Source organism: Rissa tridactyla, chromosome 2 (assembly GCF_028500815.1).
Source record: "Rissa tridactyla isolate bRisTri1 chromosome 2, bRisTri1.patW.cur.20221130, whole genome shotgun sequence".
Taxonomy (NCBI): Eukaryota; Metazoa; Chordata; class Aves; order Charadriiformes; family Laridae; genus Rissa; species Rissa tridactyla.
In genome coordinates this window covers 85,390,562-85,462,650 of record NC_071467.1, presented here as the reverse complement: position 1 = coordinate 85,462,650, position 72,089 = coordinate 85,390,562, and positions in this window count along the sequence as shown.

The following is a 72,089-nucleotide window of genomic DNA, read 5'->3' as shown; positions in this document are numbered from 1 at the left end:
TGAGGACTATATTACTGGATTCAATAGGTAGCTATTTTGTCTATATAATCTCTTTGCGTATGTGATTGAAATGTTCTTTTATCCTGTTACATTCTGACATCATTGACATCTCACTGCAAAAGGACCAAATGCCACCCTGACATTTCATTTTAAACTGGTGGACAGGTGACAGACAGGTCACTCAATTTATTTTAATAGACTAGACTATAATTCAGAATTATTTTACCATTCACAAAAAAAACCCCGTTTTTATTTTTTATTTTGAAATTCTTTACACCACTACAGCTCATTGTTTGTTCAAGGAAGGGTGTTATGCCTTTACTTCTTTTATAAGTGTGGGAGGTTCACAATACTGATGAAAGCACTCACTAGAGCATATGATCCTTAATAAAGTGTGCAAGATAGAACAATTTTGCTTATTACATTGTGTAAGAGATTTCTTTGTAACTCCAAAAGCTCACACATTTCATTTTCCAGCTCTTCAAGTACAAATACACTTTCCTTTGTTTCTCTCCTACTGTGCAATCTGACAGACTCATGCTGTGTCCCAACACCACTAATACCTTCTTCCCTCCAGACTTTCCTCCTAGTGTCATCCACTTCCATGCGTATGTTTCCATTGCTTCTTTCTTCTCTGACACGCTTCTGCTCATTCGCTTCTATTAAATTTCAATTTCTTCTCTCTAAATTATTTTTACTCTCCTCTTCCTCTCCCTAAAACCTGGCATTTTCCTTCCCCACCTAGCCTTATTTCCACTCTTTTCTTTCCACTCAAAAATTCCCAGTCTCACTTTTTTCCTCAAATATCTCCCTTTTATCTCCTCCCTGTGGTTTTCTACAATGACCCAAGCCTCTGCTTCTTTACATATGCACCCCTCATGCTTAAAAACAAAAAATAAAAAAATTGAAGAATAGAGGAATTTTTTTCTCTTGCTCCACAGACCTTAAATAATTCTAAGGAAAGACCTAAACTAGAAAGTTTTGAACTGACTGGTCACTGGATCCTGTCAAAAGAGAGAACACACCTCTTCACGAATGAGAGGCAAGAATGCAACCAAACTAACACCACAAATATTTTAGGTACTGAGGTATTGAAGAACTTTATATCTTTCTGTTCCTTTGTCCAGTTCCCTTCACGACCAGCACAATTTACCTCTGAAAAGTGGAAAAATCTCCAACTTTATTCCCTATAATTGTATCTGTGGCCTAATATAGGATGGTTGTCATCAATTCAGTGGTTTTCCCTATTTACTTTTTAAAAGGAAGAGAAACATTTACAATTTAACTAAGAAAATAGAGACTGACAAATGCTAAGTAGTGAATATTTCTTCAAGAATTCCACCATTAAGAATCCAACAGACAAATAAAACCCCAGAACTGTTTTGCCTCATGCTGTAAATTAGACAAAACTGAGAAATTATAATTTTCTCCTTCAGGTGCTCTGAAAATGAATCAGCTGTTATAAGCAAGTTTTCAGGATCTGCAGATGTTCATGCAGAGATTTAAGGATCTAATCCTTCCTACTGTATTGTGTTTTCTATTTTCCATCGTTGAATTTGCATCACCTATTTTCTCTTTTCAGATCAATGGATTTATAAAAACAAATAACTTTAATTACAAAGACTGGATCACAAGTGAGAAATTTTCACCTAACAGCTAAAGCTAGGTCAAATGAAACAAGACATTAATATAATTTTTTTTTTCATATACAAGTCTCTGAAAGAGAAGCAACAAGAGGAATTAGGACTTTTGTGTGTACACCCAAATTGTGTATTTTACATCCTAAAATTTCTTTGAAAGATGTTGACCAAAAAAGATACAGGTGCCTGAATAACAACAAGTATCCTGCCTTATTAAGCTCCACTCATTGAAAATTTATTTTATTGTGTCTTAAATTTACTACTAGAGCATTACTGCTTATCAGTATTCAGGACCACGTTTCACAGTGTGTTGAAGAATAGAAAAATCTATCCAGAGATGGAGCAGTAAGCAGATGAAAAATGTTTTTCAGTCTATTCTAGATACAGCTTTTTTTTTTCCCTCCTGTAATTATCATATTTCAATAACATTTTCACAATAGTTGAAAATAAATTCCTGAACAACAACAACTGTTACTGCTTTATAGCAGCATACATCTGCATAGGATTTACACAACATTAAAATCTGAAGAATCTCAAAATCAGCTAATCAAATGTTATAATATTATTCATAGGTGGAGGTCTGCTGACATTCAGCAGGGTAGTCATGTGAAAAAGGTATGTGGGATTTGGTGCCAAGTTAAGACATAGTTGCAAATGCCGAGGTTCAATGGGCAGGTGCATCAGCTGAGGCAGAGAGACTACTAACAATTAAAAGTTTTATGCTTTAATTTACACTTCCAGGTTCTTAAATGTTTTATTTTAATTTCATAAAGTTGGGTGTGATTCTGACAAACCCAACATTTGGCAGAGACACAGATATCGCCTTACATCTCTCTGCCTAGCAAACCTGATGTTCCACTGCAGTTCTTGCCTCTCTACTTGGTGCATTAAAAAAGATCCACAGAATCCTTCTTACCTGAGACAAATAGGAAGTTTTCACAGGCAAGAATGACCTGAAATCATTGATTTCTAAGAAAATTCTCTCCCTGTTTTCAGAAAAGCTGAGTTTCTATTCATAGTGGTTGTAAAGAAACCCTATAAAGGCATGAAATTAGGAGCTGTTATTGCTGCAGCTGCTGTCAAAACTTAAAAGCACTGGAAACGCTACATATTTTTAGTGTTTATAGGAATTGTGATTTGGCTTGCATCTAAGAAACGAAGGTCTGTAATGAGCACCACAGAACTTAATGATTCCTTGGTTACTCTGGACTCAAACCCTCTGAGAGTGTGAATTCATGGCGTAGGCACGCTTCTTCCTCATGCTTAGGCTGGGGGAGCCAGGCCCAGGCAATCTTTCCACCTGGGGGTACCACTCCTGTCTCCAGACAAGAGAGAGCTAAAATATCAAGTTGAATTGGCTGTGCATCTAAACAGGTTTCTATGGGAACTGAAGAACCACAGTAGACAAAAACAAAGAAAACAGCATCTGTCAGAATGAGATGAGGTAATGAGGCAACTGCTGTGACCATGCAGAGATTCAGCCCAGGGACAGAGAGTCCAAGAAGGATCAGGGAAGGGAGAAATGCTTAGGAGACATCCATGGTCATTGCCAAGAAGTCATAAAATATGCTAGGGCATGAAAAGAAATTACTGAAATTACTGAAATCGTGGAAAGCAGAGGCTGAACAGAAAAGCTATTTACTTAGAGATTAATTACAAGTTAGGATGCACAGTCTGTAAACAGCTCAGGTTAGGGTAGATGATAACTGGGAGGGTAAGAGGGTAAACAGAATTAAAATAGGGTAAATATGACCAATTCAGAAGGACTGTGTAGTGAACTAATGGCAAGATATGTACAATATGAAACATGAAGTACTTAAAAGACATGAATTGCAAGGAAGGACAAAATTATGTCACTGGCTATCTCATTTATTCTTTTTATTAAGACCATCTCGTTGGCAGTTGTACACTGGATTGTTGAAGAAAGAATATCTAAGAACTAATAAAAGCTACCTATCAATATTTCAAAGGAATGAAAAAGCATTCACATCTCTTTTTTTTTCTTTTTCCTATCATATAAAAGATCAACAAAATCTTTTTTATTTTTAATTTCATTGATCTGGAGAAATTATTAACACTTTCTAAATCTCAGCATTTTGAAATACAATTGTGCATTTTCTTCTAATTGCTAAATGATCTCCTAGAATAATTTCCTTTGCTGTTCTCAGCCTAAGCTTTTGTTAGCAGATTGAAATAAGCAGAATAAATTCTCTGCAATGAAACATATTGGCCCAATGAAATTGGACTTTACATCAAAACCAGAAACTGAATTTGTCTCGTCACCAGTGATATCTGTTAACAGTAAGAGAAACCATCATTACAAGTCACCGCAAGATTTTAAAAGAAAGAATTACCTTACATCGCGCTTGCAAAGGGAATATTCCAAATTCAAAATGTGATTATGCAATAAAACAGGTCATGTTAAGCACCTACTTTAGAAAAACTATAAAATTTATTTGCATTGTATAAATATTTAGCATTGTAGACTAACCTGTAGCAACTGTGTGAAGAAGTATGTTATGATTTCTTCTTGAATACATTTATGGTTTCATAAGACTCCCCTCATAGAGATGCATGTATGTTTGTCCTTTTAAGGTCTGTAAATCTTTGCAGACATAAAAGATGTAGATAGGATAACATCTTTTTTAATTTATAAGGATGATACACCACACCACCAAATATTTAAACCAGAAGAGATTTTTCCTTTCTTCTCCTCTCCTAAGTTTTTAAGTATTTTAGAAAAATAAATACTTCCCACTATTCCTTTACTACATAAAGCTCACGGGTATCTGATACTGGTATAGAGAGGGAGGGGGCAGAATGCTACCTGAGGTGGTGGTGAAAAGTTCTGATACAGCTTTTACATGAAGAAAAGTGTTATTGGAAGAACACTCTATAACCAGTAGGCATTAGAAGACAAAGTTATTCTGTCAATTGATGATGGTGGATTTTATCCATTGCTCTAAGGTTAATTACACTGTCTTTGATGAAACGTAAAAAAAGAATTCTAAAGAACACATTGCTAGCCAGCAACTCGAAATCTATTTCTTTTGCTGAAATGTCAATAACCTTTCAGGTCTTGTATTATTTTTACAGAAACAGATATGACATCACTTTTAAAGGAACCGCTGCTTAATATATCAATCAAATTATCCTCTGTTATTGTGCATTCTAGAAAACAAAGTCCAAAAAATGCAGTCAAACTTGGGATTAAATTGAAGAAATCAGAGAAATGTTGAAGGTTTCTGCAAGCTTTTTGCTTTATATTCCAAGATGCTTCTTATAATAATAGTTTCTAAGTCCGAAAAATGTGATATTTCTAGCATGGGAAAAAAAAAAATGAAAAATCTGGCAGAGACTAGCTTTTGAAAAAGGAAGCAATTACAACTGTGTTAGTAGAATAAAAATGGGATATGAATATTAAAACTTGGATCTGAACATTTTTTTGCATTGAAATATAGGCCAGTTTAGCAAAAGAACTTCTACAGTGGGAAAAAACCCCATACATTGAAGAGAAACACATGGATCACAAGTTTAGTAATGGGATTACGAGCCTTTCACTTTGAGGTCATGGGTTCAAATTGAGCCCAATTTAGAACTGTCCAAAAGTTAATAGCAAATAAAGGCCTTTTTTAACTTGCGTGCGAAATGATATAACAATATCATATTACTTTCTATTGGATAAACATCCAGTAGATGCTTAAAAACAAATTAAAAACAAAAACAAAAAAAACCAAACAAAAACACCCAAACAAAAACAAACACAAAAACCCCCACAAATCTGAAAGACTGTAGACTTTTCACCTTCCTTTAGCAAAGAGAGATCACAAACTTAGTCAATATACAGAAAATAAATTCTTCTTGAGCACTGCATGGTCTGTATATACTACAATTTTTTTTTTATTTTGAGAGATCAGATTTTGAAAAAAATGTTGTAAAGATCTTATCTTTTTAGAGACAATGTTGCATTGATATTTAGCCCCAATTTTTCACCATCTGATCACCAGCTTCTCTACTGACATTAAATTCAATACATTACATATGTATTCAATACATTACATATTCAATACAATACATAGTCATTACTGGACGTGAGATCATAGTTGTCGTTGAAAGAAGGCAGTGAAGACAATTAAACCAGAAATACTCCAGATGACTGCAAAGGCGTAAAAAAAGCCTCCAAACTGTGTAGATGTAGGTTTTCATGAAGGATGACAGTCAACATCACTGATCAGAACAGAATTTGATGAATACATGCAAACTATGATTCCTATTTTTGAAAAGTAAAATCAGATTTTTCATAGGCAAAGAGGGAAGTAAAAGTCATGTCTTACATTGCATTAAAAATTCACTGGAACCTAGCTATGAAGTAATTCATTCTTTGGTGTTGCCTGACTTTATTCATTGATTATGGTAGGACCCAAGGACAACCCCATTTCTGTTTTAAGCGCTTAAAACAAATACCTGAAGTTTTCAAGGACAAAGTGCGTAGGCCTTATGTATAATTTTAGTGTCCGAATTTCAAGAACAAACAGTCAGCAGCATTGTTCTCAAAAATAACTATATTTTTATTATTCAAATTAGGTACTGAATAGATTGGTTTTTCAAAGCCCTTTTAACAATTAATCTTAAATCTGCTAGAGAGATAGGAAATATGCTTACTGAAGATTACAGAGGTTTGCATCTTTTCTGAAATTCTCGTTTTCTTTATGTGTGAAGTCCTTACAAACTCAGAAGGAAAATACACCTTAAATTATCAATACAATTTTCACTCAATCTGTCAGTTGTGGATCTTTTTTCTTTAATAAGTTGTCTAAAGTATCTTGCAGGCCGTGTTATTCCTCTTTGATGTTACATCAAGTGAGAAAGATTAAAGTCTAGCTTGAATTTATCACCGATGACATTTCTGTGACTTTGCTCCATCAATCCTTTGTGATGGGAAGATGTCAGAACAAAGTCATCACAAATTATGTAATGTCACTCCACCTAAGTCACAGCGCCAAATAAGCTGATGAAGCATACTGTTCTGGAGTCTATATCCTTCCATAGGGTACGTTTATAGCTACATGCCTTTGATTTATAATTCTCCTGAGATAATGAAATTCAGAAGGACCAAACCATTTTGGACTGATTGTTCTATATCTTGTGTGATATCTTGATCCTTTAATATACTGAATAACCTCAGTTTCTAAAGTATGATTCCCCTCTTTGATCTTTCAAGATTCATTAAGTAAATTGTAGAAACAAGGAGGAATTCAGCAGGAATTAAGAAATAGGTGTTCTATTTTTGCACTTTTTATGGGCAAGCAGTTAAAATTTTAGTTGTCACTTATGATAATTAATAGGGGGCAGTTTCAAAAACAAATGATTAACAAAGCAAACAAACAAATTTCTAAATTTAGTCTTAAAATCATCAATAGGGATACAGCTGTAGATAGATGGCTGTTATCATGAAGGTGAAATAATAATTTTCCACATGCAGCACTCTACATTTACACTGTTATCACCACCTAGCTCTCCACTCAACTCCATATCAAAAAAGCACAATTTTGTTTGAGGGATATAGGAGTTGCGCCTCAATGAACTACAGAGAATGCATACTTGTCTACTGTATTTCAAAACATTAGCCAAATTAGTTTTCTAGTAGTAGCAGAAGTAACTGCTACAGAGATGCAGCATGGCAGAATGCCACAGTACACTTTTGGAAGAAGGCTCTAGGACACAAAACAACTTGGGATAGACCAGAGAAAATAAACCCAAGAGTAAAGGTAAAGATGCTCATGTACATGGACATAAAGAAGAGAGAGACTATTAAAGCTGGAGACTACAAAAAGTGAGAACAGAGAAGTTCCATTAGCATTTTAGTAGCCTAGGGATGACTTATGACAGATTTCTATGAACTGGTCATAAATAGAGCCTGATTCCTCAGGCCATTGTCCAGGAAGAGTATTGGGTCCTTTTCCAATAAAAATCTGGAAGCAACAACAGGAGGAGGTTGGGAAAAGAGACAGTCTGACAGAGAAAATTTTATGAGCCATTATTCATTACCTTTTTTTCATGAAACAAACTACCTATCAGAGCTGCCAAGAAAAAGAAAAACCTTCCGGGGACAAGGAGAACTTCTATTTCAAAATGAGCAATCAAATTATCAGAGTCTCTCCACTGGAAAGCTTCAGTGGATGACTAACTGCTGCCTTCTGCTCATTACTTCTCTCAAAAGATGAATTGAGGTCCTTCGTATTCTCCGGTAACTGAAGTTTCCGTTTTGCCTTTTCTATTTTTAAGAAGTAGTTACAGATGAAGAGAAAATGTGCTGCGGTAATAGAGCCACATCAGGAAATATCCTCCTCAGCTGCTGTTCAGAAACATTTGAAATGCCTTCTAATAGAATGCTGCTTGTCCCATAACATTTGTAAGTGACTGTGTTTCAAATGCAAATTTCTTCATTACATTGACTTGCATTAAATTTTATAAGTACTCTGCTGCACATATCCCCTAAAAAACAATTTGCTGAGAAAATAAAACGATGTGGTACGATGATATGCATCTATTAGATAATACCTGAAAATAGCTTTATAAACATATTTCATTTTAGTTGCTACTTAATGATTTAGTTTTAGTAGGTAGCTTATGGATTCAGACATTCCTGTGCAATGAACTAGAATCATCTTCAGAGATGGAAACTTTATTAGTTTGATTATTATGCCAAATATGATGAGCACATGTAGATTTATAAAACACGAAAAAAGTTACAGTCCATTGACTATGCCCTTTTTCAGCCTTTAAAGGCACTAACTAGAAGGACATCTCAGCACTATTAACAGCAGTTCTCTTCCCAGGCAGTACCTTATTAATATTTTTGGTAGCAGATAACAATATGCAGATATGTTCTGACAATGTCAAAGTACTAACGTTGGGATGAGACAACAAAATTTAGGCTGAAATCACTCATGGTCATTAAAGATCCCTTTACAACCTACTCAAAAATCAGAGGTGTTAGAATGGGATGGCAAAATCCTAATACCCCTAATTACATTCTAGTTGTCTAAACTCTCTAGAACTACAAATAGATGAAGTGGTCTTCGTGGATTATTTGGAACTACTGTGCATTTCTGCTGAACCTATCATGATAGAAACTAAACTCCACCTTGCATACAACTCTGCATAAGACCACTGATGAGAAATATATTAATTAAATTTAATTCTAGGCAACATTTTGCTCTTAGACAATCCTCTACAACTTTATCGCCTTCAAGCTCAAACCTACTGCCCAATTCAACTAGATAACCTTTGCATATATGCAAGAAAAGATGGATAACCATCGCATGCCTTGGCTGCTTGGCAGAGATCATGCTAATCCAATAATAGGTAAAACAATATGGGCTCTAAAACACAGCAGTTTGAACAGAAATAATGCAATGACAGATTCTTTTCCAATGTCTGCCGAAATCTTGTCTTTAATTTATTTACAAGCATCTATATAAGAACTGACTGATCAGACTAATTTCTGTGCTGCAAAAGGGCTCTTAAGAGACCTAGGTAATGGGACCAGTAGTTGTCCTCAAAAGCATAATTTTGATCTGTTAAAAAAGAAATTAAAAAACTAATAAATCAAACCACCTGCATATTAATATTGCTAACAGAACAAGAAAAAAACCCCATTCATTTATCTTTTACTTGTGCAGGCATTTGGGAGCTGGAGTATTTTTGCAGTGACAACAATGTTATTTCTACAAAGCTTTGAGTACCCATCTGTATGACATCAGGCAAAGATATAATTTCTTTCAGAGCTGCAACACAATGGGGCCTTCTCAATTCCACACCCACTGTCTCCCAGAATGTCCTTTCCTCACCCCCCTCCTGTGCCACTAACTCCTAACTCTCCTTGTTCACCGGCCAAGTCTCTAAAAGTACTTGAAAAAGCCTGTGAAACAGGCATGGAACTGAAGTGGAGCCAGAAACTGCAAAGGAAGAATAATATTACAGATTAACTGTGTAGCGTTAATTTCCATATTGATTTCCTTATTATTAAGCACCTGACTTGTTTCAGTGCAGTGCAGCAACTTCTATGAAGCTGCTCATTCAATTTTTTCCCATGAAGTTTTCTGAAACTGAGTCCTTTTCCCATATATAGACAATACAAAAACGTTTAGAGCACTCTTTTTTGGAAAACAAACAAGTATGATTTTAATAAATATAATGTTTCATATAGTAACTCAGTATTTACATGGCTTCTTTCACACGTAATTTTTTTTTTCATTTAGTTACCACGAGATGTAACTCATTAAAATAATCGAATAAGACCCTGATTGCTGGGGAACAATCGCTCTTCCTCAAAGTGAGTGGCAAATACCACTAGAAAAGCTGCAATAGGTAGCTTATGTCGGTGATGTCTCTAACAGCTCTTTTTTTTGATGAACAGGTGGAGCTAAGAAGCTGTTAATAGGAGGGATCTCCTGGATTGGGGCTTATACGTTTGTAATAGGCACATGACAGGTAACACAACATTAACAGCAGGTAATACCTTTTCTGAGGCCCTGAAGTATTGTCATCATGAGTGCAGGCAAAAGGATTGTTCCTTGGTGGCCCAGAAGCAAAGAATTACAAAGTGGAAGCTGTTAAAACCTGCACAATACCCCATGCCCTGAGGTATTCAGAAATACTACGCTATGCACAGGACAGTGATTAAATTATAATTATTAAAATACTTTTTTAGAATCATTGTTTGAATATATCCCTGTACAAAGCAGAGTTTAATAAATCAAAATATCCCGTAAGAAGCTATACAATATTTTAAACTAAAAATAAACCCTGCATACAAACCCAGTACACGAATGTGACAGGGCTATTTTGTTGAATATTTAAGTGTTTCTTGGCATACACCTGGGTATTCTCGCTTTACCCTCAGGGTCAGGAAATAATTCTGCCAGGAAAGAGAGATCAAAGATGTGCTTGCAGTGACAGGAAGGCTGCACATGTTTCACACCAGTAAACAAGAGGCATAACTCCTCTTTTCCTCTGTTTTCGTAGGTTAGTGCTTGTTTGTATAAGCCAAAGTACTTAAAGTTATCTTGTGCTATAGGACAGCATATAAAAGTGGTCTTTAAGAGAGAACTCTCACTCAGAAAAATGACAGATATTGTGTTGTTTTCAGCTGTGTTATTTTTTTCCCCGTTTGGGCATTACCATCACACCTAGAAATCTTATCTAAGAAGAAAATTTTACTGGAGAAACTGAGAAACCATGAGCATTTAATTTTATTTTTACAACTTATTAATTTTTGTAACATTTTACAGGGAGCGAACAAGGTACTACTAGCCACGAATCTGTCGATTTCCACACCATTGTTGACACCATGCTTTTTGGTAATCGTATTTATAGAAACTTGGTTCAGAGCAAAAACTGTAAAACACAGAGAACACTTTACTAGAAACTAACATTGAGAAATGGCAGGTTCACATGTGGAGGCAACACACAAACCAAGTACTAAATGATATAATGATATTGCGGAAAGGTTTTGTTCCCTGGAAACCATTAAGTATTTTCACTGAATGTTTTGCGGTTTCTTCATTTCTCTGCCCTCTAAAGGGTGGCCTGCAATTCTTCTTGAATGCAATCTTACTGCACAAAATCCTGTCGGTACTTCAAACTACAATCTTTAAAATCCTAGCAGTGACTCTTTGAGAGCCTGTTCATGACATCATTAGCTTCCTGTACCATCACACGGATCCAGAGTTTAGCGACTACAGGAACTGTGGGTTTGCTTATTGGTAGTGAATGGCAAATTATACAGGACACATGAGTACAAAAGAGTTTGCATGGGATATTACTGCATGAAATGGTGGCAAGTACAGCAATCAATATCCATTCTGGCAACATTTCAGTCACGATGCATTTCTGCAGCTGAAGAGAATCTAGAAAATATGTTCCCTGGCTGCCCTATTTGAAAAGCTGATATGAATATTACGTCTAATTCAAAGAGCATTGCAAATTATATGACTGAATTTTCATTACTGTGTGTGGAATGAATATTGCCAAATACCAATTTTGAAATGCTGGCAATATATTACTTAAATTATCAGTGTCATTTCACATTCACAAATAATGTATAAAGAGTGGGTTAAAAAGCAATGTTACAGAAGTTTCACAAAAAAGATGAATCTGAATTTCAGGTTTCATTTTATTCTCCTTTGGAGAAAAACAATGCAGTTGTTCTGTATCCTGAGCTTTGCCTTACGTATTGTTTTTTACACATGCACACACACTCTCTCTCTCTCTCTCTGTTATTCAGACAAACCCAGTTATGTACAAGGGATGTGGCAAGTGAAGGAGTAAATATATAGAAAATTTCCATTTTATTAAAAAGAACACTAACATTGCTTAAGAAATTAAGTAGCTCTTTTGTCCTCATTATTTGTAAATATATGTTTAGACTAGATGAAAACCTAAAAGTTAGGATTTTGTATTTGAAAGATATGACAAGTCGTAAGTAATAGCTGAAGTCTCCAGTTGTTTCACCTTGTTTTACCCTGTCATCTTTGGGATGAAATTGCTATAAATGGCTTCATTTGAAGATTGTGATGGCTTAACTATCTTTCATAGGTTAATAAGCAGCTAAATAGTTTCAGAAAGTGATAGAAAACTAGGATTTCCTCTGACTCATTATTTTGAAATGAGTTTTATAGTAATTTTAAAACAAAACTAGGTGTTCCTGATCTATTTCATTCAATGATGTTTCAGAAAAGGCTTTTAAGATCTTTGCCTACAAGAGGTTTAATTCCTACCTTATCTACAGACTAAATATGGAGATTGGGGTCCAGAATTAAGGGGAACTGGTGGGGTCCGAGGACCAGTTTCTTGTCACAGAGGATTTTTATACACACACACACACATATCTAGGGTAGTGAAGAAAGGTAGCAGGATGAACCTAGTGCCTAAACTAGGTAATTTATCCTGAAACACTATCTATTTACTTATACATCGACAACAAAGCTTGACAAAACCTGCCATCTAGAGGAAAATAATCACAATCTTCTCCCATACAATGCAGTTCTTTAAGGCTACAAAAATGCTGCACAACTACTGCAGCTTCTCTGTACTCCATGAAGTCAAATGCACACCTAAATAGTTTAAGCACTGTATTTCCTCTTTGATTCACAACTCGTACATAAGTCTGATTCTACTTTTTCTGTTTCCGTTCAATAAATCTTCCTATCCTGTGCAACACCTTAACAATGAGTGACTGACTAAACAGGCAGCGTACCATCCCAAGAGAATAGTCAGGTGGGCACTGTAGTTAAAACCAGTACTGAAATGCAGAAGACAACTGCACTGTTCCAAGCTGGGCAAAGTATTTCAAGTTAACAAAACATATTAAAAAATAAATAGAAAAAAACCCCAACCAATACATTAGAAGTAAAAAGTTACTTAATCCACCAGCCCAAAAGAAAGTTGGGAATCTGCAAATTGCTGTTCTAGTTTGCTGTATCATTTGGTCCAAAGCCATTACTACACATACATCTGAGATTTGAAGAGATATGTATAAAACAAGACTGGGTAAACAAGGCATTTCATAAATAGGTGTGCTGCCCTCTGAATACTTCAGTAATTCCTTTAAAGAAGACACCATCTCTGAAGGAAGAACTCCAAGTTCCTAGTAGAAGGGAGAGCATTTTAGGGAAGTAACTCCGCATGCTTACCTTGTTCCTTCATCTTCCTTAAGCTCCTGATGTTAAATCATAGTCTAAGAAAGGATACTGAGTTTAGGCCACCAAATATGATTTTCGTTTAATACGGCTGTACTGTTCACTGAATTGAACAATTTTTCTAAACAAAACAACATTTTGACAGCAGTATTGAAATGTTTTGCAAGGTGCTGTCTTTGCTGTTGTCACTGAAGTAATTTGCAAACCTTTGCATGAAAATTGGTGGACTTCATAGGTTTCTAAATGTTGAAGTAACTTTCAATGTTGTAGTGTGCATCTTCATCATTTACTTTTGTACATGAGTTTCACAACAAGAATTCCATGTTCTTTGGTGATCCTGAAAAACATTCGGAATAAAAACCATCCAGGTCTCCTATGTCCTTTATTTTTTTTCTTTTTGCTGACATCTCACTTCAAAAACTGTTTCTGTGTTTCTCAGAATGTTATAAGGTAATAACAACTCTTGCATTCCGGGGCCTAATACATCTGATAGGTTTGTTCAACAATATTGTTGATGTTTTTGCAGTTTGGGCAGCAACTTCTCCAGCCTGTCCAGAGTAGCTGCCCTGGTGGAAGTAGCTCATAAACTGTCTCCATGAAAAGCAAGGCCTGAATCCATTCACATGCTGTTTAGCATGCCTCTCAAAGCATCAATTAACTGTCAATTAGCTAAAGAACAAATGTTCTAAATAATTCAGAATGCAGCTGTTTGCCTAGAAATTAGCAGTTTATGCAGCACAAAAAAATGCTGAAAAATCTTAAATGGTGGCAGTATGGCATATTGTTACATAATGCCCCTCATTAACTACCAGGAATATGAAAATAATGTCTTTGGCATACCTATCACCTTTCAATAACTATCAAAGATGAAAGTCTTCTGGATACAGAAATAAAACACTGTGCAAAATACTGAAATAGCAAGATCCTTCTTATTTCAGTGTTTTTAAGCTCAGAAGGCTCCCAAAGAAACTTCCTGTCACTAAACATAAGCTGCATTTATTAATAATTAGCAGTAAGATAAAATCATACATCATAAAGCATTGGGAGACTAAAGAGATCTGGAAATAGACACCTATTTTGTTTCACACCTTTATCCTCAGAATACCCCAGTAAGACATAGAATCTTTGCACGAAAGTTCTGTATTCCAAGTAAGGATACAACTGATACTGTTGTTTTTGTTTACAGATACATAGTCTCAAAAAGATTGGTCTTACATAACATAGCACTTATATTTCCGATTTTTTTATTAATATTTACCATATCAGTGATGTAGCTGTGAATCAAAACTCAAAGTCTGAATACCAGATAGTCAAAGTTTTTGAATGCAGGCTTTTAACTCCAAATGTTATGAGAATACACGTCAACTGCAAATGGTAAGACTAAGCGGAGACATTTAGTTTTAGTATGGTATTTAATAAAGGTATTTGAACCACAGATTACAGAGCAGTCAATAGAACCGGTGTGGGGGGAGTGGGAAGGTGTAAGGGACCAGAGCACTCTGTAACCTCATTGCTTTACTCTTGCTCCCTGCAGAAAGACTCCAGTTCCAACAGCTGGTGAAATAATGGGTACCCCTTCCTTCACCAGCTCTGGTCCTCTGCTAGCATATTCTGCCTGCTCTAATGATCTAATTCAATACTGTATTCCTAATGTAATGTGCACCATTGATCTTGGCTTTTCACATACTAATGAGGAAGGTACTCCACAATTCAGCCTCCCTTCTGTATGTGGGTATTTTGCTTCTCCGTTTGCCTTCTAAGGAAATGTTAAGGCAAATTAACAAATGTTAACAGCTGATCCAGTTTTCCTGTGTCTAGTAACGGAAAATAATATTGCTGTCTTCTCTATTACATATTTTGCTTTTGTGCTTTTTCATTACTCCAATAATTTCCCAATAACAATACATTTTCATTCTTCTTTCTTTACACTATCACTGCAAAACTTGTTTGGTATTCCCTTTGTTTTCTCTTAAATAAGTTTTTGCTCATTATTGCTCTCTTGTTTCAGATTTCAGCTCCTTCCTCTCTGTCCTGTCACATGTTCTCTTGCAATCTGATCCTGTGTTACTTATGTGCATCCAACCTGACCTTTTTTGCTACTATTTGCAATCTGAATTTTCCTGTCTATATTTTCTTCCTTTCATTATAGGAACCCAGTTGTTTTTCTCTATATATGATCTTTTTCCTTTCTCAGCAATGATCCCAGAACTTAAAATTTCTCTAGATCTTAATTTCAGTAAAATTTTCTCATGTTGCTATTGGACCCATTAACTGTCTTACACAAGGAAGTTTTTATGACCACTAATGATTATACGATCAATATATTTTGCCTTTTCAGCTCATGTTTGGCCTTGTTATGCAGTGCTTATTGTAAGCGCAAGGGATCTGCATGCGTCTACTTAATCTACATAATGCAAGACATATCTTGTCAGTACTCAGATATGCCCCTCTAACATGATTACTGTTAACCTGAAACAGAAAAGTTCTCCTAAATTGTGGATCACATGAGGTCCAGAAAAACAAGTTCATACAGCCAAAACATCCTGACACAGGAGAGATGATGAGCTCATATCTTTGCACCCCATAATGATGGAATACTGCCTGAATGTCTACTCTTTCTCATACAGAACAAAGAATGAACATCAGTCTTCCCCTTCCCCTAGCAAGACAAAATCCCCCATTACTCAGTGTCCATTTGGAAAGAAAATATACAGAACCTGACTGACAGATCCTCCATCTCTCTCTCTCTCTCCAGCATGCTCCAGTCACTGTTCTTATGTTCCCAAATCCTTCTCTTCTCCATCTGATCAGCCGGATCTCCCCAAACCTCTGTTTTTTCCAGCCACCCATCTTCTCACAACTGTCTTCAACACCTCTCATCCATTCCAGTCCCCCATCTCTTTTACCTAATGCTAACTCCTTTTCCCTTGAACACTTGCATGTAAAATTATTTCTGTTTAAAAAACATTTCACGCCTTTTCTGAAGTTCCTGCTAAACTCAGATCTTTTCCTTCTCAATCCACAGTCAAACAAATAGAGACCCTTTGATGCCGACTATGAAAAGAAATTCACACAGCCAAGATTACATGCCAATGTAAAATGCCTGAGTGTTGTCAGCTTGCCACACATTGGTAATTGCATCACCCTATTCCTGGGACAACAGCCTTCTACACAGCAGAATTAGCTTTTGATCACAAAGAAATATAATGTTCGCTTTCCCCCACAATATAGCTGAGAAATACTGCAATCAACATTTTGAAATTAACAGCACATCCCTAGCCAAATATTTTGTTTTTAAACCACACGTTAAAAGTCCTTGCTTTGGTATCAGGTAAAGTCAAGTTTTCAGTAATACACAAATTATCTATTAACAACAAAAAAATATTTGTGCATCATTGCTTCTTCATTTTATTAGAGGATCAGACATGAAAAAGATCTATCTTCCTTGATTTTTTTCCTCCTTCTCAATAATGAATAAAAGTTGCAGTTTCTGCAGTGAGAGTATATGCCAGCAGAGACATCCTATCCTACCAACCCTGTCAGAACATCCAAGAAGGGTGTTGCTGCTTTCCCTCCCTGGCACCAGCCAGCTTTGTCTAACATATCTGCAATTGTGCTGGCAAAGGGCTGAGCAACTGGCTGAACGCCTCCTCTGAGGCCAGGCTTGATCCTGCATCAGAAGCAGAATCAGTCCTCCAGGAGTTCAGACTGCTGCTGCTGCTACAAAGAGTCAAAAGAATCACCAGTGTGGTTAATGACAGACATGAGAGGAACAGTCTTTTTTTAAATCTGACAGACAATCTTTTATTCTCTTCATCTGGAGACATTTGATCAAAGCAGATACAATTTGAGAACTTGAATTTCAGGTGTGAACAACTGGTGCTAGTTTCATGGGTTTTACAAATTCAAATTGGTTCTGAGATGATGTCTGTTCCCAAACATGCATTTTGTTACACATAACAGATTCTGCTAATCTTCCAAACAATTAATTGAGAATCTTTTAGCCCTGGCCATTAAACAAATTACTCAACCTGACAGGCAATTACATACATATGTACTTCTCTCTAGATGAATACTTTTAAAAATGTAAGTTTTGACAGATGCTGTAAGAATAAGCTAAGTAAATGAAATGTGTATGTTAATACTGAACTACCACTTTTCAACCTATTGAAAAGATTTCTCCACCTTGACTCTCTGCATAGGATACTGTTTACATTTTCTTGTGTTTTCTATTGTACAATTTCTCATGCCTTTTTAAAAATATATGTGTACATGTTGTACTGCTTACAATTTAAAAATAGTTTAGTAATTGACTAATAAGTGTATTTAAGTTGTATTTATAGCAAAAAGCATACATATATTTAAAAAAAACCAAAAATTATTGTTAGTGAGGACCAATTATAAATTTCAAAGATTCAGAAAAATACATCTTTCTTGAGTTACATGCCCTTCATATTCATCAACCCTATTCATACAATTCAGATAAATGGATAATTTATAAAAATCAAAAGACAAGATTGGTAAGGTTGTAACAATGAACACAATAAAGCAAACAAACAAGCAAAAAAGATCCACCACATATCAGAAGCTAGATTTAATATTCAAAAGTATCTGACTCGTGACAGCACAGAACACAATTGTAATTACTGATGGGAACTTAATTGTAATGTTGAGCTTCACTTCAAATCACAGTTAAGGGAGTTGGCTTTATCTTTCCTGTTGCCATTCAACTGGAAAAACAATAATTTCAAACTTAGTTTAATAAACATTCGAATAAAATGCTCAAATTTTTAACATTATTGTTCTTACAGAACAATACTTAACACCTCTTCAAAATTCTCTAACATAAAATACTTGCTGTAAAATAGCATCATGACCTAATAAATGAGTTAAAATATTGTGAAAAGATAATCAAAATAGAGCATTGAAATTAATGAAATTAATTAAGAGTTTTAAAAGTTTCACCTTCTTTTCCTTATGAAAATTTAATTGGGAGACACATCCTTGTGAATATCAATGTCTGACTAATAACTACTGCATTGTTGGGGTATTTTTAAATGTACACGATGTGCTATATTATAGCCTTCTGTTCAGTTTTTGATTATATATATAAGTCCTTCTAGAAAAAGATTTATAAGAAAGACTGTAAAGAAGTAACAATAATGTGTGTAAAATACTTGCATTCTGAAAGCACTCGAGGAAATTTATGGCCTCCAATGCCATTTTTCTGTAATATAGAAAGTCTTATTTAAAATGCTTTTTCTCTATTATGTTTCCCATAGATACACTACTACTGATGATGAAAACTCATCTCTAATGAAATCTGTTAAAGTACAACTAATAAAGCACATAAGAATCTACTCCCAGAGATTAACACCTTTGATATATGAGAATCATGGAAAAGCTTTGATATGCTAAATGACTTCATAATTTTTAACAAAAATTTATTGCTTTCAAGAAGTAACCAAATAATGGTACTGGTGAGTAATCAGTGCTGTAAAGTGAAGAATAAATTACAACTTGCTTCCTCCTATTATTCTATGGAGTTATTTCATAAGTGGGACGGCTACGTATTTGCAAAAAGAGGAAAGTTTATAAACCTTACACAGACAGTCCTTGTAGTCTCAATTTTGAGGCACCAGGGGTGACATGTAGTGCCAGATGCAACAATAAGTTTTTTGTAGTTACTTGTTTAGCACAAACCCCAAAACTTTACCACACATGTAAGCCTGCAGCAGCTGTTCACATAAGTGACCACATCTCAGTATAAAGCAATCCAAATAGCACAGTGGAAAAGAACTTTGAATTTATTTGCAGTTTGCATGGTGATACCCTGTCTTATTGAATGCAGCAACAATGATCAAAATGTTTGAGTCCCTTTTGCATAGGAAGGAACTTTGACAAATTGTAGAAAAGGCTGTTTCCTTGTAGTTTCAATATGCTACTTTTAACATGGGTATATGTTCTATTTTACTGTTTTAATTCTCAAGTAGCAGTGTTACACACACATAGGCAAACAAAGGAACCTTATCCCAACTCTCCATCTTGCCCAATAGCTTTTCCTCATGAAAGCTTTCCTATTTCTGAGCTTGTCTCATGCTTCTTAGCCATTTTTTTGAGTTCATTTTTGTGCAGGTTATCCAAATGTCATGTTACATAAAGGAATATCACATTAGGAAAGAGAAAGCCCTGATAAAAATAAATCTGCCCATGGACATCAAGGGTAACAAAAAAAGCTTCTAAAGGCATGTCAGTGATAAAAGGAAGATGAGGGAAGACGTGGGCCCTCTCCAGAAGGAAACAGGAGACCTGGTCACCCATGATATGAAAAAGGCTGAGGTACTCAACAACTTTATTGCCTCAGTCTTCACCAGCAAGGGCTACAACCACACAGCCCAAGTCACAGAAGGCAAAGGCACAGACTGGGACAATGAGGAACTGCCCACTGTAGAAGATGATCAGGGTCGAGACCATCTAAGGAAACTGAAGGTACACAAGTCCATGGGACCTGATGAAATTCATCCATGGATCCTGAGGGAGCTGGCAGATTAAGTTGCTAAGCCACTTTCCGTTATATTTGAAGAGTCGTGGCAGTCTGGTGAAGTTCCCACTGACTGAAAAAGGGGAAACATAACCCTCATTTTTAAAAATGGAAAAAAGGAAGACCCAAGGAGCTACAGACCGGTCAGTCTCACCTCTGTGCCTGGCAAGATCATGGAGCAGATCCTCCTGGAAGGCACATGGGACATAAGGAGGTGATTGGTGACAGCCAACATGGCTTCAATAAGGGCAAATCATGTCTGACAACTTTGGTGGCCTTCTATGATGTCGTCAATGGATAAGGGTAGAGCAACAGTCTTATGGGTTTATGCAAAGTGTTTGACACTGTCCCGCACAACATCCTTGTCTCCAAATTGGAGAGGCATGGATTTGATGGATGGATCACTTGGTGGATAAGGAATTGGCTGGATGGCTGCACTCAAAGGGTTTCAGTCAAGGGCTCGATGTCCAAGTGGAAAACAGTGACGAGTGGCATTCCTCACAGGCCAGGACTGGGAGTGGTGCTGTTTAACATCTTTGCTGGGGAAATGGGCAGTGGGACTGAGTGCACCCTCAGAAATTTTGCTGATGACTCCAAGCTGTGTGGAGTGGTTGAGACACTGGAGAGAAAGGATGCCATCCAGAGGGACCCTGACAGGCTTGAGAGGTGGGCCTGTGTGAACCTCATGAAGTTCAACCAGGCCAAGTGCAATGTCCTGCACCTGGGTCATGGCAATCCCAAGCACAAATACAGGCTGGGTGGAGAATGGATTGAGAGCAGCCCTGAGGAGAAGGACTTGGGGTTGCTGGTTGATGAGAAGCTCAACATGAGCTGGCAATGCGTGCTTGCAGCCCAGAAAGCCAACGGTATCCTGGGCTGCATCAAAAGAAGCATGGCCAGCAGGTCAAGGGAGGTGATTCTGCCGCTCTACTCTGCTCTGGTGATACCCCACCTGGAGTACTGAATCCAGCGCTGGAGTCCTCAGCACAAGAAGGACATGGACCTGGTGGAGCGAGTCCAGAGGAGGGCCACAAAGATGGTCAGAGGGCTGGAACACCTCTCCAATGAGGACAGGGTGAGAAAGTTGGGGTTGTTCAGCCTGGAGAAGAGCAGGCTCCTGGAAGACCTTATAGTGGCCTTCCAGCATCTCTTCTGTGAAAACAGGGTGAGGAGTTGGGATTGTTCAACCTGGAGAAACCTTCCAGTGACCTACCAGTACATAACGAAAGACGGGGAAGGAGTCTTTATCAGGGAGTCTAGTGTCAGGACGAGGGATAATGGTTTTAAACTGAAAGAGGGGAGATTTAGATTAGATATTAGGAAGAAATTCTTTACTCTGAGGATGGTGAGACACTGGATCATGCTGCCCAGAGAAGCTGTGGATGCCCCATCCCTGGAAGTGTTCAAGGCCATGTTGGATGAGGGTTTGAGTAACTTGGTCTAGTGAAAGGTGTCCCCGCACATGGCAGGGGGGGCTGGAACTAGATAATTTTTAAAGTACGTTGCGACCCAAACCATTCTGTGATTCTATGATTCTACGATATCTAGTTCAGAAATCATTATCCAGCATTTTTTGCTCTCTACAGAACTGTCTGCACTAGTTCCTCACACACAAATCCCACATTTAAGGTTGCTGATTTGATTTTCAAAGCAGCATATGCTTTGGATCTTAGCTGTTTGAAAGATCCTTTCTTCTCACAATTTCCTTGCTCCATTGAAAAACAGAATGTGAGGGCAAACATTTCCTGTCATCTGGTGGAAATAGAGTTTTCAATGAGAATTAGGCTAAAAATTCATAACTTGCCGCAAAGAGCAGTTCTAACTTAGCCTATATTCAAAACAAAATGCGAAGCCTGCCTCCTTCAATTCAGATGCAACTACTCATCTTTACACTTTCACTATCACTGTGTATAAAGTTCAATGTCTTCTTGGTAGTTTGAAACTGGGATTTTCTTAATTTTTTTTTTTTGAAGGACACATAGAGAATGATCAAATCTGAACTACTCTCATAATAATAAAAATACTGGAAACTTGTGAAAAAAAATCACAAAAACCTTTAGGGTGGACTTGTGGAGCCCTTCTAAAATGCAGCAGGTCAAATACATATTTGAGGTATAAAGTAGACAAGTGCACAAATCAACTGCTCTGGGGAAAGATGCATCCATAAATCAATGACAGGATTACATACAGCCACGATGCAAGTAGATTTCTCATCAGGAAAGACATATTCTTAATCATTGTGGGTCTGAATTCCATACAAACTTCTTGATCAAATTCATGGAACAAAACATTTGTTTTACCTGGCTGGTGATCAGAACACTAGGTAGGATGGAGATACCAGGAGAGTTGACAGAAGGGATAAGCTATGTAAAATTTCAGATTAATTACATGGCTTAATTTGAGATAGTAAATTCTATAGCCTCTGCAAACTGGTTAAATTTCTGTTAAAGTTATAATTAGGTTTGAAAACTCTTCAGCTAAAATGAGGGCATTATGTAGCCCTATAATTATTTCAAGATGATGCAAGCTATTTAATGCAGTAGATATATTTCAGCCCTAGACAATTCTTAAGTGAAGTTTTCATGGATATATTCCCATAATCATAGACTTATCAAGCATACCAAAAGTGAAGATTCAAGAATACAGAACTTTCATAAGGGGATTAGAAATTTCAAAAAAGCTTTTTGTTATAGATAACACCATTGGTTTGCTCCTATTCAGATTATGCTGCATTTGCCTAAAATGAAACTGTCAGATATTAAAGTCATTATTTTTTCTTGTTCAGCAACATTGTCACTCCAAAGGCCATAAAACTTGAAGAAAAAGAAAGAGGGGGAGGGAAAGGACAGAAAATCAAAACGGAGATTGTAAGAAAAGAGCTGTTATTACTGGTGGGAAGGTGTAAGTCTTCTTTGAGAGATGAAGCCACAGAGAATGAAATGTAGAGAGCAAATTCACATACATTCATCACCCATACTGTTTGAATCAGTGTGAAGTTATCATTCATACTCCCTTTTAAGAAATCTTTTCCTAATCTTTTCCACACTCCACTTCTAGGACCTTGGTTCACCAATCATTGCTTTAAAAAATATCTTACATCCTTAGTCAGTTCTTCTTACTGTTCTGTGTTCAAAAGTATCTATCTTCAACTGTAACTTTCATGTTTTTTCAGTAATTAGAATCATAGAATGGTTTGGGTTGGAAGGGACTTTAAAGATCATATGGTTCCAACCCCCCTGCCATGGGCACAGACACCTCCCACTGGAGCAGGTTGCTTAAACCCTCATCCAGCCTGGCCTTGAACACTTCCAGGGAAGGGGCATTCAAAGCTTCTCTGGGCAACCTGTTCCAGTGTCTCACTACCCTCAGAGTAACAAATTTCTTCCTAATATCTAATCTAAATCTCCCCTCTTTCAGTTTAAAACCATTATGCCTCGTCCTATCAGTTACACTCCCTGGTAAAGCATCCCTCACCGTCTTTCCTGTAGGCCCCTTCAGGTACTGGAAGACTGCTATGAGATATCTCTGGAGCCTGCTCTTCTCCAGGCTGAACAACCCCAACTTTCTCACCCTGTCCTCATTGGAGAGGTGTTCCAGCCCTCTGATCATCTTTGTGGCCCTCCTCTGGACTCGCTCCACCAGGTCCATGTCCTTCTTGTGCTGAGGACTCCAGCGCTGGATTCAGTACTCCAGGTGGGGTATCACCAGAGCAGAGTAGAGCGGCAGAATCACCTCCCTTGACCTGCTGGCCATGCTTCTTTGGATGCAGCCCAGGATACCGTTGGCTTTCTGGGCTGCAAGCACGCATTGCCGGCTCATGTTGAGCTTCTCATCAACCAGCAACCCCAAGTCCTTCTCCTCAGGGCTGCTCTCAATCCATTCTCCACCCAGCCTGTATTTGTGCTTGGGATTGCCATGACCCAGGTGCAGGACATTGCACTTGGCCTGGTTGAACTTCATGAGGTTCACACAGGCCCACCTCTCAAGCCTGTCAGGGTCCCTCTGGATGGCATCCTTTCTCTCCAGTGTCTCAACCACTCCACACAGCTTGGAGTCATCAGCAAAATTTCTGAGGGTGCACTCAGTCCCACTGCCCATTTCCCCAGCAAAGATGTTAAACAGCACCACTCCCAGTCCTGGCCTGTGAGGAATGCCACTCGTCACTGTTTTCCACTTGGACATCGAGCCCTTGACTGAAACCCTTTGAGTGCAGCCATCCAGCCAATTCCTTATCCACCAAGTGATCCATCCATCAAATCCATGCCTCTCCAATTTGGAGACAAGGATGTTGTGCGGGACAGTGTCAAACACTTTGCATAAACCCATAAGACTGTTGCTCTACCCTTATCCATTGACGACATCATAGAAGGCCACCAAAGTTGTCAGACATGATTTGCCCTTATTGAAGCCATGTTGGCTGTCACCAATCACCTCCTTATGTCCTATGTGCCTTCCAGGAGGATCTGCTCCATGATCTTGCCAGGCACAGAGGTGAGACTGACCGGTCTGTAGCTCCTTGGGTCTTCCTTTTTTCCATTTTTAAAAATGAGGGTTATGTTTCCCCTTTTTCAGTCAGTGGGAACTTCACTGGACTTGTTTTTGCCTTCTGCAACTTGGGCTGTGTGTTTAGAGCCCTTGCCGGTGAAGATTGAGGCAATAAAGTTGTTGAGTACCTCAGCCTTTTTCATATCATGGGTGACCAGGTCTCCTGTTTCCTTCTGGAGAGGGCCCACATCTTCCCTAGTCTTCCCTTTACCTCTGACATACTTAGAGAAGTTTTTCTTGTCTTTGCTGTCACTGGCCAGGTTTAATTCTGTCTGGGCTTTAACTTGCCAAATCTGGTTCCTGGCTGCTTGGACAATTTCTCTGTATTCCTCCGTGTCCTTGCTTCCACCCTCTGTAGGCCTCCTTTTTGCTTTTGATCTTGTCCAGGAGTTCCTTGTTCATTCATGCAGGCCTCCTGGCTTTTTTGCCTGTGTTGCGTGAAAAGGGGCCAAGCGATTTTGGCAGAAGATAAACTCCCTTGCGTTCTAACCCTCCTCACCGAGGTGGGAGGCTAGGTGCAGCTAGGTTGAAATTCTGAGTGATGCCCAATTCAGCACTATCAGTCCAATCGCGTTTAATTCCCAGGTGGAGCTCCATGCACTAAAATAATTAGCAAGCTAATTGTCGTAGTATGTCTTAATTTGTTTTAAATCCTTATATTTTATAATCCTTTCCTTTCTCCAAATAAAAGTTCCCCTTTAAAGCCATGTGAAGGTAACTGGCTCTTTACAAAGGCTGAAAGATTTAATCCTTCTGTTGAAAGAAGTAGAGACCTTAATCGGAAGATTTCTTTTAATGACTCTGACATGGTAATTGCTCTACACATAATACTTGATTGAGCTACATGTGCTAGTATGCCAGAGGAGATCTCAAAACTTCAATTATATTAGCACTCATTTCCCCTCCATATTCTGTATTTACACCAGGTTGCACATGCACATTTCTAGTTGCATACTAGGACTTTTTAATCTTCTCTGTCATGAAAATTTTATTTGCACTTTAATAAAGTGCATTGAAACAGTGCACTACTAAAATTTTGATTCTGTGAGGTAGGGTTGCAACTGCTGGATATCTCTCAGGAATAATATTGAAACCTCCTAGAACTACAATCAGGTCAGTGTCTCCATAGAAATTTGAGACAATTGAGTCTCTTCATAGCTGTACAATTATGTTAATAAATAGATTAAATACTCAAACTACTAGTCAGTTGAGACTGTAGGTTTTTCATTGGCTTCCCCCCTGCCCCAAACATGGCAAGAGATTTATGGCTAGACATATGCTTCAACTAACCAGTGTCTTTACAGAGTTGTGTGCGCATAAAGCAATACATAAAATGCTACAGACAAAACCTACTAAGAAATAATAGATTAAAATTTAAAATAAACAACAGTGCAGTAAATAACATTTAAATACCACAACATTTTCTCATCTCAGATAACTAAAGCAAAACTTCATGAAACTTTTCTTCATTTTAATCTTAGAGACTTAAGGAAATGTATTGTGATAAAACTATTGACTAGTTATGGAAAGAAAGTTATAAATCACACACTAGAGAGAATATTAAACTAAGTAGAAGTTTAATATTCTTCATCTTCTTCTTCTAAGTTCTTGTTTCTATGAACCAAGCTACAGTTTTAGAAAATTACATGCAAGAAAGAAAAACAAACAACTTGAAAAGTTGTACTTTGTTGTAAAACACTGACAGTATCAGGACTATGCTGAAGAATATAATTATACACTGCAACTGCTACATCTTCAAGCTAATAACATACAATCATATTGTTTATGGGAAAGGAAATGCAATTCTAAGATAACAAATAAAATTAAGTGATAAAGATGGCCCTGCATAACAGTACATTACCAGCATGAACTAAGGAGCATTACCAGACTTCACAGATAAGCAATGACTAGTCCTATGAAAAGAAATGGTTAGCTAGGAGTTTCCAAGGACCTGAAATGCAGACATACCTGCAGTGATCAAGGTGAGTACTGAGCTCCCTAAATCTAAAATGAAAACTCATGGTAGTATCCCAAAATATGGTAAAATATGTGAGATATGGTAAGATAAGACTCTCTCCCTTGGTAACTGCTTGTTCCATACTTCAGTAAAAAGGGATCAGCTCACTGTGGCCTGTTACGCTACAATAAAGACCTTTTTTTGTTGTTGTTTTTTTTGTTATTCTCATTTTATTAACATTATTTCAGGAGAGTTTGATCCTGAACATAAAATCAAGTGGTCCTTTCCTCTGTGTGAGACAAAACTTGGAGTCAACTTTAAAAGCAGGTGAGAGAATTTAGGCAGCAAAATCTGGGAATATTAGCCAAAGCACTGCATTTAACTTATAATTTGCATATAAGGGTAACCCATATGATTATGAATCTACTCCTAGAACTGAAGTTAATTTTAGAATTAGCTTCAGAATAACTTGAAATTCAGCATGGACAAATAGAGATAAGAGGAGCATAAAATGTAGATTAGTGGAAAAAGAAATCATACAATTTGCCTTGAGAGTCTGATTAAGCGAAATGGTTCTTCAGTTGTTTTTAAACTTGGGAATGTTTGAACATAGAGTGTGCAGGAGCTAGTCTGTTGAATAACTGAAACCTCTGTGCTAGCTGCATGCTGTGCCAAGAGGAATTCATGATCTTGTTTGGCCAGAGGAAGACAGTGAAAGAACATTGCAAAAATGTTTGTGTTTGGTAATGTTGAATTCTGTGTAAAGAAAAGGAAAGAAAGATGGTACAGCATGAATGCTTTATAAAGGAAAAACTATTTAGTATATAGCTAGTGATAAAATTTGAGTTGAATTTTCTTCAGCTTAGAGCTAGACTTTAAGTATTCTTTCATATATAACTTTTCAGTTTGCTGGCATTATTTTTTTTCTTTTTTAAGTGATGGCAATTTGTATAGTCATAGCAAATTTACATGAGACAGTTCGGTTTCCAGGACTGTTCTTCAGAAAGAGTAAGCTGTGGATAATGGTGTCTGCATCTAAGATAGTGCTAGCAGACACCATGTAATTATGCTAACACCTAAAAGGCAAAAAATGTTGTTGGATAAACAGAAACCTGTTCCAATAGATTTATTAATGTATTTTGCTTTTTTGGGGCGTTGATAGGTAGTGGGGGAGGGAGTAATGCTACTAAAAATTCTGCTGCTTCCTATTTGAATATCATTTATTCTTATTAAGCCATTCCAAAATTACACTAATTTATCATGAACAGAAGTCAGCCCTGCATGTATATTATTCCAGAGAACTTGTACTTCCATACATGTCTGGAGAATATATTTTTGTTCTTGAATATTTAAACATCCTAACTCTTTGATTGGAGAAAACAATATCATAAAGGGAAGGAAAGGAGAACAGGCTTTTCTGAAACAAAGAAAACTACTAATTGGCAAAGGAAAATGTAAGGCTAATCAGAACCTTAAACATTAAAAATATTCAAAGACATATAGGCTTTGGATTTGAATATTTTATTCTGCTAAATCAAAACCATACTTTTTCTAGGTATCTTGGGATTTGTTCCTGTTTGAGCCTTCAGCATGCTTGATTTGTCCATATATAATCAAAGATCACATTATATAAATCCCAATGCAGACCCTGAATACTTAATTTAAAAGAACCATTGCCATCACCTGCATAATGAGTAACAACCAATATAGCCAAATCTCTGATGCCTTTTTTTTTTCTTATCAAGGAAATGCAATCTGAACATCATATCAGAACTAATTGCAACACGCTCATATTAGTAGCTGTAAGATCAGCTGCAAGCCTTAAGCGATGCAATTCTACTTAGCTAGCCATTATCCTTTTTTTCTGTTGCTGTTTTAAATAATCAAGATTAGCTGGCAGCAGACACTATCACTGACAATTGTTAAAAAGAAATCACATTAGGATAGATTCTTTAATTAATGGATTAATTCAAACTGACTTCGATGTGATATTTTCATGAGATCTGCCAACTTGCTGAAGGACTGTAAATTATAAATGTCACGGACACAAAACCAAGAAATGAATTGCACTAGTAAATCAAACTGGGGTAAGTTTGCAATCATGAATGGGTGTTTGGGAAAGTAATAATGAGAATATTGCCAAAACTATTTTTCTGGAACATCTTAAAAGCACAGAAAAAATGTAACAAGCTTTTAACAAAATCTGCAGACTGCTCCAATTAGAAGGAATTTTCACTAAAGGCAGAATGAGTAAAAATAGCCTCACTGAGGTAACTCTGGTTCTTCCAGATGCAGCAATAGTTGATCCTGCTGTAGGTTTACATGCATATTGATCTTGCATGCAGGAACTCTCAAATCTTGGGTTTGCGTATGCATCTTGTAAATCTTCATGCTTCTTTTTACCCGAGTGCACACAAGCCCAGTTGTGAACAGAAAGACATGGTGAATTCTAAAGAGAGTAATATGAAAGATGCACCAGGCAGTGTTTGTTATGACCAGAGTACATCGCTTCCTTCTGTCATGCATATAATAATTGTGTTTGCCTCAGTGGAATTAAGGTGTAGGTATGAGTTTTTCACAACTTTTTGGGATAGGGCTGTCCTTACTGAATGAAATCTGTATGGCAGTTCTGCTGTAACTGCCCAAAGATCATCCATTTTTCTTGCGGAGTTGATAACTAACAAAAGAACCATTTTTCATCATACATTGGATAAGAATGACCAAAAGAATTGCTGGAGTTAGATATCATTTTAACATCAAATTAGGAAAGCAAGGGAGAAAGGTAGATCATGGAACAACCAGGAACAAGCAGCCAAACATAGGCTGAGTACTAAAACTGCTGTTACCCTTATTCCCTTTGTTGCTACAACTATAGTAGAGAAAGGGTAGTGTCTGCTCCATTTTTTTTTTTATATTCTCATGGGAATGCAGCAGGGGCATATGCACATCAAATATAGAAAAAAAATGGAATTTAAGGATGAGGTGTGCAAAATGTCAAAGAACAAATACTTAAGGAACTATAATAAATGTAGAAATAAAGAAATAATGGCATTTATCAGTGAAATACGTATGCTACCTTATTTGGAGGAAGTAAGTACTTAGGAAGAATTGGGGGGTGGGTGGGAGGAGGAGGTGTCTGAAAAAAATGAAAAGCACTAACAATGAAAAATCTGGAATAAGAGTAGGCAAGAAAACGGACATCAATTTCCCATTAAATATATCAGCAAAGAAAAATTAACTGCTATAATTTACTTTACACAAATACAATTTACTGTGATGTTATCCTCTAAGAATATAGAACTTCACAGAATATACACAAATTCAGAAAACCGGGGAAATAACTGAAGATTTGGTGATTTTTTTTCTTTGGAATACGTAATTCATTTTTTTCACCTCTGTTTTTGGACATAAAGTTATTTAAAAAACTTAGTTTTCCCATCAATGTCTCTTCACTAAAGAGAGGCTACTTTTCTTCTTATATTTATTCTCTCCCAGAAAGCCCTTGGCTCTTGTAAAATCTTTGTACAAATCCATACTGCCATTGAATATTGGCATCATTATGTATTAATAGTTATTCAGCAAGGAACTTGGAGATCAAGAATACATTCTTACTACCACAGTGATTAATCAAATTTTAAAGGCGCAAATGTAACTTGCATTCGAACAAATATTACCTTGCCTGCACTATTTGATCAGCCCTACTAACCAGGTGTCAAGCAGCTCATTTTGCCAGACTGGCTTTAGGTTAAAGGTACCCTTTCATCCACTCATGTAAATTTTTGTCTGTAATCTTTACCTATGCTTTTCTTCATTTTATGAAATAAATGTATGTCTAGAAGAAAGAAAAATAATCCTTTCCTGAAAGGCATCTTTTACCAGACCCCACTAATCAGTGGAACGTATTAACATGGATTCTTAAAATAGACAACAGCTCAGGAAAAGAATTATGAATGTTTGATCAAATGACATTGCTCATAGCACTTTCAAAAGACACATTTGTATGCTGAACCATGAAAGGTTTATACTTGTACGCAATCATCTGAGAAAGAAATGGCACAGTTGTTTGTTATTATTTTGTAGATTTATGCTGTTGGCAAAGAATTTTGAAAGAGTTAACTAGCTGACAGCTTCTACATCAAAACGTGTATTTAGCCTATTATAACTGAAAAATAGCCCTTACCTCCTTGCTTTCATAGCTTTTGTGAACGTACTCAGTTCTATCACATAAGGAGTCATGGCTTTTAGGGTTTCATTTTTGTACTAAATTGTTAAAAATCAGTCTTCATTTCAAATACCCCACTTCAGGCTATCTAAATCTGTTCGTATATACACAAATTGGAAATCTTTGTAGTTTTTTTCTATTCTAGGTTATGAACACATTTTCCTAAAATGTAATTTTGTCTCCCCCTAAGACATATGAGTACAGACCAGTATGTAGTACCTAAAATCCTCCTTAAACTAGAATAAATGTTGTTTATGGCATTGCAAATATCCTAATGCAGATTGCAACTAAACATCAAATTCAGTATCATTCACTGGCAAGACAACTTGTATCTGAATCAAAATCCCACATTTACCAAAAAATGCCTGCTTTAACTTTCAGTTTATGCAAAAAACCCCTGCAATTTAAAGTTCAGGCTTAATGTCAGATTAGAATTAGCCAACTGCATCCTCGGCTGCATCAAAAGAAGTGTGGCCAGCAGGTCGAGGGAGGTGATTCTACCCCTCTACTCTGCTCCGATGAAACCCCACTTGTAATACCGCATCCAGCTCTGGGGCCCCCAGCATAAGAAGGACATGGACCTGTTGGAGCTGGTCCAGAGGAGGGCCACGAAGATGATCAGAGGGCTGGAACACCTCTCCTATGAAGACAGGCTGAGAGAGCCGGGGAGTGAGAAGTTGAGAAGAGAAGGCTGTGGGGAGACCTTATAACAGCCTTTCAGTGCCTGAAGGGAACCTACAGGAGAGATGGGGAGGGACTCTTTATCAGGGAATGTAGCGATAGGATGAGGGGTAAGAGGGTAGATTTAGATTGGATATTAGGAAGAAATTCTTTATTTTTAGGGTGATGAGGCACTGGAAGAGGTTGCCCAGGGAAGCTGTGGATGTGCCTTCTCTGCAAGTGTTCAAGGCCAGGCTGGATGGGGCTTTGAGCAACCTGTGTAGTGGAAGGTGTTCCATGTGTCCATGGTACAGGGGTTGGACAAAGATGATCTTTAAGCTCCCTTTCCCAAACCATTCTATGATTCTAATTACAGTTCAGCTTCAAATTAAACTGTTCTCAATTCATGAAAAGGGTCATTCAGAAGGTTGTATTTATGACAGACCTAAAGAACTCTCGGTTTTGAGGTACTCTCAGGACTTCAGGAAACAAGTTTGATTCAAGACTTTGACACCAAAGTCCTTCCAAATGAAGGAGCTCAAACTGAAAAGTATAATTGCATCCCTTCATCGAAGTGTCAAATAGCATTATTTATATTGTTGGAGTCAGTGTGTCCTCAGATAAGTTGTCTTACTTTTTAGTTACATCCACGAGGAAGTTGCTCCACTCCCTATACTTTTTTGCAAGTCTCTTAGTTTGTATTTACACTGTGGTATTGCTGCTTACCAAGTCACTGACCTTGCCTGTCCTGCCAGCATTTTCTCTCCCTGAAAACAGCTTAGCAATCCCCACTTTGTCCCCTCCTGAGTTTTCAAACTGAGAGAGAAGACAGAAGTTGGGGCAAGGTAAACAGGCATCCTGCTTCCTATCCATGTCCAGCTGTGCCCCTTTCAACAAAAACATAACAGAGAACACCCTGGGAGAATTAAATAAGCAATGCAACCCCAGACACACTCACAAGACTTTCATGTAGGTTTGTGTTAGGCCTTCACAGCACTCATTAGCCAGAATAATAATTTTTATTTCAGAATCTCATTACTCAGCAAAGGTATGCTGAGTAATGATCTAACAGAAGGATACAAACTTCAGTGTTATTCATTGCTAACCACTACAGAGAAATCTGAATTATCTCACTGGGTTCAACATCTCTATTGAAAGTCTTGCAGAGAGCATCCAGAAGTTCTTTTCAAATGTCTATGAAGTTAATCACTATAGTCTGCATTTCACTGGAATCTGTTGCCTTAATCAGTTTCTTTTCCTAAAAATTCTTGAATATTATGTTAAGCACCTGGCACTCAGTTATTTCATCTGTACATATGTACAACATCTGTTCATATGTACAACATGTACATTTGGGTATAAAAACAAATTTACATCTAAACGATCTCAAAAAGCACATGAAGTCCCATATCACATCCTAGGTCAAAGGATGTGATATCCCTCATCCTTACCACAGGGCATAAGGATCAATAAAACAAGGAAGAGCCTGGCCTTCCAGAAAGAAACTTTGTCCAAAGCCATGACAATCACCTTAAAAGCATCACGGAAAATGGAATGAACAGCTCAAGATAGGCAAAACATATTTATTTGTCATTTGGCACATGGGACTAAAGCTGATTTTTACTCAAATTAATTTTTTAGACCTTTTAAATGGAATAGTTTATATTGTAAAATATAACATTGAATCTTTTTTGTCATCATCTCAAGAAAACCCAGAAAAAAGGGAAAAAAAAGGGCGACATGCAACAGACATCCCTATTGTAGGGAAGGAATAAAGAGAAGATTGCCACTTTTATTCTTGGATGTGATATACATTCAGTGGTGTTGGGCTGTCGTGTAAGAATCCAGTCTACAGACTCTTCAAGTTTTCAGCTATTTACCCAAAAATCACTGTCCTGGTTTGGGGTGGATCAGAGCCAACTTTCTGTTCAGTGAGAGAGGCTCTTGCTCACACTCCTTGCTGTGGCAACCAGGGCCAGCTGACCTGGTTGTTTACCCCATGGAGGGGTTGCACCTGTGGGGAGGCGTGGACAGGTCAGGTGACCCCAACTGACCAATAGGGTCTTCCATCCCATCTGCCATGCTCAGTACAAAAGCTGAGGGATCAAAGGTTGGTTTCTTCTTCAATGTGTCTTTTTCAATTTGCTGCTTCTTCAATGGCTCTGTTTCTGCAATGGCCGGTGTCTGAGGAGGACCTCATCTGCCTTTGATTGTGGTCAGTGTGTTCCAGTTTTCATTCGTCACTGAGTCCAGTCTGGAACTTCCCCAGGTGCCTGCCAGTGACATTCCCTGGGAGCTTGATACGGTTTTGTATATGTTTGTATATATTGTATCTATTTCATTATTTCCTTTTTATTTTATTATTAATATTTCATTAAAGTAGTTTAGTTTTTTCTAAACTCATAAATCTCTTTATCTCCTTCTTCCTCTACTTGAAGTGAGAGGTGGGGCAGAGCATCCGTCATCTTGTCATTGGCCGACCCAGCCAAAACTGTGACAATCACCAAGTAGTCCTTCTTTGTTACCAGAAAAGCAGAAAAGAGAACAAAGCTTCCTCTAATATCTTCCTAAATCCTCCATGAATTGTGGTTGTAAACCCAAGACAGATTGTCCCACAGGTAAATGGGAAGAGATCACGGAGCTCCAAGGCACTGGTGAATCAGAGCTCCCTGTTCCCACTCTTCCTTCCAGTTAACACCCTATAGCCGGAACTGCCCATGAACTTTCTTCACCACAGGAAGGTTCTCAGACTAGCCCTTCTTCTATCACATGAATTCTGTACAAATGCTATTTGTAACTTCTGAGAATCATTACGTTCTTTCAATGTAATAATAATGGAGCCACAGCATATATCCCTGAAATGCCTCTGGCTTAAACTAACACAACTTCAGATCAGAGGACATATAATGAGAATAATACAAAAGGCACAAGGTCCTACAAGGACAATCTAGGCCATTCACAAAACCTTAAACAGTACCTGTCCAATAATAGCCATAGAGTTTGCAGTACTGAAGTTCTGCATTTCAGCAGTAGTAGTGTTCCATCTTTTAGTCATTATGCACATTTTTTTCCCCTCTCCATTCCAAGATTTGCTCATCAATTTCTTCTATCTGATTCTTCAAGATTTGAACATTTAGGACAAAATATCCTGCACATAATTAGAACCCTTAGGAATACACTAATTTTAATTGCTATAGTTTTATCTGTAATAATAAGACCCGAGCAAATTTTAAAAAGGTTTCCTCTAATTTTCCTTAAATTACTCTTTCAGACCTGGCATTATGTACTTCTAGAGATGTGCAGGTCGTACTTACAATAGGCCAGAAATACTGTTTTCAAGGATCATAGTTCCTACTTGTATGTCATGTCATGTATCTTATACCTGAAAATTGAAACACATTCCTGCATTGTTTTCTTAGTTCTACAAAGGACTTTGAAAGATCTGATATGAACAATAAAATTCTATTCATAACAGGAAACAGCTACTTGACTGTAGCTTGATAGTGATGCTGCTATAGGCAATGTGGCAGCTTATGTATCTGCAACACCTCTGGCTGAGTAATGCTATTTAAGAACTGTCAGTGATATGGAAGTTGCATTGATATATCTGACTGGTATTCTACGTAGTGGAACCTGTATAGCACCCATGTGTTATACACAGTCTTTCTGTAGGTATTTAACCTGTGAGCAAGACAAATATTCACTACAAAAACAATCCCTGTACCTGACTGACAAAAAATCCCCTCTTTCCCTTCCTTGCAAGCCAGTTGCTGTCATTCATAGGAGAAGCAGCAGCTGTAGCTGGAAAGAATCACCATAGGATAAAACACTGAAGAGTTGGGAGCCTGATATTGTTTCTCTATCAACTCATTTGCCTCTTTCAGAGTAGCTGTTAGCTCCTTTTCATTCCTAACCTTAGAGATACCCTACATTTTTGGCAGCCAAACCCAAGCATCCTCACAGACAAGTTCTTCTTTTAACTGCCCTTCGCAGGTAATTTCTTTCCCCAACTGTTCTTTCTGCCAATCCTTAGTCCCCAAACTTAACAAATCTGTAACTCTGTATTGTGAAAAACAAAAAATAATACATACACACACGAAAAAGGATAAGCGCAGAGAAGCTTTATAATTCGTCATCCTGCTTTCATAAGAAATGCAATACTGCACACATCTAATACAAAGCAATGAGCTCTGCATTGCCAAGATATTATATGGGGTTTTTTGTTAAATCTACTCAAAATGGAAGTCTGTTTATATGATGTGAAAGAAATAGGTTAAGAATAAGTTTTTTTTAATGTTATGTATAATATTGATGCTTGCTATAAATGGCCAAACATAATATATGCTACCCACAGTATAATCATTACAACATTGTTCTGTGTAGTTACAAATATGACAGGGGTAAAGCCAAATCAATTGCTGAACTAGATATCCTTCTTAGCAAAGAAACCATAACTCCTTATTTTTAGACTCTGAAACACTCCTCAGAGAAGAAAGAAGAAAGTACAGTGTGTCACATCAGCTTGGTCAGTGCATGTCTACAAAAAAGATTTACAATTCCCATGTTACCACTTCAAAAAATGTTGGGTTTGTTGCATTTATAAAGGTGTATTTTGGTACCATTGGAGCAAATAAAACTCCCAACCACTTGCCAATTCTGTGATGAAAAATAAGTTATATTTAATTTTTCTGTACATGTTTTTATGCTGTATACTGCACACAGTCTTGCAATCTCAGCCAACTAAAAAGTTTATTAAAACCAATACAAGAAAAAAATCCTTTACATTCTTTTGAATGGATAGACTGATGAAAGTTATTTTCAAGGCGTTTTATTAGCATTCCATTTTGATTTTGAAATGTTTTATTTAAATAAATAAATAAATAAATTATGGACTTCTATAATCACTAGTGCCATAATTAAGATACTATCAATGGGCTTTTCTCAGATGACATTGAAAAAGGGAGATTTTAGATTTTTAAAGTGCATTTCAAAATCATATGCCAAAAAAATCTCTTGTTGTACTTTTGGATTTTGGGGAAAAAAAGTAAAATTCTACCATTGGTTGTGTAAGCAATTAGGGTAACTTCATTATTTTCAATAGAATAATACTAGTTTGTCAAAGTAAAATTTGGCCCTAGGAATAGGTCATAAGGCTGTGCAGTGCTTAGACTCCTCTATTGTGAAACAACAGCTTTGGTAAAGAATTTTGAATAATGCCTGTTCAGCACTGAGTCACCTTTTCTTAGGGCACCTTCTTATAATAAAAATAGCTCTGAGTATTTCTCCTACTGAAGGATTCATCACACATTTGTCTTCAACTTCTAGCTTTCCGTCTTTTCTTATCAAAAGACAAAACAATTTTTTATTTTTTATTATATTTTATTTATTTATATATATTTTATATTATATTTTAATTTTATTTTTATTATATTTTAAAACAGGCGTAAAACTTGGTTGTCTTTTTTCACCTGTAGGAGCCTCCTGAAGTCATGGTAAGTGTCTAAACCAAAATTTCTTATGGCTTTTACAAATCCCATTTCCTGAGTACATAAATTCAGTTTTCAAACTGTACAATTGTGCTCATTACAAAACAGATACATAACATAACAACATAAGATCACATAACATAACATACCTTTGAAAAATGTAAATTGATTTGTAGCAGTTATGTTCCCAGTATGCTCTATAGAACAAAGCTTTTATTTTTTTGATTAACAAGATACTTACTACATTTTCTAAATTAAATTTTAAAAGGACTTTACTGCCATAGTTTAGGCCAAAACAATCAAAAAGGATTTTGGTACAAAAGACATGATTGTTTCCTTTTTACAATGAAACAGTTTCATTGAGTAGCATTTTCCTTATTTATATACAAATTGAAAGATTTCAAACCTTAGACTGAGAACTAGACCATTACCGGTAGGCTAAATCATTTAAAAAGAGATAATAAACCCTTTACATATATTGATGAGAAGCAGTCCTAGCTTGCTAAATATTTAATATCTTAAAGAATGAGAGAAAATACAGGAAAAAGATAGGAAATGTAATGGGGAGAGGGAAGAAGAAGAGAGATTATGAAGATAAAGAGAAATCATGAAGAAAAGACTGAAAGTGAGGTAACACATAATGACAGAAAGACTGACCAGAACATGTGGAAGAACACAGATTCTATTCTTGCAATGCAAGAATGTAAGTGAGGCAGAGGTGATGAGATTAAAATATTGGATTTTACCAGATTTGGGCATCGTACCATAAATCAAAAAATGAAGCAGAATCAGAAATTAAACATGTTGAAGAGAAAGAAAAGACTCACAGAGAATGCAGAGAAGAAATCTTCTCGTACTCTTAAATAAAAGACTAAAAAAAATACATTCATACGAAGGTCCAACATAAACAAAACTAAAGGAATAACATAACCAAAACCTCTTTGTTGTATTTTTACATCAGAATTGCTATAAGATTGTACCATTACATCAGTTTCATAATGGCAACTGGCACCCAACTGCAGAGAGCAGGTCACTTTTACTAAATACATATGACATCAAGAGGCTTGTCATTCTAGGGGATCTCAGCTGACTTTAAGCATCAGGCTTTGCTTTTAATAAATTAATTTTTGAAAATTAAAAAAAAAGACAGATATAAAAATTACACATGACTGTTCACTATTTACAACATTTACGAGTTTATTGTTCCCCAGTATACTGTCCCTTAAGTCATCTTTTTTCAAACCAAACGATCCTTAATCTCTTATATGAAAGCTAGGCCATTCCTGATAAACCCTATTTCCTAAGTTTTCCCTTATCAATTGCACTTAGTTTTTGACATGATGCAGCCAGAATCTGGTTTTGATTTGTTATCCAACTTTTCCCTTATTATTCATAGCACTCTATTTGTGTTTTTCATCATCACAAAGTTTTTGGACTACAGTCCACAATGGTTTCCAGATTTCTTTTCTAAGTAATAATAGCCATCAATGTGTGCAATATTAGAATTTTTTTACCCACATACTTTAAAATGTAGTTAACAAAACTGAATTCCACCTATTATTTGGTATACCTAGTCACTTGGTATCATGACACCTTTCTGTAAGATTCTATTTCAACTCTAAATTTCAGATCACTTATGAATATATTCAACTTTACGATTTCCTTTGCTACACACAGGTACCTTACAGCTCTTGTGGAAAGGGACCACGTATTCTTACCATCACCATCTTTTTCACCTATCTTTCATTATGTTATTAGTCCATGAGACAACATACCCTCCTAAGGAAAAGAGGTTGACATAAGATAAGAGTCATATGTAAGGCTTCTTGAGTAAAACTACATGAAAAAATCATATACCTATTATTAAATGATCTTATTGATATCTAATTGACTTCCAATGACAAAGCCAGATTTATGATTCACAATTTGCTGATTCTTTCCAAATACATTATTACACATTTGGTCAAGCAGTTGTATTCTTTATTGAAGTTTCTATCTATCCTGTGTAGAAATCAGTCAGTTCTGGCAAGTACATCTACTCTTACTGTTTTATAATATTAATAATTTTGGTTTAAAATCTTCTTATATTCATATATGACATATTTATCCATAAGAAGTATCTCTGCTCTGATAATCTTTTGAGATTTGTTGTGGTAAATAATAACAAAAAGAATTTATCTTTTCTATCATAGTCTTAAAAGTCCTTTTTGTACTATGGTCACACCTATTTTTCTATGATGTATTTGGAAAACCACTATTTTTAGCTTTTATTTCTCTAACAACAAGCTCTGTAGTTTGTTTTGTTGTCTTTTTTAAAAAATATTTTTTTTCCTGTGATTACACATCTTTTTGAAGTTTATGTCTTTCCTGTTTCCTTTGTTTAGACATGACACCTACATTTTGAAGGCTATCTTTTTCTTTACATTCCTCCTAAGAATTCATTATGGTTACTGTTACAGAGTGGCTCTTTTTTAGTTAAGAATTTTGTACTCTTGTAAAAATTTTGCCTTTCCATCACACAGCGAGGTAGCATTTACCCACTCTGTGTGGATGTTATCAAAAGTGCCTATCTGTGTTTTTATCTGTACAGCTTCCCTAATCTCCCATAACCTTTTGTAATAGCTGACTTACTCCTGATCAATAACAATCCTAGCCTCTTCCTACATACATATGGATTTTAAATCCATTTAAAAGAAACATATAGTATGACTATATAGTTTACTTTTTACCCTTTTTATAGCAATGCTCCTGTATAACCTTCTCTATCGTTCCCACGTAACTTCTACAATTCTTCTGTTGCAGAAACTTAAATGTAGCAGAACTTTCCCCAAATGACAACAGAATCTGTGAACACTCCTTGGAGAAAAATGCAAATCCCAAAGATGGCACCTGAACCTAGCTCCTGAATAAGACTTTTATACCAAAAGTACATGTTATTTCACTACTAGTCTGTAAAGTCAAAAGACAAATCTGCTTTTTCCTTTGACTGTTCTGCCTTCTTAGTCAGATACGAAAACATTCACTTGACTTCCTCATCTTTACTCAAATGTTAATACTATGTATTTAAGTACTTGATATTAAATAACATTTGTATAAAAAGGAGAACAGAATATAAGCATTTTTCAACTGTTAAAGCAGTGGATTTGTAAATAAGAAATTATTGTTTTACTGTTTTATAAAGTCCGTAAAATTATTTCCAGATTATGTGCCATAACTTCATTTTGGATTTATTTCTTATTAAGTGTTGAAGAAGAGGGATTTTTCCAATGATCCAACAATCAATTGTGAAATATCTTATCTCACTGCACACACATTTATGTTCCTATCAAAGATCATATAATAATTCAAAATAGTACTTAAAATATTTCAGGAAATCTAAAGTATACTTCAAACATTCACAAACACTGTCACCACCAACCTCCTCCCTTCCCCCCTCCCCCAAAATACATTTAACTCAGATTGTAAGGAAAATCTATTGATTACACAACATAATGAGGTTACCAACAAGGCTGGGTTCCTACTGTCAAAGCTAGAAAAATATGAATGTGTAAATTACTGCTGTTGATAACTACAATTTGAGACAGTCTTTACATGCTGTCTCCTAATTAAGACTCAATAGTTTTTTTCCTGTTTCAAGGTGGATGACATGCACAATATTACACTGAAGACACTACTAAAAAGGGTCATACTACAGAAAGCTTTTCTTGAAAACTTCCCCAGATACTTAAAATGGACTTTTGCAAATGCTCCAAGTGCAAAGATACTGAGAGCAATGATAACAAATCACCCATACACTTTTGTTGTCCTTCCCAATCCTTGTAACTAGAGATGCTACCTGTTGCCTGCCCTCTGATTTCTACCGCGACAAATATACCCTATTAGGAATACATTGCAACATTATGATGTGTTAAAAAGACTGACTTATTTTCTGGTGATAGTAGATAAACAGCAGGGTTGTGAGGCCCAAAGAACTGCTTACACTGAGAAAGGGTTCCAGGAAGGATGAGGAATGAAATTGAACTTAAAAAAAGAAAAAGCTTTTCTTTTAGTACGAGTTCCAACAAACACATGGAATCCTTTACCGAAGCCAGAGAATTGTTTTCCATTAAGTCTCCTTATTTTTAAGGACAGGTTTATAAAGTCCATCTCCTTCCAGGAAATCCTGCTTACACTTTTGTGAAATTTAGCAATTTCACTAGCAGAGAGCCATAGATTTATAAACTTGCTATTCACCCGTATACAGATGAATTTACTCTAAATCTCATTTACTTTTATACCTTAAGAAAAGGCCAATAGTCTAAGAAAGACCTGGGCTAAAACAAGCTTCCTGCTATGGTGGTGATGTAAGCATTACAGGCTTTATTAAAAAAATCATTATACCCCCAAATAAAAACACACAGGTACCAACTAAACTTGAGTTATCTCATAAATTCTGGAAAATAATTTTAAAAGTCAAGTAAAATTTTATGTGTCTGCAACATTGAAGAGAGCAAATGATACAGATTTGAGATTACTCTAAAATGTGAGCCAGTAGGTGACAGCTGAATACTGCTTCAGGTTACACCGAACTCAGATATCCAACTTTGTGTCTCTGAATTTTGAACTGAACCCCATTCCAATTTTTTTTAGCTTCAGGTATCACTGAACATTCACCTTATCTTAAATTAACTTAATATTAGTTATTAAATGGCAGAGAGACTGTAGTTTTTTCTGGTGCCAATTACTGCAAACTATCATCATTATTGTTTTGACTGGTGTTTAAAAACATGAAAACAAACAATGAGTTAGTGATTTGGAGCCACCTTGAAGATTACTAATATAAGCCTACTTGCCTTGTTTCACTAAGTTCATCATTGCTTTCCGTTACTGAAGAAGGATTAAAAAATACTAGTATTTCATGTTAATCGAGAAGTGACCAATATTGTTTAAAATACTCAACACTGAGAGAAAAATTCCTCAGACAAGAGATGTAACATTCATTTTCAAATCAAAATACTTGTTTGGGTTTTAAATAAAATAACAAGGCAGTAACTCCACAGTGACGGATTGGTAAATCTTACCTACTTTATTTGTTGATTAATGTTGCCAGTTTGCCCTGGACTGTCTGTCACTGAGAAGCCTGAGATGTCAGTGATGGTGAAACATCTGGTTTATAATATTTTTTCCAAAATCTTGCTACTGAATGCTTTCTTGTTGTTTTGAGTGTAACTGCTGTGACTGTGTTTATGACATTTTCCCTGTGCTACTAGCCTAAATGCACTGAAAGCATCCTTTTAAAAGTTAAAAATACATAGCATAAAGAGTGTGAAATATAGATATTGAACCAAGAGTATAAGGGGATGAGGTAAACAAGCATTTACAATGGTGCCACAGATTAAAACTTCATTCTTTTCTTCCACCTAGCAAATATAGTCCTTTTATCAACAGAAAAAAAAGATTACTCACTCTTCACAAAAAAATAATGAACACACAGAATATATTCTCACTCCCCTGACCCAGTTCAACTAGTAGAAATGTAATTCAGTGAAGCACTGCTACAGTCTTGCTGCTTACTTCATTACTACATTATTTATCTTGATTTCCTTTCGTAGACGTTTTGACACCATCCTTACACATAAGCTTCTTGTTGAATCCAGTGCTTTTACAGGCATACCTGTGAACATGAACAATATGTACTGTCTGTTCCTTGTGTTTGTGTGAAATATTAATAAATTATGGTGCAATGAAAATGATATAAAAACTAGGTATTAAGAAAACCTGGATCCCGCTCCAAAACCTGATAGGTCTCCACATAACAACAGAGCATCTACACCAGAAGCCTGTGTACCTTTGTATCGACCCTGTTCCCACCTCAGAGGCACATGAGTGCCTAGGGAAGTTACTGCACCTAAGAGGAAATAACTGATACGTTGGAAAAGATGAAAGTGAGAATCAAGAGAACTTTCTTTTATTTCTGACATTTGTTTTTACCTTTTTTTTTAAGCTGGTTACTTTGCTTTTCACCGTCTCCATTTGGAAAACACTCTTAATGACAATTTTCATGTCAGAAAGCGGTCAGTGAGAGATGACAAAGAATATGTTTTATTTAAAAGGTGACAAAACCAATCTGGCCTCATATCAATTCAACACTTAGAATATTGTAGTGCACCAAGAAATACAAAAAAGAAAATAAAACTATAAGCTGAGCAGCATTATTTCTTTCAATATTTCTTTAGGCCAAATACCGTATGTGTATAAGGCCATGTAAGAAATTGTCCCTTGATGACTTAAACAGTTCTCATTGCTCATTAATGTATTAACATACTACAAGAAAAATATTGGAGTATCCCATGTAAATTTTTAACTTTATTTTAAGCTTAAAAACAAACATAAGATTTGGAAAGGCTTCTTACTTTTTATTTCTTTATTTTTCTCTCAAAACTAAGAATTACTAGGCAGAAAAAACTTGTAATACTCCTATTTATAATTGAGAATTGCTTCATATGATAAGTACTGGAAAATACGTTGCCATCTGTGAAGGCGTAATAAGACAGGACATATCTTACTACACAGGATAATCAAATACAATCAGAATTAAGAAAAGCAACCACCTTGCTTTCTTCAGAAGATATCAGAATATTCATACAACAACTATAGAGAAAAGATTTGCAGAAATAAAATGTTTTAGAGCAATTTATCTTGTTTTAATATCTATTCAGAAAAAAATATCTTTCTAGTGTAAGTTACCATTTTAATATCCCAGCAATCTCCTGTTTTCCCTTTACATGAGGCATAGTACTTCATTTTAATTTTTCATGGTAATTTGGATTTGCACTCATTTACAGCAGAGAAAAACAGTCAGCTGGAAGGAGTTCATCCAAAGAGATACTTGGGCAGTAGTGTTTGTAGCAGTCAAAAATTAGTTTTCCATAATTGCTGTAGACTCTTTCATTATTTCTTTTTGTCAAAGAATCATCAGGAGAACTCCATATTCCAAGGGAAAAGATGGGCTAAAATTTACCTCCACTTAAGAAATATGTAAATTGCAAGTGAGATAATTCCATGGTACAGCATAGACAAGTGTCTCAGAGAAAGAAAGAAATGGGCTCAGACTGTGAAAATTTGAACTATGGCTCGGAATGGGACAGTAAAAAACTGGAAAGATCTGTGCAAAGGCTGTAGCAAAAGGGCAGGACCAAAAGTGTTGCAAAATAAGGGTTTTTCCTTTAAAATCTTGTAAAATCAGGTCTTCCATTTCAGTAAACTGTGTCCATGGGCTTGACTCTGGAATATGCATCATCCACTGTTTACAGGAAATATGTTTAATTACTCTATTACGTCAGTCCCAATCTGTGACTGAATCTAAATCACAGACATACAGAACACACCTGACACAACAGACAGGAATAAAGGAGTAAGAACATAAAGTAGAATATTGAAAGAATGGTGTATAGACTGCTCAGATAAAGTAAATTTTCCCAAATCAGCTGGAAGCCATAAAAATTGCTAAAAATTACTCTGCAAACCTGCGGAGGCCGTCTCAGAGGTGTTAAGAGCTAAGCTTTAGAACCAACAAGGAATAATCCTTGAAGAAGATAAATATTTACGGTAACTTTGAAGGGGGAGAAGGAGAAAAGGACACAAGAAACTATAAACCAGACAGCTTAAAAAAAATAAATTCCTAGTAAACTACTGGAATAATAGAAGTTGGTAGTTAGGTAAGAAATAGGTGCAGTATATTTTGAGTATGAGAAAGATTTTGATCCTACTTATGAGAATCTCTCAAGGATTTTAGGGTGATAAATTTTAGATGAAAATAGTTAAAAGGTGGGCACAGAATTAATTATTAAAAATCTCAAAACTCTGATCAATATTCTTTGTTAACTTGGATGGTTGTATCCGGTAAGGTTCTGCCAGCATAGGTCTTGTAATCACTGCTATTCAATGTATTAATGAAAAGGAGAAAAAAGTAGAAAATATTTGCATTTGCAGATGCAAGAACTTTATGGTTTTGGAAGAAAGAATCAAAATGCAGCACTATTTGAAAGATCAGAAATTGTTTAAAATAAGATGCAACTATATGTAGAGAAAAACAAAGAATAATCAGTAGTTAGCAATAGCGTGAAATAGGTTTTTTGCAAAAAAAAAACCACAGAGTTTGTAACGAATTACTCAAACTGAATATGAATCAAGATATTGAACTAAATCATATTAGCACACATAAAATACAGTCTTATAGAACAAGATGTGTGAACAATCATCTTTCAAGAAAGATATGGAAAGTCCGGAGGGCAGACAATTGGACATGTTCCTAAGCTTTTCTTCTATAATTATCTCTATTAGTTTCTTCTATATTATCTCTATTATTCTATAATTATCTCTATTTTAATGATGGAAGATCAAGAAACAGGATTCTCCAAGAAGGAATGGGGAGGTCGTAGGAATGTCAGATGAGAATCCCTGTCCCAGAGAGAAGCTTTAAAGGATCATCCTCAGCTCAGACTTGTTCAAATAAGTCATCTGCTGAAATCTATCATGTCATCCCTAAGTTAGTGATACAGCTTAGTTTCAGCAAATGTTTTCAGATTGCTTCATGTAAAAACTAATTTGAGAATTGACTAGGAAATAGGATCTGAGACTGGAGAGAGTTTTACATCCTTTTTTGTGTCTGCAGATTTATACCAAGATAAAATGAAAATATTTTCATAGCACCAGAAGAAAACACCACAGCAACATCTTGCAGAGAGAGTCAGGTTCCCATTTTACGGTTTACCAAAGGACTCATTTCCCTAAAAATTAAAGTTCAGTAAAAATCTCAGTTAATAAATGCTTTGTTAGGGAAACAGTTATATAACCTTAATGGTAAAGTAATGGCCTGACAACTCCTTGTAAACATGCCATTTCAGGAACTATCACCTGGCTCCATTTGCATAATGCTCAGACCAACTGATTAATCTCTGAAGAATGAGCAACCTCAATAAGAATAATACTGGGTGTCCAACACTTAGAGAGTGGAGGAACAAGAGAAAGAAAATTAAATGTCAATACTTATTCATCAAATCATTATGAGAAATTTCTATGGTACTGCTTTATAGTAACTGGTAGCTATTTAAAAGCCTTTTAATCAGATTTAAATGCAGCATATTGAATCAGTTTCTAAAGCTTTTCCAAAATACTTCTCTATGCTCTACTAAAGAGTTAAATAAAATAAAGAAAGATGTATGCAATTGTTCCTCTGATTGATTTGCCCTGCTATTCCATCTACAGATATGGGTAATTTGAATAACAAAAAGGCATTAAAAAGGTCATTTAAGCATTACCTAATTTCATCTCATTGTTATTGTAACTGTTATTTTATGCAAGACAATAGATCTTCCTAGGTAAAATTGCTAACACCAGGTGTGGTTTCTGAGGTATTTATTTCGCTAAGAAATACACAGAAAGATTTTTTTAACATTCTTTTACTGTACTGAAGTTTCCAAAGACAGAACTCAGTAGTTCCCAAATGTACTTTTCAGACGATAATATTTTATAAACATTTCTCTCTTTTTTTTCACAGATAAACTGTACATATCTGGAAAGATTTGAGGTGTTTAAGTTACTGTGAGAGACCAAATGAGATTCACAAATTATCTTTGTTCTATCTAATGCAATGTGTCTTTTTTTTTTTTTTTTGGTAAAATCCAGACTATTATTTTTAATTACTCAGATAAGTGAATCATTGTTATGATCAATAACATACAAACATTTCATTAATTTATTTTCACTATCCAAAATAAGCTTTCTACATCCGTTATAGAAATTTATTTTCTTAACAATTATAAGGCTTGACTGAATTATCAGGCTTTCTCCTATTAAATAAAAAGAGAGATTAGACAGATTATACCAGTTTCTAAGCTTATTGCTAACCAAACTAAGGGAATGTTTAGTCCTCTAATAACTATTTATATTTATGATTCATTCATTTCTCAAGACTTACTTTTTGAGTTAGAATATTTAAGAGTCACAGATAAAATTTTTCCTTCCAAATCAGGAATATATTTTCCTAGCTATTGTCAAAACAAACAGAAGAGGTGTTCTGACACCTCTCCTTTTGATATTTTATAAAATATGAAATATTTGCAAAGCTCTTCCACACTTAATAAAATATTTCATTTGGACTAGCCAAAGTTTTTAACTCTTCAGATCAGGTAACCTATGGAGAAAAAATGTTTTAAAAACAAATATTCCAGGTAAAAAATGAAGAAGATTCAAGTATAAACCAGAAAATACTTAATAAATATCAATGGAATTATGCTTGCTTTGCAGTTGTGGGGAGAAAAAGTATTTTGTGGGGGGAAGTAAGTTGTGGGGGAGAAAAATTAGTTTAACCTGGAAGATGACTCAACATTTTACTCCATGAGATTTACTCATTCTTATTTAACACAAATCTCTGAATTATTTTAGGTTGCTGGAACACAGAATGGCATAGCGTGGACTGCTTTTGGAAATCACTCTTTCCACAAAGAAGGTGACTTCATAAAGTAATAATAAGAGCACTGCTACAACACAATGAAAAATAGCAGCTGTGAAAGGGTTCTAAAGGTAAAGTGGTTCAAAAGTAAGTGCAAAAGTCTTTCTCAATTTATTCAAACTATCCTAAATCATCTTCTAGCTTTCTACAACGAACTAGATTTCTCAGCATTGTTTTTCTCCAACCTCTCAAGTGCCATGCATAACTCTCACAACCTGCTCACTCCATTTCTAATTATTCAAACTCCTGTTGTGGTCCCAAATCTGGGTTCGTTTAACCCGGTGTGCATGGAGCCGATGTATATACACACAGAGGAGAGACATTTATTTCATTCCTGTGCAGAGATGGGTGCTAGGTGGTTCATCCACAAAGCTGGCATGCCTCAGTAAGCACACATAAAGCATGTATACATTTTGAGCAATGGTTAAGCAACAGTTATCAGTACTTTCTCCAGTTATGCTTAGTTATGCTCATTCCCATTGGTCCTAGTCACAGCATCCTCTCTTCTTACTAGGCGTGCTCCGTGAGGAGGGAGCTTTTGTTAGAAGGGGGCTGTCTCTACTGAGGGCAGGTTCTTTACTATATTAATTAGAATAATTCTGTGAGAGGATTTGTAGTACAAAAGGGTCATCCTGTGAACACTCCAAGCACCGAAGAATTGTTAACAACTATGTAGGCCTTGTAAGTTTGAAGGTTATGTGAAAACATTGTTGCGGTGTTAGAAATGCTGAGACAAACAAGATATGAGAAAGTGTGCCGAACTCAGCGTGCGAAATGCGGAACTTCACCCAGGATATAGGAGGGGTGATTGTTCGCGTGGACAGATGTTTTAAGCCAATTATAATATGTTGCTTACTGCATGCACAGCTCGTGCAACCAATCAGCAGATTGTCGACGCGTGATGCGGAACCAGAATGTCTATAATAACTGAGCTATCTGTGCAATAAACTGGCATTAACCTGATCATATTGGTCGTTGTGTTATTGTCTGAGCCTTCCGCATCGACGTAATTCAGTCATAGTTCCTGTGACTTCTTGTTTGGCGTTGTTAGCAGTCCTGTTCCCTTTGTGCTTATCATCTTATTTGGCTAAAATATGGTATCCTCCTGTTCTTTCTCAAGGTCCACATCCTGTTAACTATTTACATGGTTAATTGTACCCTTTACTTCTCATATTTCTCCAACACTATTATTAATGATGAAATTCTTTTTCGAAGATTGTCTTATCTGGCCTTTTATGATATACATTATGGCATGTCAATCAATCCAAATTTTACATGATGAGAGGAGAGGTTAACCTTGGCCCAGAGTCTGGTGTTGTACATCTGAACTTTGGGAAACACAAAAAAAAAATGGGGAGGAAAAGAAAAAAAAAGGCAGTCTGGAAAGGTGGGGTTTTTGTTGTCTGTTTTGTTTTTTTTTTTTATCTGCTGAAACCTTGGAAAGCCTTTAAAAGAAAATATACCTACAGATAGTTAAGAAAAAGGGAACTGGAAGTTTCCATTAGAGCTTGACTGAATTTACATCATGCTTTACCTTGTTTTTAAAGGGAACTATTGTGGAGACACTTTATGAAGCCCCAGCATAACAACTAACAGGTGAATTGAAGAACAAAGCTTTTAAATCCACTGTTGTTTCTCAACGCAGAGGGTACACTGAGTCACTGGAAATTGCATAGCACCTGTTGTGGTGTAATTTTTTTTTTAAATCTAAATTCTGAATTTCTAATAATCTATAAACCTAAATAATCTAAATAATGGGTGAAAATAATCTCAATAATGGGGGAAAAAAAAAGGATTTCTTATATATACTACGCATTTATGAAAGGCATTGTTACCATTATTCACCAGTGATATGGATATACTAACTGTAAAAATAGAACCTAAATGTCTGACTATTCATTTCTACCCACTGAAATAAGATCAGTAGTATTTCAGATTATAGTTGTTAGCCTGGGCACCTTCCATAACTTAGAAATATTCTTACTAAGCAAGTCAGTATAGATGATTCTCTATGTATCTACAAACACAGATATATATACAGAGAAAACTACAGTCTTCTCTTTCGTATATTAAGGAAATATTCTAGCATGCATGCTTCCTTTTTAATTTTAAAGCAGTAACTAAAAATGTCTTTTGGTAGTGATAAAGCATATTTTAATTTCATGCAACTCAAGTCCTAGAGAGATTTCTAATAAGCAATATGAGTTCGGGTTTTTATTTTAGCACTCAAGAGTTCAAGAAAACAGTGCTAAGATCAAAATAGATAGGAGAGAATTTGCACACGTGGGGTAGAGTAATATTTCACACATATATTAAAAGTAAGCTCTATATTGCAGAACAATAACACCAGAGCAATATGAGAGATGTGGAACATCACAGGGGAATCTCGGAGGTTCACACTTCAGTTGTTCCTATTAAATGGTAGTCACCACGAAGACGATTAGGGGGATGCAATATGAGACCTGCAAGTAGTGATTGAGAGCTCGATTTGTTCAGCCTAAAGAAGGAAAGGTTGCAGAGAAGTTGGAACTAGCATTTTCTTGGTGGTACACAACAAAAGAACGACAATGGGTACAAACTGAATCAAGGGAAATTCTAGTTAGATATTTGGAAAAAAATGAGTTCACAGTGGCTGTCGAACACCAGAACGGGTTGCCCAGGGAGATCTAAATGAAGCCTGAGACATCCGATTGAACTACAAAGCCTGATCCAACATCAAAATCAACCTTGCTCTAAAGAGTGGGTTGGACTAGATAGCTAGGATTGGACTAGACTTAGCGAGATACCTTCCAGTCTCAACTATTCTTTAATTCTAGTCAATAATACACACTTCCCTTTTTCCACTTTCTGTGTTCCTTCCTCAGATTTTCTGACTACTCCTCCCACATCTTTCTCACCGAAATCCCAGACATGTAACAACTTCATTAGCTATATCAAAATGGCCAAAATAGTACAAGATAGCAAACGTGATACCTGTACCTGAGAGGCTGATCAGGAAAAGCTGTGATTACTGACTTACAGGTAGGCAGCACTTCGATTCATCTTCGGGCTGAGCTTGTCATCTGTTTTGAGACCCTGCATAAAAGTGAATTACTCGCTATATTTCACAGACTGTAATATGCACATAAAATGTATGCTTATCTTAGAAAGTTTTTCAAGCTGTATTAGCATCTTCCCTGGAAACAGGATGAAAAGAAAAACAGCCAGAAAATTCTACTGCTTTTAATTGTACAGGAGTAACAAATCAATTACAAATGCAGAAGCGTAACACTGCAATATGAATTTTGTAACAAATTTGAGGATGTAATTCAGAACTGCAAAGCATAATTTCTTATACTGATTTTAACATTGCAGTTCATAAATTACATCAGAAGCAATATTTTGTGCATCCTTCCGTGTATAAGTATTGATAGCAAAGACCCCATAGCTTCCACAGCACCACAGTGGAACTTACAAATATTCTCGTTAAAAAGTCAACTTTGCAGTTACTGCATTGAATAAAATGTTATTTTTTCCTTCTTTAACCTAATATGTATGTTCCAGTGGTAGAAAAATAACCGAGATTGCTTCAACAGATCAGGTTATATTAATGTAAGATTACTGGAGAAGTCATGTGTTTCCTAACCTCTCTTGTGGAAATATTATGCAAATTATTTGTAAATGTGAAAGCCTCAGGAGCAGGGCTACATTAACAGCTCCTATTACAAAGGTATCCTCAATAATTTGCAACTCAACAAAGGCTGAATTGGATATAAATTGTTTGTGTTGCAATAAATTCTAAAATAAATGCAGACAGCACCATCTTCTGGAGTAAATGAAGCATTTACAACCCTTTACAGTGAAAGCGGAGCATTGAGTTTCAGTTAAATAAATGTTTATATATGCAACAAGCTTAGCAAATGGTTCTGTGAGCAGAGTAACTAATGAAGCATGGTTTCAAACAGACTCGGGTACTGTGTCGCATAATCTTCCCAACCTTGCCAGCTCCCTCTGCGTCACTAGTGCCTGCCTTCCTCTGCAGCACGACGCACAGTTCTCTTCACAGAGGCTCCTTCAAAGAAGGGTTTCTTTTCACTGGATAATAGCTACTCACACTCTGGCTAGTTCAGAGCTATGTGCGTAGTCAACCAGTACGTGCTGTTTGGCAAACTGTTAGCTGTTTCTTGGAATGGCTAAAAGACTGAAAATTTTGTTGGAACTGTGCAACAGATTAAAAAGCTACTGGGAGTTTATGGAGTTATATTAGGTTACGAGTCCAAAAACAATTGGCATAAAGCAGGTAAGCTATACCCAATTAAAAAGAAAAGCTGATATACCAATTAGCAACTTTGCAGTAAAGGACCTGGGGTCCTGGAAAACAAACTGACCGTGAGCCAGCAATGCCTCCACACAGCAAAGGCAGCCAAGAGCATCCTGGACTGCAGCAGGAGTGCTGCTGCCAGCGGGTCAAGGGAGGCTATTCTTCCCTCTGCTCAGCCCTGGAGAGACACATCTGCAGTGCTGAGCCTAGATCCGGGCTCCCTTGCTCTGATCAGGGGATTTCGGCTAGTATACTGGTTGGGATTGAGTTAATTTTCTTCATAGCAGCCCGTACAGCGCTGCGTTTAGCTCTATGATAAAACCAGTGTTGATAACACACCGATGTTTTAGCTGTTACTGACCAGTGCTTGCACAGTATTAAGGCTTTCTCTGTTTTTCACTCTGCCCTTTCCCCTCCCCCAGTGAGCAGGCTGGGGGTGAGCAAAAGTTTGGTAGGGGACACAGCCAGCAGAGCTGACTTGAACTGGTCAAATAGATATTCCATACCATATAACATCACACTCAGCAATAAAACTATGAGTGTAGTGGGTGTTTTTCTAAGGTAGCTCAGAGACTGGCTGGGCATCAGTCTGCTAGTGGGAGATGGTGAGTGATTGCCTTTGCATCACTTTTTCTTTTTCTTTTTTTTCTTCAACTGTTAAACCGTCTTCACCTCAATCCACAAGTTTTCTCGCTTTGGCCCTTTTTGTTCTCTCACCCATCCTGCTGGGCATGAATTAATGAGGAACTGAGGGGGGACTTAGCTCCCGGCCAGGGTATACCCCCACAAGTAGACAAATCTTCAGATGTGCCTTCTTGTGCCTCAGCTATTCCGTGCTTCTAAAATATCATGCACATGGAGCTGATTTACCACAGGAATTGTTTCTACAATACTATATTGATTTTTGATCTTAAAAAAAAAAAATCTAAAAAGGAAAAGTGGTACTCTGTGCATGTAATTACCTGTGGTACCATTTTCTAGACTTATGAATTAAAGACAAAAAAAGGTGAACATTATTCTCTACACCAAATGTTGAAGACCGTTTATATAGAACCTCTTGATTAATCTGTCAGTGTAACTCATATATTCTTTTGTCTTTAACTCCACACTGGCAGTAGCTCAGAGAGTGCAGGGCTTTCTAGCACAACACGCAGTTTTACAAGCACACATACGCTCCATTTCTGTCTAAAATTTCCAAGTTTTGAAAGCAGGCACAGATTTTTCAATCCAAAGCAGGTTTGAGGTTGCAAAACAAGTAAATTCTTGAACTATTATTTTTCAGTATAATTTTCTTCACTCCCTCTCATATAAGAGGAGGCTTTCAACAGGATGACAGTATTATCACAGTGTTATTGGTATGTGTTCTTGTTCTGTTGAGCTATGAACATGAAAATGGCTATAAGGTAGTTTCAGATTTATCTTCTCCATTAGAGGTCAGCAGAAGACTATTTATCTATACAGGATCTGAATGGTTCACATTTCTTCTTGAAATTCTAGGTCATTAAGCCAGTAGCAAGAAAAAATGAATTTGACATTATGGGTCAGAAAAAGGCAAATTTAAATTTCACAATAACTATTGCTTGTTCCACCTGGAATCAATTTATTGTAGAATCACTGTAGACAAAATTAGAACACTTACAAAAATTGTGAAATGTGAACAATTCTGCCATGAAAACTAATGGCAACATGAACAGACAGATTCATGCAGAGTAGACATCTCTACAAGATCCTTCTTATGCAGAAAAACTGCAATGGAAAACTCACTGTTTTTTGTTCTCTTCCTACTGTTAGGGTTAGGGTTTGGGTTTGGGGGGGAGGGGGCAGGTCTAGCAGTCAAGAGACTGTAAGTTAGTTCACCGTCTCTTCTCATATCTTCAGTAACACTGAAAAGGCACCTTTACCTAGGAGACTTTCAAGAACAGATGACTCCTCTTCCAGTTTTTGAAGTATTCCTTTGAGAGCGCTTCACCTCACTTTCCACAGATGAACCTATAAAGCCACTGCTTCTCTGAACCTGAAATTAGTCATGACCTTCATACGGTCACCAAGAAACCTTCATAGGTGTCCAATTAGCAAACATTTAGGAGTATGCGACATTATTTCTTTAGCTGCTGTTGTAGGAACTATATTATGTTTTCACTCCTGAACTTAACCTTAGTCACTGTTTTGATTAGAACTGAGGAATGCTTCCAGAACTACTCTGACAAGGATATTTGGAGGAATGAAGGATGCTTACATACCTCAAGCTATTATAAATACTGAGGTTTATAATACACAGTAAACTGTTCTCCCAAAGGCCATACTGTCGTGAACTCATCTACAATTCACCAAACACTGAAAAAATTCAGACTAATGAATTCAAGAATGCATACAGCGAAACATTTCTTAAAACATAAAAAAACGCCGAACAGTATCTGAACAATATGCTACTTGAGAAAAAAAAAGTCACAGTACTTAAAAAGAAATCAAAAACTGAAATATGATGATATACACACACGCAAATCCCCCCCTGCTCCAATTTTCAGGTTCTCCAAGATAATTTTTTTTTTTTTAGTTACCACATATCTTATAAATGGATTTTTTTCATCAAAAGTAGGCTTAACTATAGGCAAATCCTCTAAATGTAATTTTCACAATATCAGATTTTCTAACAAAGCTTATTTTTGAACAATATTGAGTGGATATGCTCTAGTGGAAATAATCTAGACTGGGATTTCCCCAAAAGTTTTTATTCATTTCTAGAAAAGAAATTTGAAAGTCATTTGTCTTGCCCCCTACTACATTCTAATACAAAAATCATCATCTCCACATGAAATGTTTCATACCAGGTTTTGGTGAGTTTTTTGTTCCCTTGCGTAACCACAGCAGGTAGGTTTCACTCTATGTATACATAAATAAAAACATATAATGTAAACACTGACAATAAATTGAGAAAAAATAAACTAATTATGAAATTAGTTATAACATTGCACTTTCTATCTGGTAACTAAACCCTCTTCCCAGGGTCTAGTTTCACATTAAGTTAGTATTTATAAAAAGAAAAATTGGAAAGAAAAAAAAAATTCCAGAGAAAGCATCTTTTCTTGTACCCTAAATGTTAATATACTCTATAAGATATCATAGATGCTGCAAAGCCAAAGAGAAACAAGATGCAGTCTTGCACAGATTTAAAATATGACTCCTCATAGTACTGCAGGACCAAAAAACGGAACTTTCTGTTGTGGGAGAGGAAAGTATAATTGCCATCCCTTGTTTCAGAATACTGAAAGTAGTCCCCCTTCTTCAGCAGAACATTTCAGGGCGTATTCACAGGTTTTAAGGATGCCCTAATATATTTTATTTTCTAGACAGAAGAATAGAAAAATATACTAAACTGTAAAATCTCTCGGAAATATTCTAATATTAGTTAATTAATTTTTTTTCCTTCCTCTAAAGAATGCCATATTTCACTAGAACCATAACTGATGTGGAACAATGGACAAGTCTCATTGGATATTTGCAGGATTGTAGCAATGGGACTCAGAAGCCTGAAAAAGACCTGTGTCACTCATTTTCTTACAACGAGCACAAAACCCCTTTTAAACTCAAAAGTCAGGTTTCATTAGAATATAAATCAAAACACTTAAATTTTTAGTTAAACCTAAAGCGACTAGACAGTGTTACACTCAAAATCTTGTTACTGACAAAAAAGGAAAACAGATATTCAGAAAAAAACCCCCACCAAACTGTTGTTAGCCTGATTAAAATATTAGTAATTTAACCAAAACACAACCGTTATGACTGGTCTAATAATAGTAATATCCATAGTCCAGCTGCCACAGTAAAGCCTCATTAATAATCCCATCTTTAGAAACACCATACAAGAAAAACCGCTAATAGTGACCCCTTTTTATGGGTGCTGAGCTCACCCTTGCAATGCCCCTCTGGGTCCTCCCATGGGCAGCTTCAGTCTTCCTCAAAGAAAAGCACTGGGGGGAGAAGGGGAGGTCACATCGCAATGTCCTTGCCATGAGAAGTTCATGGTTAGGGTTTCTTTCTCCTGTTGTCTGGAAGGAGCAGGATGTCAGTGCTTTCTTCCTCCTCAACCTTGGGCTTGTTTGGGTTTATTTCTGTACTTTTCTTCATCACAGCCTACACCACTGGTGGTACCACATAGCCCCAGTTCACCCTGGGGAGGCGAGAGTCACTCACCGCCCAGCAGCTGGGGTGGCCAGCACCACCAGAACGAGGACCAGGCCCAGGCCCTGGCCCTGTAGGCCCCAGGGCACCACAGGGCTTCTGCTAACAACAGCAAAATCATATTTACAGGCTATGCATGCAGATCCCACACCTTCATTCTGCTCTTGAAGGAAAATACAACTACAGCCACAATCACAGGCTCAGTGGTGTGTTAGCCTGACAAGAGCCCAGCTCTCAGCTGCTCTGTCTTCCTATTACAGTTGCATGAGGACATCTTGTACAGTGTCTTGTGTTAGTCTGCTGCTGCCAGTTATCCCAACAGTCTAGCATTTCAACCACACCTGAAGATTTCAGAGAAAGAAATCCTGAGGAAATGTAACTTTACAGCGAACTGGAAGCCTGTGCAACGGTAATACAACTGAGCCATAAAATTCAGCTCTCCGCAGGAAAAAATGCATAGAGTGAGGTACTTACATAAACACTTTAGGTTGTCAAATTCTCTCTCTCTCAGGAAAAAAGTAATTTGTGTACACAGACTCACAGACACATACATACTGAAAGAGCAACTTATCAAGTAATTTTTCTTTGGGTGGCAAAAAAGGAAGCCTATGTTTTCCTGCCATCTTCTAAGGTCAGCAGATTTATTTCCAGTGAAGAACATACATTGCCAACATAAATTTATCTTCTGAGAAAAATTATTGCAACTAACAGAAAAACATGGAAAAAAATGAAGGCTAAACTGTAGCTTGACTAATACAGACAAAAATCCATGGTGGAAAGCACCATACATTCCATGAGGCAAATATGAGGCTGTAATTGCTGTGTTTGTGAAATCTTAGACCAAAGAGAATTGCTTTTTATATCCATTTCATTTGTTTTGTGAAACATGTGAAACATTCGTATCGTATTGTTCTATGGTAGATTACATTCTATCTTCCTCCCATATTGCTAGTCTTATTCTGACTCAGATATATTTTACTTGAATGCTGCTAAAATAATTTCTAATAAAAAGAAATAAGAAAACAAACAACTCCCTCCAAATCATTTCCACTGTAACTTATCAACTAGGGAGAAAAAAACTCCCCCAAACAAACCCAACAAACTATGAAAAGCACTCCAAGAGTAAAAGTAGTCATCTAAAGTAATTTGATATGTTTCCAGCTAACCTGGTATTTTTGAAAAGCCTATAAAAATTTATAAGAGGACTGTGCTGCCTTATCAGCACTGACAGAAAATGGAGGCATTGTGCCTGCATGCACTAACATCAGTGATGAGACAGGATCCACTGCCAATTATTATTTTTTGACACAACAATAAGTTGTTTTATAAGTGCTGCCATCATCTCTTTTCTATTTCTTGTCCTTGACCTTTCCATGTGAAAAAACCAGACTGGCATCCGAAAGAGTAAACTGTAAATTACAAAACCCAATATTTATCACTTGTTTTGGAATCCAAACCAGTTATGAAAAGGAACATTACTACATACCTATGAAAGTTTCATTTTAGCTTCAACTTAAAAAAAGTTTAAAAAAAAAGGTTTCTCAAACCAATATAAAGAGGTAGCACTGATCTGATAAAACACCGTACTACTTGCAAGTAATTACAGCAAATGCACAACATGGTAAATTATCATCATCGTGCATATTAACCCATGTTCCATCACATCAGTCGTTCTCCTTGCATCCATCTCAGTTCTCCCACAAGAAATAGTTGAAATGCCACCTGTTTTATTAGGTTGAAGATGCACTATGACAGAAGATTTCTTCAGTAATTTACTGAATGTTCCTCACTAATTATATTACAAAGAGCACCATCATCATATTTCAGTTCCACTGGCAGTAGTATAAGCTGCAGACAAGCTTGTCTGTCTGGCAGAATTATTTTCCTAGTAATATCAGTCTTGCTGGAGCCTAAAATAAAAATATTTGACCTTTTCTACAATTCTGTGGCTGCATTAGGTGTTAAAATATGATACAAGCATTATAAATCTAATTCCATGGATTTACGCAGGCAAAACTTCCAAGGATCCTGACATAAATTTTCTGTGTTAATATCGCAACACTGGATTTCATCTCCTAAAAACTATTTTTTAAATCAAACACTTTTTCAGACCTGTACTATCCACATCACACAAACTGCAACACAGAAACAAACCATGATAGTACACATCCAGCCTTGTCATCCAGTCAAGCTTTCACCAATGATGCTGCAACATCAATATCTGACTGTTTTATGTTTGCTTGCTTCTTATGCACCGCTGCCATCCATAGCTGGTGTAGCTGGTTCTTTGCAATTCCAACCCTTAAGTGTAACAAACTTGGTATGTGCAGTGGCAGCCTGCTGCACAGTATCTCTTTTATGTGTTTGCTTCTTGTTTGTTCCTTCGCTTTATAAATAAAGTTCCTTCTTTGTTCCTTCAAGAAGAGTGACCAGACAAGGTAGATCTGGAAAGAGGGCAGTGACATTCTTGGAGGCAGTGAATGTGCACCAGAGGAGAATTTTCCGTGATGCTAATTACAGCAAGCAGTCATTCCACAAGTGCCAAGACTGCAGCTCATGCAAAGACACAGACTGCTGAAGGAAGTAGGCAGCATGCAGGCAGGCTGCTGTGGAGACCGGAAAACACAAGATCTAAAGAAGATCTAACGAGGATTTTGCATAATTCCAGACAGACACTGAATAGACTGAAACTAAGGCTAGAAGCACAGTCCAGCTTGCAGTGATCCATGAATAGGCAGGGACTTCTTTATATAGACCTTTTTATTTTAATATGGTACATAGTCATCCTGTTAGAAATTGCAAATATGGGGGTTTATATTCTGAAAAATTCCAATTTTTTGTGTCTCAAAATCTTTCAGGGTTCCATTGAGAAACTCACTACTACAGAAAGGTTTAGAAAGATCGACTTGTAAGCTCTGGCTAAGTTCTTATTTCTTCTTAGGCTAATACTATGTTGTACATACAGCTGTACTGAGACGAGTAGGTATCATCATGCACTCACAGCTGTCTCACATTTCTCATTCCTGTTCCCAGGACAGAAGGCAACATTCTATTCCATACCCGAAGATGACTTTAAATGTGTATGTCTTAACTGCTCCCCTCTCCATCCAAATTATTCTTTTCCTTAGGTGTTTCTAAACAAACTTTTTGAAAAGATATTTCATCCTACCTTTTTCATTCCTGTTATACATATATAATACAGAGATCACATTGCTGTTTGAGAGTTTTATTTGCAACTGTTCAGTGCAAACCTAAAACTAATTCATGCCTCTAAGAGAAATGACCTTTTCAACTTCCCCAGCCTTTATAGAGAGTGTGCAACCAGCAGAAATTCGTACTGACTGCAGGAGAAGGAAGGATTTGAGTCCTTGTGAAAGATAAAAGAAAGACAAACACATTCGAGGGGACAGGAGTAGCACAGAGCTAAGGGTAATGGGAGAGACAGAAAACACAGACCTGGGCGTCTATAATGCATTTCATCATGCTTTTGTACTAGAGACTGAAGTTCTTCATGGTCATATCTACTAACTATTCAAGCCATGAGCCTACGTGCTACTAGAAAATAGCTCTAAATATAGCAAGTCACAATCTAAACTAAAGTAACTGGTGTATGATCTGGAAATTACTCATCAAATTACCCATCTTTATTACGTGCTCTGCATTACTCATCTAAATGACCTCTATGACAGAATAATGCACATTTAGTCAATGGAGCCAGAATAATCTTATTTCATTTTCACAGCTAAGTTCATTTGAACTTCAGAATTTGCCCTTTTATTTGGGTAAATCAAGAGCCACTCCTCCTCAGAACTGAATACCATCATAATTCTCGAGCCAGAGAAAGACAAAAATCGAAGAACACCTGTTTGCTTAACTTACGCACTCTGTCAAGTAAGGTTACTATTAATTCCCATCTATCTATCAAGTGTGCAATCAGTATATAAGTTGATGGTTTAGAAGCACAAAAGGCAAGAGCTGTCAAGGCTCAGAATATTCCTGCACTACCTCTGTGCCTTAAAAACCTTAGTGTCTCAGTACATGCTGAAAACAGAGTGAAGGGTGAAGTTTTACTTTGCATTTTGAAATTCATAGGTATTTATGCTTTAAAAACTGTGTATTCCATGTATAAAACTTCTCATAAAAGCACTAGTAGTAGCACGCAACAGACTAAAGTAATGATTTCTGTATTAATTTGTAATTTCTATACTAAATATGTAAGAGAAGAATTTGAGAGTACTAATTTTCAGTGTATTGCAGTTTTAGAAATATCCATGAATTACATTATGCCCAAATACTGATTTTTAATGCACTGACTACAAACTGATTTATATACTTTTTTTATATATATTTTGCTAGTTTTTACAGAAGTTTGTAATTTGATCTGAGATAAGAAGAGAACAAGGGAAAGGACAAGAATCCTTCAGGATGTGATAGGCTTCTATTATTCCTTGAAGAATGGTAAGTCTCGGAGAGGATGAGAGAGTCCTCCTTTTTCTGTTTTAGGTTCTTAGCTCTGCCATAAGTGGATGCTTTTTTTTTGTTCCAGAAGCTGCTAACGGCCTCTCCCAACCACTGCTGCTATCTAATGTTCTAATAACCAATTATTCCTCTCTTAATTCTAGTGTCAATAGCAATAATTTCTGACATAAATAAAAAACATCATATTGAGCAAGCAGGCCAATGTAGTTCCAAATTCTGAGCTGACAGAGATGTTCTTTGTATAAGGAAATCATTGTAGGTTAACAATATTTCTTCAGCTTTAAGCTCAAAAGAAAGATACTGTACCTGTAGGAGCGTACTCCTTGCCTTCTGGGTTTAAATGCAACAGTAGCTGATTTCTTTCCCAATATTCTTGTTCTAATAGTTCTCCATTAATTGGAAGAGCATTCTTCCTATCATCATTTAAAAATATCTACATCGCTCTGTTTCTACACCTGCTAGTAAGATCTACTGCATTTTGGACATTATCCTCATACTTTACCTAAAAGCAAATCATACCATTGCCTCAGCTGGAGACCAAGTAGAAATTGCTGCTATAACAGAAACTTCTTTATCTTAGGATTGTTTTTACCTCTTTTTTAAGGATTCCAAGTGTTACAAATGGTGCTTGGGGTTTTTGAGGTTGTTTTTTTTTTCTGTTGTTGTTATTGGTTGGCTGGATTATTTTTTTTTATTATGTAGCCATTTATGAAGCCATAAGGTAAAGGAGCATGGTTCATCTTGCCTTATTTATGTTCTCTCTTCTAAGCCACCCAGTCTCCCTTCACAGTTAGTGGAGCAAAACCACACTTCTAGGACATGTTTCATCAGATTTTATTTCTTTACTCCATGATGCAATCAATTACACCAAAGAAGTTATCTTGCTCTTCCATGATAATAAAACAAATCTACGGGATTAGTTCAGGTACATGTATTTTCCTCTGTGAACATGACTCCCCCCTTGAAACACTTTAAGGTGCTCACCAAGAAGGACATCTAAACATGTGTTGCTTCATAACCTCTAGACTGAAATATAAAGTTTATAGACCGTAAAGGATGCAATGCTTCACCACTTCTTTGGTAACTGCCTGTAGGGCAGGCAGAACATTTTGCCTAATTTGTCTCTTTCTCTCTCGCTCTCTCAAAATAAATGGGTTTATTTCTGTCATAGCTGAAAATCTGAAGTTTGCTACCTCTGTAAAATAATATTGTTTTTAAGACTTTATACTAAAGATTCTTTGCAAGCACAGTGACAGATTCGCTGCTAGCAAGCAAATGAATATCACAGGAAGAAACAAAATTACTGTGTACTAGCTTGCACGTGGTTTTCCCCAATTTCTCCCTCTGCCCCCTCCACCACCACCACCCCCCATCCAGTACATAATTCTACAGTATTATTTTAGTGCCCTGTGGTGCTGAATATTGTAGGTTGTTGGAACAAAACATTGAAAAATTGTCAGAGGAAGCAGAAATAAATGACTCTATGACCTTTCAGTGACATGCGATCATAAGATGGTGACAAATTTGCATGCAAGCTGAAACGCTTTTTAAAAGTTACTCAAAGTACTTATACCACATAGTTTTATATTTAAATCCTAGCATTTCCTTCAAGGAGTTCTTCATTATCTTTCGGGGGGAAAAAAAACAAACAACAAACCAAAACCTCAAAACAAACAGAAGAACTGTTGCTAGAAAATCTAAATAACAACTAAAAAAATCCATTTGAGAATTACTTCAGAATCGAAATTGTATATGTTTTATTCAGGTTTAATTATATTTTGCATTATATTAGAGCAAGAAGGTATTTTCATATTTTAAAAGAAAGGGAATTTTTGTTTGGTTTCTTTAAAAAAGCTAGTACACCACTTCTCATTTAAATGAACAAAATAATGAATTGCAAATGGAGAGAACTTAGTGAAGCATGAGACCATTTAGCAAAATATTTATACATCCCACACAGGTTCTTGTGTCCCTGGAAAGGTTATTTGAGTGTAAATGTGACATTTTGAAATGTGTGACTGCAGTGAAAACTAAATCAATCATAAGTCATTTATCGCTTAGTAATGAAATTTAATGTTTATCTTCATTCTCCTTCTCATTTAAAGAGGTCTCGTCCCTGTAATTATTGGCTTTGAGTCTGACCTTCCTACTTTTTCCAGGCAATTAACTTTTTTCTCGCTTGCATCTGACCTAGATAGGGGTCTGTTCTTCTGTAACAAATATATATTTTAATAAAATTAATAACCCAGTTTCAGTCATTGATATGTCACAGTATTTTTTTAAATGGAATTCCACAGCATTTGGCACACTTTATCACTAGCTTCGTATCCTTTGCAGCCATTTTAGGCAACCAGACAAACAAACTATGGTCTCTAGTTTCACAGTCCCAGTCTAAACTTTTCTCCTGCTTGGGCTTGCACTTAAGAGGATTGGTTAAATAAGAGCAGAAGTTAATACATTCTATTTACCAGCAGAACAGACTACATGTTCACTAACTTGTAATTTTCTGTTTCTGTGTTGTTTGTACTTTCCCAAATTGCACTCGTTTCACTTATGCACACATATTACCTGCACAAATGCAATGGTCTTACAGCTGTACTCCTGCAATGTTTAAGGTATCTTGTACTATTTCTGTACACAAATCAGAAAACATTTCCCCTACCACCACATCCCCCACAAAAAAAAGGAAAACAAAAAAACACACCACCACATGATCAGGAATTTAAAGGTTAGTTAAAGTTTGCATGTACATACTGGATCAATACGGAAAATTATGTCTGTACAAAGAACATTAATCCTAACAGTGGTTTTCTTGATCAGAAACAGTTTTTTGTAGCTCAATTAGGGAATTTACATACACGTCCACGCATGTTCCTGATTCAACATACTATTAAACATGATACCTCATTCAGGGCATACATTTTACAAAGGTTTGTCTCACAGGTCCTTCTGAAGGGAACAGCAATTTTGATGTTGCAGAAAACTGCCTTTTCATCAAAGTTAATGGTGTTGCAGAAAAAAACACAGGGTCAGAACAGCAGCAGTGTATTACTGCAGCTACAGGAGAGAACGCACAGCAGCAATGCGTCAGACTCTGCTGATATGAACTCTTCCCATATGGGACAGAGTTTATATACCTTTAGGTTATGGAATCCATTCTTCACCAATGCTGTGCCAGATAAGCAGGATACGGTAAATAACAAGAGTGATCAAAATCCTTCTGATAATGAGGGTCTAGACAGTACACCCTGACAGTAGTAATCCACTCTCTTGTTAACTAAATTATGCTGACTGACAAGACCATTAGCTGCAAATATTTCTTAACTAGTGAGGCCTGCAAAGGTCCATGAGACGTTAACTCTCTTGCTTCCACAATGGAAACATGAATGATTTTAACAACTCAGGTGTGTGCCAAAGTTAAGAGAGGAGAGGGATGTAAGCTTTAGCTCTGAATCTGTTCTTCTTTCAGTAACGCAGAAACACCGCATTACTGATCTCTCCACCAGTAAACAAGATCATCACTGCACATTTTTGGCTGGTGCCTGTCATTTAAAATAAACGTGCCCTGTGGTCAAACTATGTTCCTGAGGCAAAAATGGGCCTTCCATGCAGGTATCATTCATCAATAAAGGAGAGTGCGCTTCTTTTTGGTCAAGTGGAAATTATCTAAAACAATAACACTGAGTTTTTAGAAAGGCAAAACCAAACAATAGAGGAATTCTGTGCATTTCCCTCAAACAATATATCAGTTTTCACAAACTTTATTAAGTTTGAGTGCTTGAATGACCAAAATTTCTGGTCAGAATGGAAAGAAATTATTTACTGTTGGGTTATCCCAGGATGGATAATTTCCTATAGTATTGTTAATGATAATTCCCTTACTGTGAGGAAAGTTTACTTCTTTACAGTTTTTATGGAACATTAAACCCAGTTTCCTTCCATTTCAGTTTAAATGCCAGCCTGAAACTACGGATTACCTCTCTAAGAATCAGTAATAGCAAGTTGAGATCCCTTCTGCTACAATTGCGAAGTATACTTCTTGAACCTGCCTTTTGTAACACAAGAACATCCCTCACCTCCACTGCACTTTTACCTTTAGATCTATGAACTACACATGGAATTCTAGGAAGGTGGTTAGACGCTCCAAAATCTGCAAGTGGATTGCTTTGGTACTGTGGTCAATAATCTATGGAAATGCATTGTTTAATATTGAAATTTTGGGTTATAACTAATGTCACTAGTTGTAGGATTAGTTCATTATATAAATAAAATCTTCAGTTTCCAAGTGTTTGTAGGAGAAAAAAGAGAAAAAAAACCAACAAATAAAAATAATTAACATTTACTTCTACCTTGTCTAACACAAGCTCCAAAGGATTAACAACTGCTACAGTGTGCTAAGTTGGATCACCTGTACGCATCTCATCTCATGGGAATCCAAACAATTTTTGGAATCACTGAATGTGGTATGATCTCTGTCCATTCCTCTCACGCCCCCCAAGTTCTTGTGTTGCCTTTGGGAAAAAACTTCATACAGGAGGAAGCTTATGCCTTAAGCAGCTGATCTTATTTCTGAGGGAGCCAGTTATTTTGTTCCTTATCCACCTTTACACATGACACTTCCCATATCTCTGCCCTATCCAGAACCTGCTAAGTACTATGTCATGTTATACTGTGCCCAGTTGGCAATTCTCTCTGTGCCTCCCTGTAGAATCTTCCTATAGCACCATTAATATTAACATTCCAAAAAATGGTTAAAAAAGGCCAAAATTTACACTTACAGTTCAAGCCGTGTAGTTCAGAGAATCAATCATAAAAAGTGGGCATTCAAAGATTAAAGTGATAGCTACTTCCAAGTTGCTGATCCACATAATATTTTTATTTATTTTATGTACAGACTATCAGAGATGTGGGTGAGGGAGAGGCTGTGACACCACACAGGAGCACACATAAACTCATATGATGGTTTGACAACAGGTTTCCTACAGCTAGGTCTACAAATAAGATAATGACTTCAGCATAAAAGTTAAAGGCAAATTCAGGTCTATATAACAGGATTTTCAATTAATCATTAGGTGAACTTTCTGATATATTCTTCTTGTTTCTAAATCCTATTAGGGCACCTATTGAATACAAAGAGGCAAAGGAAATTCATACATGAAAAGAGCGGGCAAAAGAGGAAAAATGAAAAAAGAAGTTATCAACTAATGGTGGCAAGAGACACAGTAAAACTTTAGAAAGAGATACAAATATACATTTGTGACAAAGCCCTGGAAAGTAATAAGTCAAGTAACTGAGCTACTGAGTAGTTTGAGAATACACAAACCTGGAAGCAAAGTGATTGCACATATGTTTAATCCTATTTAGTAATTACACTTAAATACAAAACTAGCTAGTTTATCTACTTCAATTAGTCTCTCTCCAGACAGGAGTTCTCTACTACTGTGTATTTTATACTAGAGATTATGGCAACATGCCCTAGGCTAAGTTGGCCTTTGAATACCAACAAATAGATATAATTAATAATAATTAGAAAACCTTTGGATTTATTTAAGAGCTCTTCATGGTTAAGTGGGGGGTTTTGTTTGTTTTGTTTTTAAATATAACTTTGTGTTAATCATTTAAAAACACTATAGACATAAGAAACCCCTCTAACAATTTATCTGGCATTTTATACTTCCATAAAGCACTCCAGGGTGCCCATTACTGTATGATTTCAGCATGCATACTAAACTCAATGTAGGTGAGCTGTGTTAATATTATGCTTCAACAGCACACCCTGGAGTGTCTTACTGCTTAAATGATGGAAAGGTCAAACATTTACAGCATACTATCGTGTTTCACAGAACAATTCTACATTCTCGTTCTCTGTTACCTCATCCTTTCGGGAAAAGTGGTTGCAAGGAAAAATAACAAACACAATTCGATTAAACCAGGTTTGTTAAGTGCTGATATGCAGCATAATCTTGTAGTTCTCCTTTGGTAGTGAGTAAGGTGACATCCCTTGTATATAGTGTTAGCCTCCAATCAAAAATCTAACTAAATATTCATATTTTTAAATAAAATGAAAGGATTGAATCTTCCAGAGGCTGATATGCTTACAGCAGCGAATATTAAGCTTAACAAAAAGCATTGCAGGGGTTGGGGGGGGGATAGAATTTTAGATCAGCATCAGTATCTCACTACACATCTCGGCTGTTTTAGTACAGACGCTTTCATCCTGAGAACCTCTCTGGGTAATAGCACACTACAGTGGACCAGAGTAGAAGACCCTGTAGCCAGGATGCCTGTGGCATGATTGTTCTGTGAGTAACTACATACTTGAGGTATCCAGAACTGTTAGTCTAGTGGTAACCTTTAGTAATAAATATCCAAAAGGAGGATATTTGTTAGTGCTTCCCCTACTTAACTCTGCTTTTTATTAATTCAACTGGTCTGTCACACAGCAGTTCTATATACTGTGAAGACTGAGATAGCACAAACTATTATTCCTCCTGAATAGTACTTCATCTTTGATTTGGACTAACATTTGACTCGTCCTGCATGGATCAATAAGGAAAACCTAAATATAGATTTTGAAAGCAGAGTATTTTTACTCAACATGCTGAAAGCTCTAGTTCTTTTGGCACCCCAGCTCTCATTCCAGAACAAAAGAAATTTTCTCCAGTTATGGAGAAGGGATACTGTTTCTGCAGGCACTCAGCTTTATCCATGTTATGGTACTAAAGCTTTTCTAGGAAGCACTGGATAGTTTTCCTCAGCCTACTTTTCCTGACATTGTAGGAGTAATCATGCTGAGATGCCTCGTATCTCTGTAGAAGAATTCCTGGGAGGTTCCTACAGGAGGCTGTAGGCACAAACTGCTTCCTAAATGTTACTGAAACAGTCTTCTTCCCTCTCTGCAAGAGAACAACAGCACTTCAGCCATACCATCTCAGCTTGGCCTGCAAGATACCTCTGAAGCCTGAATACCATTGAAAAAAAGCAGTCTACAATTAAAAAAACAAACCAAACTAAACAAAACCAAAACAAATGCACATCCAACTTTAGTTGTTGTCAACCATTCTCCAGGCATTTCCTTCTCTGAAGAGCCCTATCAGTCCTGAATCCCAATGTTGCTCTCTTTTTGTTGTTTTGTTACTGTCTATGGTGGACAGAGTAGAGTAGGACCACATTGAAAATATGTAGAAGTTCATCGCTAGTAGTGTTGCCAAGCATGTGTGCTGGAATGCAGTAGTGATTTCTCAGTAGTGATTTCTCCTGGTCTGTACAAAAAAGTTCCATTTAAAAGTTAAAATGATTATTTGTTACAGATTGCTGAGTATCACTTAGAAGGGAAGTCAAAATCTTCTTCCAGAGTTAGACACTTATTTTGGATACAACTGTACTTCAGTTAGAATATAATCTTCTTCATGATTATAATAAGCAGCACTGATAACAGTATCAGTAATTTTGAAGTTTAGAAGTTACTTACCAGGTGTAAATTTGTTTTAAATTTCTTTAAAGTATCCCAGTAAGGCAGACTCCTTTGCCCCTTTAAGTTTTAACTTCAACAGAAAACATTTTTTCAGTAGCTCTCAGAAGTTTCCTCTATCAGAATGGATTTAAAAATTCACATCTATTTTATGCAACAGTATCTTTAGTGTTTCATTTATGTGCTGCTCCTTTTTCTTCTTTTGCTTTTCATGTCTTTTACTAGGTATTTCTGTGAAAAGCAACTACAACGTGTGTACACATATAAGTAAAAAAAAAAAAAAAAGCAAAAATCTTTACCTTTTTGACATACCTTTCTGATTCTTCTTTTCACTACAAATTGGTACCATTCAGGGATACTGGGAATGCGCAGATCACAAATGCTGCTGTAGGCTTTTTAGGACAATAAATTATCAGTGCCAGCTTGAAAGTATTTAATCAGTAAATGTGACTTCTTTCTCACACCTAAAGAAAAATGCTTCCTTTGCCTGGTACACAGAGACAAAAGATGCTTTGCTATTTCTCCTAGTTTTTGTGCCTTATCTGAGGGTTAAGCAGGCTGCTACCATCCTGAGATCAGCAAAAACCATAGTTTCCCTTCTTCCTGCCAGTGTGCTCACTTCCCAACACATATTTACAAATAGAAATAAACCAGAATGTAGGTGCTTCAAGCATGGCTCACAAAATATAGTAGATATTTATGAATGAATCTTATAAATACTTTTCTGTAGAGTAAAAATATATGTGTAGACAAATGTGTACCACTACAATGTGTGTTGGTTTTTTTTTTTAATTTTAATACAGACAACATAAGAAAAGTGAATTTCAGCAGGCCTCCATGTAACAAAATCCAGACTACTCCCTCCATTCAACACCATACAGGTATTTCTTTGCCTCCACAGTTAAAGCTGAGTGCTTCATGCTTTAAAAATATAGCTCTCACCCTGATTTACTCTGCTTATATAGAAAACATAAGAGTAATTGTAAATATATGCATTTGTTCCTTAAAGTACTTCTTGAAAATTCCCCTTACTTTATTAATCACTGATGTCCTTCTCTTGCAAATATGCAAATACGTCTTTTGCAGTGCTATCAATGGCCCATGACTACACTGCAAAATAGGCTTCCAATGCAGAAAAAAATCCCCACCAAATGCTAGAATTTATGCACTCCAAAATAAACAGTTTTTATTTTTGTAACATTCAAGACTAAGGCACTGTTTTAATCAAACAAGTGCCTGCTGAAACTTGAACCAGTTAGAAGCATTCTTAACTATATCAGTCACACTGTCATGTTTTCAAAACAGCCATATGACGAACCTTGAATTGTATAAAGTCATGGCAGATGCATATTTGAGACATTTCAGAAATCAGTTACACTTTCTTAATTCAACAGGCCAATAGGTATAACAGACAAGTTAGTTTTAGAAGTATTAGCTTGGTCAGGCAAGTATTTCAGAGTCAAAATTCCAGATATTTTTTCAGTGATAATCTCAACCATTCTACCTCCAAATTCCCATTTAAAGCCTCTTATAGTCTATACAGGTCTCTAACATATTCTAGAAAATCTCCTCTCTCTCTCCTTGGAATCAACATCAATGGTTCTTGAAATAAAAGAATTAAGTCACGTATTCATGGACCTCCACCACAGGAGGAATTTTCAAGCCCTTCACAGAACCTGAAAGTCAAGTAGCATCCATCATGATAGTGTCGATATAAAAAAGCTGAAGTAACAGCTAACATTATATATGTAATAGATACAGAAGAGGATTCAATGATATGCAATAGATATAAAAGAAGATTCAATGGTAATTTTTTGAGTCTTTTTGGTTACGTAATATGCTAACTAAACAGAAGAGATGCAAGGAGGAAAATAATATTTTTTTTCCCAAATCTTCCAACCATTAATCTGGAGGAATGAGTTACTCAAGAGTCAGCAAATCCGAAGAAGAGTAAAATGGCAATGTTGCAGGAATTAAAAAGGAGAAAACAAATGTGTGCCTTTACTATATGAGGTATGCTCAGTAATCTGCAAGTTGCACAATCTTTATGGTATCTCTGAGCATTACTCCAGAAAGACAAAGTAGGAAGCAAAATAAGTAAAATGAAAATACCAAGGTGGTAGTCATGATTGTATAACTGGAAAACTAATTCTTGGTAAAAGGTACTTCAGTAAAGGTGCTGCAACTCATCAAAGAATGAAGATGGTTAGCAATAAGCCATAACAGTGATAAAAGAGCTCTGCTAATTGCAAGTGAGGGGTAAGTGACAGTTTTAAAATTTAATTAATTAAGCACAGGTTTTCAAGGCAAATTAGCAAAGCATCTGAAATATCCTTCTACAGATAAATAATGATGACTTTCTTCTTGTCAAGAATTTCAACTCCAGATTTCTACAAACAGAAACAAATCTTGGAAAACAGGCAACAGAAACTGTTTTCTTCTTTAGATTCTAAGAACCTTTTCCAAAATACTACCACCCTCCCAGCCTCTATCTACGTGAAAGGTATTAAAATAATACTTACATTTCAACTACATTTAAACTGGCCACTGATTCTGCAGTATAAATTAATCTCCCATTTAAGACACTATTTGAAAATGCTATGAGAAACTGAATAGCATCAGGAAAGTGAGAGGGCAAGGAAGAGAGAAGCGTACCTCTTATCTTTTCAGAAAATAGACCAACATCTATTGAGCATATCGAGACTATTCGACACTGAATTAGAGAGAATAGTCAATACACTCAAGGCCATGCAGAGGGACCTAGACAGGCTAGAGAAATGGACCAAAAGGAATCTCATGAAGTTCAAGAACAAAGGCTGTGTGCTGCCCCTGGGCAGGAAGCACTGGTGCAAGGGCACAGGCCAGTGACTGCCCGGCTGGGAGCAGCTCTGCATTAAGGGACCTGGGGGCCTTGGCAAACACAAACTGAACATGAGCCAGAAGCGTGCCCTGCCTGCAGAGATGGCCAGCAGCACCCTGGAACGTATTCATACGAGCGCAGCCAGGACATCAAGAGAAAGGATTATCCCCCTCGGTTCAGCACTTGTGAGAGTGCATCTGGATACTCTCTCCGATTTCTGGCTCCTCAGCACAAGAAACACTGACCAGCTGGAGTGAGTTCAACAGAGGGCTCCCAAGCAGATCAGAGCTGGAGCATTTGCCATGTGAGGGGAGGCTGAGGCTCTGGGACTTGTTCAGCTCGGCTTAGGGGGAAGTATAATCAGCTTTCAGTATCTAGGAGGAGTTATTGAGAAGATGCATCCAGGCTTTTTACAAAGGGGGATAAGTTACAGAATTATATAAATAATAAGGAAATACACAAAATGAGTAATACAGTTATAGTTAGAGGCTTCATATTCCCCTAGAACATAGTTTTAAAATAGTAAAACTTGAAAAAAAATATTATCTGAAATATTGCATGCTTTTTCGCATACACACACATTGGTCTTTTTTTTTCTTGAGAAATTTCGTATTTTCCTGAAATTATTAAATGTTTTTTTTTTCTTTCACAGACTAAACAGTGGTACTAGCAAACAGAAGGAAGATACAATGCAAGAAAACATTCTGCGGTGATTCAAGAATCAGAAGTAGGCAGTTGTCCTTTTCATTTTTCATCATGCAATCAGTTGTGCTCTTCAGGTTTTTGTACTTCCAAATCTCTTTGTCAACTTTATGCTTGCTTTTCTAGACGCTGATATTGCTTTCCTCCTCAATTTATCTGCCTCATCCTTTACCCTCAGAAGTCTTTTATTCCACCATATCAAATCAACTGATGGTTACTGATGCAGCAACCAGTTTTCTCCCTCTATTTCACATATAATATCGAGAGGGACAGAAAAGAATTACTGTGATGCAAGGACAAAAGAGGCATTCAGCTGTTTTGATTTGCTACCAAAGCCATCTGCATTTTCATTCGGGAGATCAAGTAATTCATTTCAGAAACAGTTTTTTTTATTCCAAAAGTCTATTTGTCAGACGTAGTCAGTTGGTATGTACATTGTTTCATGAGGGTTAAAGCTCCAGACCATTGCTTATTAGTGTTCTTTTCTCTCTCAGCTCTTTAAAAACATTCATTTAAATCATGAATTAATACCTTAATATAAAAGGTTTTTAAAGCATCCTTGGCAGTTTTCATATTTCTTAGCAGGAATACTTAAACATTAGCTTATGGCTATAATATGAAGAGAAGAGCACAGAAAGGTCAACTGATTAAAAAAAAATATTTTTGTTGGAAAGTAAATTTTATCATTTTGGTCATAAACTTCACAAAGTAAATAGTATTCAACCCACTTTTCAAGTGAACTACATCTTTTCTGGTAGGAATGGAAGGCAACTAAAACTAGATATTTTAGCAGGGCAGGCTTCAGAATTGATGATGAGGCATTAACATGTATAGTTTCAATTTCTCAGCT